The following is a 72,089-nucleotide window of genomic DNA, read 5'->3' on the forward strand; positions in this document are numbered from 1 at the left end:
TCATTCTCTATACAACAGTTACAGTACTCACTAAAAGTCTGAAGTAAATTGCATTACATGTATGAGTGAGTGCTAAGTGGCATGAGTCATGTCTGACGCTTTGCGACGCTACGGACTGTAGTCTGCCAGGCTCCTTTGTCCACAGGATTCTCCAGGCAAGAATACTGTAGGGGGTGGCCATGCCCTCCTCCCAGAGATCTTCCCAATGCAGAGATTGAACCTGCATTTCTCCTGAATTGGCAGGCAGGTTCTAGCGCCACCTGGGAAGCCCCAAATTACATTACACCCCTGGTTAAAACTGTAGTGGCTTCTGGTTATATTTTAGATAACATGTAAATGCCTTCCACGGCCCCTACCCTGGATAATTTGTCTCCTGTTACATCTTACATGCCTCTCGTCTTCTCCTCTGCCTTGCTTACTCATCATGCTACAGCTCACCAATGAGCCCTAATTTCCTTCAATCACCAAGCTCTTCTCCAAATGTAACAATGCGCTTACTCCTGGATTATCTTGGCTCTCTCTATTTCACCTTTTAGTTCTCAACTAAAATGTCACCCCTCCCACAGTTACCTCCAAGGAAAGGTCATTTCCATAATCCTATCTAAATGAGGTTTTCTTCATTATTGTGCTCTGTTCTTTTCCTTTACAGTAATTTCCACAATTTTAAGTTATATATACTTTTTTTGTTTCCACATTCATTATTTGCTGTCCCACTTAACTCTTACTTCCATGAAGATAGGAACCAGATTATTTTGTTCAACTGACAATTATCATGGTGATGTACACTTGTTGTTTGTTGTTATTGTTAGTTGTGTCCAACTCTTTGTGACCCCATGAACTGCAGCAGTCCGGGCTCCCCTGTCCTTCACCATCTCCCAAAGCTTGTTCAAATTCATGTCCATTAAGTCAGTGATGCCCTGCAACCATCTCATGCTCTGTCGGCTCCTTCTTCTCCTGCCCTCAATCTTTCCCAGCATCAGGGTCTTTTCCCATGAGTCAGCTTCACATCAGGTGGCCAAAGTATAGAGCTTCAGCTTCAGTATCAGTCCTTCTAATGAATATTCTGGGTTGATTTCCTTTAGGATTGACTGGTTTGGTCTCCTTGCAGTCCAAGGGACTCTCAAGAGTCTTCTACAAAACCACAGTTCAAAAGCATCAATTCTTCGGCGCTCAGTCTTCTTTATGGTCCAACTCTCACATCCATACATGACTCCTGGAAAAACCACAGCTCTGATTAGACAGACCTTTGTCAGCAAAGTGATGTCTCTGCTCTTTAATATGCTGTCTAGGTTTGTCATAGCTTCTCTTCAAAGGAGCAAGTGTCTTTTAATCTCATGGCTGCAGTCACGCTCTGCAGTGATTTTGGAGCCCAAGAAAATAAAGTCTGTCACTGTTTCCATTTTGTCACCATCTATTTGACATAAAGTGATAGGACCGGATGCTGTGATCTTAGTTTTCTGAATGTTGAGTTTCAAGCCAGCTTTTTCCACTCTCCTCATTCACCTTTATCAAGATTTACCCCCCTATATTGCTATTATCATGTGGACACTTACAAACTTTGCAGGTAAATGGGAAAAAAAACTACCAGCTTTACTTATACATCTAAGGATGGGAGAGGGGGCCTGAATACACAGAAAAGTTCATACTTATTTGCCTGCATTATAAGCTTTTCTGAGCAATAAGACTGAAAATTGAACTTAGCCATCCTACCTAGTCAACACAGCCATGGTAGAGAAATGTAATTAAGAAGAAACTCCAGGAGACAACCAGTTCAATCCCCTCTTCATACAGATGAGGAAACCAGAGCCCAGAGGCTCAGAACCACACTCCTAGTTGGCCCCAATGCAGAGCAAAGACCCAGGTCTCCCAGCTCCACAATCATGTCTACACCAGTTGGCTGGGAAGAGGATTGGTTCTTCTGCGCAATGAACGGAGCAGATGACCTGAGAAACAGGGGGAGGGAAATCTGGGTGGAGAGCCAGGACCACCTGAGTCTAGGGTCTGACTTTCCTGACTTGGGGCAATCAGACAACTTCCAATCTTCTGTTTAAAATCAACAATTAGTCCTGACTACACAAGACCCTGTAGAATTTCCCAGGTGGTGCTAGTGGTAAAGAATTGGCCTGCCAATGCAGGAGACCTGGGTTTCATTTCTGGGTAGGGAATATTCCCTAGAAGAGGAAATGGCAACCCACTCCAGTATTCTTGCCTGGAGAATCCCATGGATAGAGGAGCTTGCTGGGCTATAGTCCATGTGGTCACACAGAGCCAGACACAACTGAGCATACCACACACACATAAACCCCTACACTAGTACTGTGTACCTGAACTTTGCTCTTTCCCAGCATTAGAGTTTAGTTCTCTCAAGAGTGAGAGCTCCCTGTTTTGAATGAATTTAGATGCCTGACCCTGAATTCTGCCTGCCACCCTGTTTCAATCCTATGATTCTGGCATTCTTAGGTGGCCTGGTCTTAATGACTCAAACCCCTTCCTCCAATAGTATCACTCACCCCATCACCATCAAGTACTTATCACATCTAAATAGTAACTTCTTGATTATAGAGTATTCCATAGTTTTTTTTTTAACTTCTGAAGCATAATTATTTGATAGCTGAATTTCCCAATGCCTTTCGGTCAGGATGTTTGAGGATACAAATCCCAGGGAGGAGAACAGTGGTGTATTCCTGAAGATTAAAGAGAGCAGGCTCCCCATAGCATTCTCTGTGATGGGTGGGTCGGTCAGGAAGTCTTAGAAGGCAAGCTTCTAGAGGACAAGAGCCTGAACAATGAGCACAGACTACACGCAGCTCAATCCTAGCGTGTGTGTGTGTGTGTGTGTGTGTGTGTGTGACTCAGTCACATCTGACTCTTTGTGACCCCATGGACTGTAGCCCGCCAGGCTTCTCTGTCTGTGGGGATACTCCAGGCAAGAACAGTGGAGTGGGTTGCCATGCCCTCCTCCAGAGGATCTTGCCGACCTAGGAATCAAACCTGCGTCACCTGCATCTCCTGCACTGCAGGCGGATTCTTTACCACTGAGCCACCTGGGAAGTCCCTCACCTAGTGTGGGGGCTTTTACAAAAGATCAGCTTACACAGTGACTTCAGCGCTGAAACAATGTCTGCACGATGCCAAAGGCATCCAGATGGAAGTGGGGGACTCAGCCACCAGCACAGGCTTCCTCTGCGAAGCTGTCTTGTAGAAACAGCCAGCACAGATCTCTGGGGCCTGGAACAGTGGCCGGGCAAGACGCCAGAGGGGAGAAATACTGCCAATGTATGTTTAAATTAAATTAATTAACATTTCTATAACTCTCTACGTGGTATGAGGAACTTCTCACAAATATAGCTTCTCATTTAATCAGAACAACCTCCCTATAAATTAGTTATGGTTATCATTTGCTTTATTTTACAGATAAAAAATTTGTCTCAAGAAAAAATTTACACCTCACTACTAGTGAAGAGTGGAGCCAGGAGTTGAACTCTGGTTTTCTCATGGAGTCTAATATAATGATATTAGGGCTTACTATGTGCCAAGAACTTCCTCTGCCAATGAAACTATATCCTTGTATAGTAATTAATGTCTGTCCTCTATATAGACAATCAGAGAGAGGACAGGCAAACATAAATAGCTTATATTGCATTACACACCTGGATTTCATATATCTAAATATCCAGAAATAGTATAGATACATCATTGTTGTTCAGTCACTAAGTTGTGTCCAACTCTTTGCACCGAGGAGTGTGCAAAGGACTACAGCACACCAGGCTCCTCTGTCCTCCACTATCTTCTGGAGTTTGCTCAAATACATGTCCATTGAGTTGGTGATGCTATCTAACCGTCTCATCCTCTGCTGCCCGCTTCTCCTTTTGCCTTCAATCTTTCCCAGTATCAGGTCTTTTCCAATAAGTCAGCTCTTCACATCAGTGGTGACCAAAGAATTGGAACTTCAGCATCAGTCCTTGCAATGAATAGACAGGGCTGATTTCCTTTAGGATTAACTGGTTTGATCTCCTTGCAGTCCCAGGGACTCTCAAGAGTCTTCTCCAACACCATAATTTGAAATAATCAATTCTGCCACTCCTGCTGCTGCTGCTAAGTCTCTTCAGTCATGTCCGACTCTGTGCGACCCCATAGACGGAAGCCCACCAGGCTCCCCTATCCCTGGGATTCTCCAGGCAAGAACACTGGAGTGGGTTGCCATTTCCCTCTCCAATGCATGAAAGTGAAAAGTGAAAGGGAAGTCGCTCAGTCGCGTCCGACTCTGAGCGACCCCATGGACTACAGCCTACCAGGCTCCTCTCTCCATGGGATTTTCCAGGCAAGAGTACTGGAGTGGGGTGCCACTACCTTATCCAATCATCAATTCTAGACATAGATAAATATCTGTAGATAAAGACAGAAAGACATCTATGGATAGATATTTGTAGATAGGTATCTATATCCATATAAATCTTTCCACTTTTGTATATTCTCACAGAGTAGTAGGAAACCAAAAAGAAAAGCAATACATGTGAGGGATATATTGGATCTATAAAAAGCTCAGTGCATTTTGTTCCACGAGGCCGTAATACCACATACATGAGCCCAGACAGGTTTCACACACCTTCTTGGACTATCCACACCTAACAAGGCATATGCTTCAGTGAAGACTGACAATAATAATCCAATATGTTTGTAAGATTCACAAGTTGACAACGTGGGGCAAGTTGCCAATTTTGTGTTCCTGAAAGTTATTCTGAGTAACAGCCCTAGTTTAATGGTGTTATGCTCTACAAAGAGAGTTGTGCATTTATTCTTGTTTCTAGAGCCATTCAGATCAGTGCAACTGTGTGTGCACTCTTTTTCACCAATATGTTTTTATTCATCTCTCACCTTCACATTGGCTGCAGGTTATCTACAAGAGTGACCTGAGGGGAAAAAAAGCACACATGCATGGAAACACAGCACTGAGTTTGGAAATCACTGGGTTCTACAGATTAAAAAGCAAAGAGCCAAAGTTCCCTTCAGAAAACAAAGGAAAGTGATATCAGATGAGAGACAGACACACTGTCATGTACAGTGACTTTCTCAAGTTTCATGGCAACCAGGAGATAAAAGAGTAGCTGTGTGAAGGGAACACTGAGGACACTATTCCTGAATCAAATGCAAATTTCTGAAGCCTCTCAGCTCAAAGTCAGATCTCCTATTCAGGGCAGACAGATTTTTCCAGAACATCAGTCACTTCACAACAACTTCAACTTGTGCCCACTATAAGATGATTTCTGATGTAACAAATATTCATGGATGTGTACACCTAAGCCTGGACTTCCAAATTCCCTCTACTCAACAGGTTCAGACAAAACGACATTGAAAAGTTACATCCAAGCAGTCAGATCTAGGGATAATTATGCACTTCCTCAACTGCAAACTTGAAAAACTCAGTAAGAACATATGATTCATGCCCTGTTTACACAAGCATCAGATTGTTAGTATTTCAGTAACATGAATTTCACATGATAGAATTTCATAATTTTATATAAGCCTGCACATGAAACAGGTACCCCGGGCCTCCTTAGAATTATATATACCAATAACTAATGAGAACTCACTGTATAACTCATGGAACTCTGATCAACACTCTGTGGCGACCTAAATGAGAAGGAAACCCAAAAAAGAGGGGATATATGTATACACATGGCTGATTCAGTTTGCTGTACAGCAGAAACTAACACAACATTGTAAAGCAATTCTACTACAATAAAAATTAATTTAAAAACATTAATTTTTTAAAAAAGAATTATATCTACCAAAGGTTTCAATGGTAAATGCTACAATCATCCTTACACACCTTAAAAATACAATGTTTTATATCAGTGGTCAGCCAACAATGAAGAGTGGGCCCAATATAGCCCTGAGTCCATTTCTATATGGCTCAGGAGCTCAGACTGGTTTTTATAGTTTAAATACAAGAGTCGACTCATTGAAAAAGACCCTGATACTGGGAAAGATTGAAGGCAAAAGGAGAAGGGGGCAGCAGAGGATGAGATGGTTAGATAGTATCATCGACTCAATGGACATGAATTTGAGCAAACTCCAGGAGATAGTAGAGGACAGGGGAGCCTGGTGTGCTGCAGCCCATGAGGCTGAGAAGAGTCAGATGTGACTTAGCGACTGAACAACAACAGCAAACAACAAGAAAATACAGTTGACCCTTGAACAACACAAGGGTTAGGCGCACTGAACCCCCATACAGTTGAAAAGTCCCTTTTAACTTAATAGTTGGCCCTCCCGATCCCTGGTCTCACATCTAAGGATTCAACTGACTATGGATTCAACCAACCACAGATTGTGCAGGATTATAGTATTTGCTACTGAAAAAAAATCTGTGTTATGAGTGGACTCACACATTCAAACCCACATTGTTCAAGAGTTAATTGTAGTTGTTTTCAAAAATTCAAAAAACAAAAGAAAAAAGTAAATAGAAACAAATAAGACTCTGCAAGAGAGACTATACCTGGCCTCTAAAGCCTAAAATACTGCAAACTGGTCTTCTAGGGAAAATTTAGTGACCTAATTTTTTTTAAATATGGACCAATTTTAAAGTCTTTATTGAATTTGTTGCAATATTGTTCCTGTTTTATGTTTTGGTTTTTTGGCCTCAAGGCATGTGGGGTCTCAGCTCCCCAGCCAGGAATCAAACCTGCACCCCCTGCATTAGAAGGCAAAGTCTTAACCACTGGACCACAAGGGAAATCCCATAGTAACCTATTTTAAATGTTGAGTTGCAAACACAACTATTTTCCTTAACTTCATTTATTTTACTTATTGAGGTTGAACAAATACCTGAGCTCAGGGCTGGAAGCTTTGATCTCTGACAAAGGACAGTGACTGCTGAAAGTTCTATGTAGGAAACTCTGAGATGGCACTTAAGACATGGCACAAAGGATGCTCTTATCAATCAGTGAAGCCTCCACACATGGAGAAGGGTGACATGGGGTACAAGCTTCACACACTGTCCTCACTGCCTTATCTCCTAGGGAGAGATTTTTTTAAAGTATATTTATAAATGCAATTAAATATGCAAGAGTAAAAAACACACATTAACAATGCAAGACTACAGAGCAAAAAGCCAGCCTGGCCTGGAATATATCACATCACATGTTCACTGGGTGATTGAAGTTAGCTTTGAGGAGCTGCATACATTAATACTCACACCCAGAGAATTCAGGTCATTGTTTTCAGCTGGGCCTCTTCACAAGTACAGTTGGAGCTTAGTGCTCCAGAACCTGGAAGACTCTACAGTCAACTTCACAATCAAGCATGCAGATCATTTTAGGAAGTATTCATAAATACTGGAGGAATATTGCAATAGCCAGGCTTCCCAGGTGGTGCTAGTGGTAAAGAATCTTCCTGCCAATGCAGGAGACACAGCAATGTAGGTTTGATCCCTGGGTCAGGAAGGTCCCCTGGAGGAGGGCATGGCAACCCACTCCAGTGTTCTTGCCTGGAGAATCCCATGGACAGAGGTGCCTGGCAGGCTACAGTCCACAGGATTGCAAAAAGTCAGACACGACTGAGCAACTGAGCACACATACACACACACATTGGTATAGCCCGGGATAGCCTGGCTGACTGCTGCCTTTTAGCAGGTTACATATTTTAATGTACCAACTTTATTTTCCTGTGCCACCTATGAGGGAAGAAACATCAGTCTCCCAAGAGGAAGGCCAGTTCTGGGTGTGCAGTTATAGGCTGAGAGGAGTAAATAAAATTCCTTTTAACTCTGACAAGGACATAAGCCAGAAACACCACCTCGCTGCTGTGCTTCACTTTCAAAAGCACAGCATGGTATATTTCTGTGGCATGGCTTCAAAATGTATTACCTCATCAATTCATTTCCAAAAAAGTCAAAATAGTGGAGGCAGTCTATTTTGCCAACATTTTGAATCAAAGCTGTTTTGAGTTCTTCAGGCACCAGAAAGCAGCGTTACTTGATGAGCTACCTCCTCTCCCGGCAGTGGTGCAGCTTTCGGGCCCAGGGCCGAACGTTAATTTAGTCATTCATGGGTTCCTTCATGCCACAAATACTCACCGCGGGTGGACGCTCTGTTGGCTATTCTACTCAGCTCTGGAGACACAAAAGGGATCAAGACACGGTTTCCGGACTCAGAACCTAGAGGGAGAGGTAGATGAGGATGCCGGCAACTAAGGGGTAGAGTGGTAAGCGCTGTGAGAGGACTAGCTGAGGTTCTGGGAGAGCCCAGATCAATGGGGACAGGGAGTCAGAGAAGGCTTTCGAGAGAAGTTGAAGCCCCTGATAAACTCTCAAAGATGAGAAATTGAACAATAAGATGTAACTTGCAACAGCATCTGCGTGCTCAGGATATGCATGTGAGTAGGACACCCTGCACTTCCAGAGGGTGGTGGGGACTTGGAGGAGAGCTGGAAACACACAGACGACTCAGGGTGGGACTGGAGACTGCTGTGGAGCAGCTGGGACTGGGTCGCAGCCAGTCACTTTCAGCCAACAAGCCTTCAGTACTTGTGCATAGAGACCATAACATAGAAGTATATAATCAAAGTGTCATGAGTCCTGAGAAGAACGCCTGTCCCAAGCATTCCCTCTGTATTCATTTGCTGGGACTGCCATAACAAGCACCACATGCTTAGAGGCTGTAACAACAGATGTATTGTCTCTCAGTTCTGGAGGCTGGAATTGTAAAATCAAGACGGTAGCAGGTTTGGTTCCTCCTGAAGGCTGTGAGGTAGACTGTGTTCCATGCCTCTCCCCCAGACTGGTGGTTTGCTAGCCATCTTTTATTTATTTATTTATTTATTTATTTATTTTCTTGGCTGTGCCAGGTCTTAGTTGCAGCATGTGGGATCTAGTGCCCCAACCTCAGGGATCAAACCTGGGGCATTGAGAAAGCAGAGTTTTAGCCACTGGACCACCAGGTAAGTCCCTAGCCATCCCTGACATTCCTTGTAGATGGCTTTCATGTTTCTCCCCATCATTTTCTTTCCATATTTGTCTTTTTCTCTTCATAGTTATACTTTTTATAAGGACATTAGTCATATTAGATTACGGGCCCATCTTACTCCAGTATGGCCTCTTCTTAACTAATCATACCTGCAATGACCTATTTTCAGATAAGGTCATAATCTGAGATCCTGAAGGGTGAAAACTTCAACAGGTGAATGGGATGGGGTCACAGTTCAACCCCTGACATTCTCAAATAAGGTAGAGTAAGGGAACATTCTTCCTGCTTCTCCCCACAAAGCAGCAGTGGCAGCAATGACCATCTAGGGACCCCCATCAGTGGAAGGGACGAGGGTCCAGGCACTGGAGCCAGGACCTCAGGGCACCAGGGTGGCAGGGACAAGCAACAATAGGAAAAGCCCAGCATGAGAATAAAACTCTCTTTGATTGGGGGTTTGGAGTTGACATGTACATTCTAAATACAAAACAGATAACCATGGTCAGAATGGCCATCAACAACAAAAAAATCAACAGACAATAAATGCTAGAGAGGATTTGGAGAGCAAAGGGAACCTCTTGCACTGTAGGTGAGAATTTAAATTGATATAGTATTATGGAGAACAGTATGGAGGTTCCTTAAAAAACTAAAAATAAAACTACCATATGACCCAACAATCCCACTACTGGGCATAAGTGAAGTAAAGTCACTCGGACTCTTAGCGACCCCATGGACTGCAGCCTACCAGGCTCCTCCATCCATGGGATTTTCCAGGCAAGAGTACTGGAGTGGGGTGCCATTACCTTCTCCAACAATCCCACTACTGGGCATATACCCTGATAAAACCATAATTCAAAAAACCACATGTACAGCAATGTTCATTGCAGCATTATTTACAATAGCCAAGACATGGAAGCAACCTACATGTTCATCAACAGGGGAATGGATAAACAAGACCTGGTACATATATACAACAGAATATCATTCAGTCATAAAAAGAAACAAAACTGAGTTATTTGTAGAGAGGTGGAAGAACCTAAAGTCTACCATACACAGTGAACAAAGAGAAGAGCAAATATCATACATTAATGCACAGATATGGAATCTAGAAAATGGTACTGATGAACTTATTTGCAGGGCAGGAATAAAAATGCAGACATAGAGAATGGACACAGTGAAGGGAAGGGGAGGGTGGGATGAATTGGGAGATTAGATTTAACATAAATACACTATCGTGTGTAAAGTAGGTAGTTGGTGGAAGCTGCACACAGCACAGGGAACTCAGCTTAGTGCTCTGTGATGACCTACCTGGGTGAGATTTGGTTGAGCAGAGGAGGCTCAAGAGGGAGGGGATATATGTATACATGTGGCTGCTTTACTTCATTGTATAGCAGAAACTAACACCAGATTACAAAGTAACTATACCCCAGTAAATATAAACTAAAATAAACAACAAGGACCTATGGTTAAAAAAATTAATTTTTAAAACAAGAATAAAACTCTCCCTTTCAGACCCAAATCCCTACGCAGTGCTTTCCTCCACACTGATATCTTACCATCCTAGTTAGTCACTGGCTCACAAAAGATGGAGTGAGGCACCCCCTCCCCCGCAGAGGTGAGCAGTTTCTCAGGGTGCCCCTGTATTCAGCAATGAGGTCAGGTGGGCCTCCTGAACCAAGTAAAGCTGGCCTTTTCCTATCATCAGGTCAGAAGGCACAAGGCCAGATACTGGAAGCAGAGCCTCTGGGCTTCATGAGGACAGAGAAGGAGGACAGAGAAGGAGGAAGAAGAGCAGGAGGCACCTGGTCCTGTCCTGTTTGAGAGGCTGGAACTCACGGCCGAATGTCATTTTCAAATTCGGTCAGTCACACCTGCACAGCATCACCCGCCTGCAGTCACCCTCCTGCCAGTGGGGGAATTAGGCTAATTATGTCTCCAGGCAGGTATTCCCCTAGTTTCAGGGGAATGTAGGCACAAACAGGAAAGTAGCTGTGAAAAGGAAACTGTACACTGTGACAGGATGATGAGTGAGCAGTGAATGAAGTTCCCTGGGGCCTGTCCTCCCCAGACCCCTTGCCTTCACAGCTCAGGATGAAATCCGAGAAGCAGGACAGAGGAGACCTCCAATGGGGTCATTTAGGAGGCTTGCAAGTCACAGGCTCAACTCATCTAATTATTTTATGGTTGAGGAAACTGAGGCTTCAAGACATGAGGAGACTTGCCTAAGGTCCTGCCTAGTGGAAGAATCACTATAAACACTTCATTCCCAAGCTTTCCGTGCAAAGCTCTTTTCACAGCATCATTCTGCCCCAAATTGCTTGCCACCCTGTATTAGCTCACTGTTGTTGCCTAGTCGCTCAGTCGAGTCTGACTCCTTTGGGGCCCCACAAACTGTAACCTACCAGGCTCTTCTGTCCATGGGATTCTCCAGGCAAGAATACTGGAGTAAGTTGCCATTTCCTTTTCCAGGGGATCTTCCCAACCCAGAGATTGAATCCAAGTCTCCTGCACGTAGGCAGATTCTTTACCACTGAGCCACCTTGGAAGCCCCACATTAGCTTACTAAGGCTGCCTTAACAAGTGCCACTTAAAAATTTATTTTCTCAAAATTCTGGAGGCAGGAAGCCTGAGATTAAGGTGTCAGCAGGGTGGACGTTTTCTGAGGCCTCTCTCCTTGGTATGTCAACAGCTACCTTCTCCCTGTGTCTCTATGTGAAGAGGTCTTTCTTCTGGGGGCACGTTTGTGTCCACATTCCCTCTTCTTATAAGGACACCCATCATACTGAGTTAGGACCCACCCTAATCACCTCATTTTAACTCTATCTTTTTTAAGGCCCTGTCTCCAAAGAGAGTCCCATTCTGAGGTGTCGGGAGTTAGGGTTTTGACATATGAATTTGAGGACATAGGATTCTGCCCATAATGCCCCCTCCCAAGAGATTTTTCTCAGAAGTTTCTGCTCCATGACCTGCTTTGCTGGAGCCACATGACCCTGCCCTCTGATGAAAGCTGATGGGAAGAAGCCAGTGAGCTCCTGGTTTTGTCACCCTGCAGTTCAGCAGCTAGAAAGTGTCTGTTGTGATAGTTCTGCTCTGGAGGGACAATGGGTGGACCAACTTAGGTTCTTCAGGGGTAGTCTGAACTCAAGATCTGGAGGAAATACTGAGCAGGACTTTAGTTGAGCAGCAACAAAGAATCAGGCTAGGAAAGCAGGGTCTGCTCCAGACAGGACCACAGCCATGCTGAGGAGGAAGAGAAGGAAACACCCAGACTCCAGGGCCAGGTTGGACTCTAGATTAACGTTCAACCACCATACTACTCAGGCTTGGAAGGCCCCCACACAGTGCCTGGGCTTTGAATCTGGCAGTGCATGGTTTTCCTTATTTCCAAGAGTAGCTTGATATTAAAACCCAATCAACAGGGCTTTCCTGGTGGCTCAGTTAGTAGAGGATCTGCCTGCCAATGCCAGAGATACGGGTTTGATCCCAGATCTGCAGAGTTCCCACATGCATCATAGCAACTAAGCTAGAGTGCCACAACTATTTAGCCTATGCTCTAGAGCCTGGGAGCTGCAACTACTGAAGTGCACGTGCCTACAGCCAGTGCTCCATAACAAGAGAAGCCACCACAATGAGAAGCCCTAGAACCACAGCTAGAGAGTAGCCCCTGCTTGCCACAACTAGGGAAAAGCCCAAGCAGCAATGAAGACCCAGCACAGACAAAATAAATTAATAAGATATTTTTTAATAAATCCAATCGGGGGGGGGGGAGCAGTCCCAAGATGGTAGAGGAATAGGACGGGGAGACCACTTTCTCCCTTACAAATTCATCAAAAGATCATTTGAATGTGAGCAACTTCCACAAAACAACTTCTGAACACTGGTGGAGGACACCAGGCACACAGAAAGGCAGCCCATTCTCTTCAAAAGGAGAGAGAAGAGATCCAGCTCCATCCACCAGAACAGAAACAAGCTCCTCTAACCAGGAAACCTTGACAAGCCACTAGTCCAATCCCACTCACAGGGAGCAGGCTCCACAGTAAAGAGGAACCACGAACTTCCAACCTACAGAAAGAGCACCCCAAACACAGCAATCTAAACAAAATGAAAAGGCAGAGAAATATTCAGCAGGTAAAGGAACATGATAAATGCCCACCAAACCAAACAAAAGAGGAGACAGGGAGTCTACCTGAAAAAGAATTTAGAACAATGATAGTACAGATGATCCAAAATCTTGAAAACAAAATGGAGTTACAGATAAATAGACTAGAGACAAGGATTGAGAAGATGCAAGCCCGCCCGGTGCACTAAACGTGGCCGAGAGCTACCCCACGTCCAAGGCCAGGGCAGCGGCCTAGAGTGCCAGGCTGCGACGTCGCAGGAACGGCAAAGAGGAGCTATCCCACGTCCAAGGTCAGGAGTGGTGGCCGGGAGGAGCTACCCCACGTCCGAGGTCAGGGGCGACAGCAGAGAGGAACCACCCTGCATCCAAGGCCAGGGCAGCAACCAGGAGGAACAACCCTATGCCCAAGGCCAGGGGCAGCAGCCGGGAGGAGCAACCCCACGTCCAAGGAGTGGTGGCTGTGTGGGCGCAGGAGGGCCTAGAGGAGCCATCCCATGTTGAAGGTCAGGAAGGGCAGCAGGAGGAGATACCCCTCATCCAAGGTAAGGATCAGTGGCTGTGCTTTGCTGGAGCAGCCGTGAAGAGATACCCCATGCCCAAGGTAAGAGAAACCCAAGTAAGATGGTAGGTGTTGTAAGAGGGCATCAGAGGGCAGACACGCTGAAACCATACTCACAGAAAACTAGTCAATCTGATCACACTAGGACCACAGCCTTGTCTAACTCAGTGAAACTAAGCCATGCCCGTGGGGCAACCCAAGACGGGTGGGTCATGGTGGAGAGGTCTGACAGAATGTGGTCCACTGGAGAAGGAATGGCAAACCACTTCAGTATTCTTGCCTTGAGAACCCCATGAACAGTATGAAAATGCAAAATGATAGGATACTGAAAGAGGTACTTCCCAGGTCAGTAGGTGCCCAATATGCTACTGGAGGTCAGTGGAGAAATAACTCCAGAAAGAATGAAGGGATGGAGCCAAAGCAAAAACAATACCCAGCTGTGGATGTGACTGGTGATAGAAGCAAGGTCCGATGCTGTAAAGAGCAATATTGCATAAGAACCTGGAATGTCAGGTCCATGAATCAAGGCAAATTGGAAGTGGTCAAACAGGAGATGGCAAGAGTGAACGTCGACATTCTAGGAATCAGTGAACTAAAATGGACTGGAATGGGTGAATTTAACTCAGATGACCATTATATCAGACTTCCCTGGTGGCTCAGATGGTAAAGCGTCTGCCTACAATGTGGAAGACCTGGGTTCAGTCCCTGGGTTAGGAGGATCTCCTGGAGAAGGAAATGGCAACCCACTCCAGTATTCTTGCCTGGAAAATCCCATGGGTGGAGGAACCTGGTAGGCTATAGTTCATGGGGTTGCAGAGAGTCAGACATGACTAAGCGACTTCACTGACCATTATATCTACTAATGCGGGCAGGAATCCCTCAGAAGAAATGGAGTAGCCATCATGGTCAACAAAAGAATCTGAAATGCAGTACTTGGATGCTATTTCAAAAACAACAGAATGATCTCTGTTCGTTTCCAAGGCAAACCATTCAATATCACAGTAATCCAAGTCTATGCCCCAACCACTAACACTGAAGAAGCTGAAGTTGAACGGTTGTATGAAGACCTACAATACCTTTTGGAACTAACACCCAAAAAAGATGTCCTTTTCATTATAGGGGACTGGAATGCAAAAGTAGGAAGTCAAGAAACACCTGCGGTAACAGGCAAATTTGCCTTGGAATGCGAAATGAAGCAGGGCAAAGACTAATAGAGTTTTGTCAAGAAAATGCACTGGTCATAGCAAACACCCTCTTCCAACAACACAAGAGAAGACTCTACACATGGACATCACCAGATGGTCAACACCGAAATCAGATTGATTATATTCTCTGCAGCAAAAATGGAGAAGCTCTATACAGTCAACAAAAACAAGACCAGGAGCTGACTGTGGCTCAGATCATGAACTCCTTATTGCCAAATTCAGACTGAAATTCAAGAAAGCAGGGAAAACTGCTAGACCATTCAGGTATGACCTAAATCAAATCCCTTATGATTATACAGTGGAAGTGAGAAATAGATTTAAGGGCCTAGATCTGGTAGATAGAGTGCCTGATGAACTATGGAATGAGGTTCATGACATTGTACAAGAGACAGGAATCAAGACCATCCCCATGGAAAAGAAATGCAAAAAAGCAAAATGGCTGTCTGGGGGAGGCCTTACAAATAGCTGTGAAAAGAAGAGAAGTGAAAAGCCAAGGAGAAAAGGAAAGATATAAGCATATGAACGCAGAGTTCCAAAGAATAGCAAGAAGAGACAAGAAAGCCTTCTTCAGCAATCAATGCAAAGAAATAGAGGAAAAGAACAGAATGGGAAATACTAGAGATCTCTTCAAGAAAATTAGAGATATCAAGGGAACATTTCATGCAAAGATGGGCTCGATAAAGGACAGAAATGGTCTGGACCTAACAGAAGCAGAAGATATTAAGAAGAGATGGCAAGAATATACAGAAGAACTGTAAAAAAAAGATCTCCACAACTCCGGATAATCACGATGGTGTGATCACTCATCTAGAGCCAGACATCCTGGAATGTGAAGTCAAGTGGGCCTTAGAAAGTACCACTATGAACAAAGCTAGAGGAGGTGCTGGAATTCCAGTTCAGCTATTTCAAATCCTGGAAGATGATGCTGTGAAAGTGCTGCACTCTACATGCCAGCAAATTTGGAAAACTCAGCAGTGGCCACAGGACTGGAAAAGGTCCGTTTTCATTCCAATCCCAGAGAAAGGCAATGCCAAAGAATGCTCAAACTACCACACAATTGCACTCATCTCACATGCTAGTAAAGTAAGGCTCAAAATTCTCCAAGCCAGGCTTCAGCAATACGTGAGCCGTGAACTTCCTGATGTTCAAGCTAGTTTTAGAAAAGGCAGAGGAACCAGAGATTAAATTGCCAACATCTGCTGGATCATGTAAAAAGCAAGAGAGTTCCAGAAAAACATCTATTTCTGCTTTATTGACTATGCCAAAGCCTTTGATTGTGTGGATCACAATAAACTGTGGAAAATTCTGAAAGAAATGGGAATACCAGACCACCTGACCTACCTCTTGAGAAATCTGTATGCAGGTCAGGAAGCAACAGTTAGAACTGGACATGGAACAACAGACTGGTTCCAAATAGGAAAAGAAGTACGTCAAGGCTGTATATTGTCACCCTGCTTATTTAACTTCTATGCAGAGTACATCATGAGAAACGCTGGACTGGAAGAAACACAAGCTGGAATTGAGATTGCCAGGAGAAATATCAATAACCTCAGATATGCAGATGACACCACCCTTATGGCAGAAAGTGAAGAGGAACTAAAAAGCCTCTTGATGAAAGTGAAAGAGGAGAGTGAAAAAGTTGGCTTAAAGCTCAACATTCAGAAAATGAAGATCATGGCATCTGGTCCCATCACTTCATGGGAAATAGATGGGGAAACAGTGGAAACAGTGTCAGACTTTATTTTGGGGGGCTCCAAAATCACTGCAGATGGTGATTGCAGCCATGAAATTAAAAGACACTTACTCCTTGGAAGAAAAGTTATGAGCAACCTAGATAGCATATTTAAAAGCAGAGACATTCCTTTGCCAACAAAGGTCCGTCTAGTCAAGGCTATGGTTTTACCAGTGGTCATGTATGGATGTGAGAGCTGGACGGTGAAGAAAACTGAGAGCCGAAGAATTGATGCTTTTGAACTGTGGTGTTGGAGAAGACCCTTGAGAGTCCCTTGGACTGCAAGGAGATCCAACCAGTCCATTCTGAAGGAGATCAACCCTGGGATTTCTTTGGAAGGACTGACGCTGAAGCTGAAACTCCAGTACTTTGGCCACTTCATGTGAAGAGTTGACTCACTGGAAAAGACTTTGATGCTGGGAGGGATTGTGGGCAGGAGGAGAAGGGGACAACAGAGGATGAGATGGCTGGATGGCATCACTGACTCAATGGACGTGAGTCAGTGAACTCTGAGAGTTGGTGATGGACAGGGAGGCCTGGCGTGCTGCAATTCATGGGGTCACAAAGAGTCAGACACGACTGAACAACTGAATTGAACTGAACTAGAAGAAATAAAAAAGAATCAATCAATAATGAATAATACAATAAATGAGATAAACAGCACTCTGCAAAGAACCAACAGTACAATAACTGAGGCAGAAGATAGGATAAGTGAGGTGAAAGATAGAATGGTGGAAAGAAATGAAACAGAGAGGAAAAAAGAAAAAAGAAGTAAGGAAAATGAGGACAACCTCAGAGACCTCTGGGACAATGTTAAATGCCCCAACATTCGAATCATAATACCAGAAGAAGAAGACAAAAAGAAAGGGCATGAGAAAATACTTGAGGAGATAATAGTTGAAAACTTCCCTAAAATGGGTAAGGAAATAGCCACCCAAGTCCAAGAAACCCAGAGAGTCCCAAACAAGATAAACCCAAGGTGAAACATCCCAAGACACATATTCATCAAACTAATGAAGATTAAACACAAAGAGCAAATATTTAAAGCAGCAAGGGAAAAGCAGCAAATAACACACAAGGGGATCCCCATAAAGATAACATAAGGATAATGATCTTTCAATAGAAACTCTTCAGGCCAGAAGGGAATGACAGGACATACTTAAAGTGATGAAAGTGAAAAACCTATAACTCAGACTATTATACCCAGCAAGGATCTCATTCAGATATGAAGGAGAAATCAAAAGCCTTACAGACAAGCAAAAGTTGAAAGAATTAGGCACCACCAAACCAGCTCTTCAACAAATGCTAAAGGATCTTCTCTAGACAAGAAACACAGAAAAGGTTTATAAACTCAAACCCAAAACAACAAAGTAAATGGCAACAGGATCATACTTATCAGCAATTACCTTAAATGTAAATGGGTTGAATGCCCCAACCAAAAGACAAAGACTGGCTGAATGGATGCAAAAACAAGACCCCTATATATGCTGTCTATGAGACACCCACCTCAAACCAAGGGACACATACAGACTGAAAGTGAAGGACTGGAAAAAGATATGCAAGTAGAGACCAAAAGAAAGCAGGAGTAGCAATACTCATATCAGATAAAATAGACTTTGAAATAAAGACCATGAAAAGAGACAAAGACACTACATAATGATCAAAGGATCAATCCAAGAAGATATAACAATTATAAATACATATGCACCCAACATAAGAGCACCTCAATACATAAGGCAAATGCTAACAAGTATGAAAGGGGTAATTAACAGTAACAATAATAGTGAGAGACTGTAATACCCCACTCACACCTATGGATAGATCAACCAAACAGAAAATTAGCGAGGAAACACAAACTTTAAATGATACAATGGGCCAGTTAGACCTAATTGATATCTATAGGACATTTCACCCCAGAACAATGAATTTTACCTTTTTCTCAAGTGCACATAGAACATTCTCCAGGACAGATCACATCCTGAGTCATAAATCTAGGCTTGGTAAATTCAAAAAAACTTAAATCATTTCAAGCATCTTTTCTGATCACAAGCAGTAAGATTAGATGTCAACTACAGGGGAAAAAAACTATTAAAAATACAAACATGTGGAGGCTAACAACATGCTTCTGAATAATCAACAAATCATGGAAGAAATAAAAAAGGAAATCAAAATATGCATAGAAACAAATGAAAATGAAAACATGACAATCCAAAACCTATGGGATTTAGCAAAAGCAGTGCTTAGGGGAAGGTTCATAGCAGTACAAGCTTACCTCAAGAAATAAGGGAAAAATCAAATAAATAACCTAACTTTACACCTAAAGCAACTAGAAAAAGAAGAAATGAAGAACCCCCAGGTTAGTAGAAGGAAAGAAATCATAAATATTAAAGCAGAAATAAATGAAAAAGAAACAAAGGAGACTATAGCAAAAATCAACAAAAGTAAAAGCTGGTTCTTTGAGAAGATAAATAAAATAGACAAACCAGTAGCCAGACTCATCAAGGAAAAGAACGGGAGAAAAATCAAATCAACAAAATTAGAAATGAGAATGGAGAAATCAAAACAGACAACACAGAAATACAAAGGATCATAAGAGACTACTATCAGCAACTATATGCCCAAAAAATGGACAACTTGGAAGAAATGCACAAATTCTTAGAAAACTATAACCTTCCAAAACTGAACCAGGAAGAAATAGAAAACCCTAACAGACCCATCAAAAGCATGGAAATTAAAACTGGCAAAAATCTTCTAACAAACAAAAGCCCAGGACCAGATGGCTTCACAGATGAATTCTACCAAAAATTTAGAGAAGATTGAACACCTATCCTATTCAAACTCTTTGAGAAAATTGCAGAGGAAGGTAAACTCCCAAACTCATTCTGTGAGGCTACCATCACCCTAATACCAAAACCAGACAGATGCCACAAAATAAAAACAAGGAACTATAGCCAATATTGTTAATGAAACTTGATGCAAAAATCCTCAACAAAATTCTAGCAAAGAGACTCCAACAACATATTAAAAAGATCATACATCATGACCAAGCAGGCTTTATCACAGGGATGCAAGGATTCTTCAATATTTGCAAATCAATCAGGGTGATACACCACATTAACCAATTGAAAGACAAAAATCATATGATTATCTCGATATATGCAGAGAAAGCCTTTGACAAAATTCAACACCCATTTATGACAAAAACACTCCAGAAAGCAGGCATAGAAGGAACATACCTCAACATAATAAAAGCCATATATGATAAACACCAAACATTATGCTCAATAGTGAAAACTGAAAGCATTTCCCCTAAAGTCAGGAACAAGACAAGGGTGTCCACTCTCACCACTACTATTCAACATAGCTTTGGAAGTTTTAGCCACAGAAGTCAGAGAAGAAAAAGAAATAAAAGGAATCCAGATTGGAAAAGAAGTAAAACTCTCCTGTTTGCAGATGACATGATCCTCTACATAGAAAACCATAAAGACACCACCAGAAAATTACTAGAGCTAATCAATGAATATAGTGAAGTTTCAGGATATAAAATTAATACACAAAAATCCCTTGCATTCCTGCTGCTGCTGCTAAGTCGCATCAGTCGTGTATGACTCTGAGCAACCCCATAGATGGCAGCCCACCGGGCTTTGCCGTCCCTGGGATTCTCCAGGCAAGAACACTGGAGTGGGTCTTGCATTCCTATACACTAACAATGAGAAAACAGAAAAATTAAGGAAACAATCCCATTCACCATTGTGATGTAAAGAATAAAATACTTAGGAACAAATCTACCTAAAGAAACAAAAGACCTATATATAGAAAACTATAAAACACTGATGAAAGAAATCAAAGATGACACAAATAGATAGAGAAATATACCATGTTCATAGATCAGAAGAATCAATATAGTGAAAATGAGTATACTACCCAAAGCAATCTACAGACTCAATGCAATCCCTATCAAGCTACCACTGGTATTTCTCACAGAACTAGATCAAATAATTTCACAATTTGTATGGAAATACAAAAACCCCTGAATAGCCAAAACAATCTTGAGAAAGAAGAATGTAACTGGAGGAATCAACTTGCCTGACTTCAGACTATACTACAAAGCTACAGCCATCAAGAGAGTATGGTACTGGCAAAAAGACAGAAATATAGATCAATGGAACAAAAATAGAAAGCCCAGAGATAAATCCATGCACCTATGGACACCTTATCTTTGACAAAGGAGGCAAATATATACAATAGAGAAAAGATAATCTCTTTAATAAGTGGTGCTGGAAAAACTGGTCAACCACCTATAAAAGAATGAAACTAGAACATTTTCTAACACCATACACAAAAATAAACTCAAAATGTATTAAAGATCTAAATATAAGACCAGAAACTATAAAATTCCTAGAGGAAAACATAGGCAAAACACTCTCTGACATAAATCACAGCAATATCCTCTATGACCCACCTCCCAGAGTAATGGAAATAAAAGCAAAAGTAAGCAAATGGGACTTAATTAAACTTAAAAGCTTTTTAACAATGAAGGAAACTATAAGCAAGGTGAAAAGACAGCCTTCAGAATGGGAGAAAATAATAGCAAACGAAGCAATGACAAAGAGTTAATCTCAAAAATATACAAGCAGCTCATGCAGCTCAATACCAGAAAAATAAACCCAATCAAAAACTGGGCCAAAGAACTAAACAGACATTTCTCCAAAGAAGGCATACAGATGGCTAACAGACACAGGAAAAGATGCTCAACATCACTCATCAGAGAAATGCAAATCAAAACCACAATAAGGTACCATCTCACGCTGGTCAGAATGGCTCCCATTAAAAAGTCTACAAACAATAAGTCTACAAAACATAAAAGTCTACACCCACTGGAGAGGGTGTGGAGAAAAGGGAACCTTCTTACACTGTTGGTTGGAATGCAAACTAGTACAGCCACTATAGAGAACAGTGAGGAGATTCCTTAAAAAACTGGAAATAGAACTTCCATATGACCCAGCAATCCTACTGCTGACATACACATCAAGGAAACCAGAACTGAAAGTGACACGTGTACCCCAATGTTCATCGCTGCACTGTTTACAATATCTAGGACATGGAAGCAACTTAGACATCCATAGGCAGACAAATGGATAAGAAAGTTGTGGTACATATACACAATGGAATATTCAGTTCAGTTGAGTCGCTCAGTCATGTCCAACTCTTTGCAACCCCATGGACTGCAGCATGCCAGGCCTCCCTGTCCATCACCAACCCCTGGAGTTTACCCAAACTTATCTCCATTGAGTCGGTGATGCCATCCAACCATCTCATCCTTTGTTGTCCCCTTCTCCTCCCGCCTTCAATCTTTCCCAGCATCAGGTTCTTTTCCAATGAGGCAGCTTTTCACATCAGGTGGCCAAAGTATTGGAGTTTCAGCTTCAACATCAGTTCTTCCAATGAACACTCAGGACTGGTCTCCTTTAGGATGGACTAGCTGAATCTCCTTGCAGTATAAGGGACTCTCAAGAGTCTTCTCCTAATTACTCAGCTATTAAAAGATGCATCTGAATCAGTTCTAATGAGGTGGATGAAACTGGAGCCTATTATACAGAGTGAAGTAAGTCAGAAAGAGAAACACCAATACATTAACACATATATATGGAATTTAAAAAGATTGTAATGATGACCATATGTGTGAGACAGTAAAAGAGACACAGATATAAAGAACAGACTTTTGGACTCTGTGGGAGAAGGCAAGGGTGGGATGATCTGAGAGAATAGCATTGAAACGTGTGTGTTACCATATGTGACATAGATGATCAGTCCAAGTTTGATGCATGAAACAGGGCACTCAAAGCCAGTGCACTGGGACAACCCAGAGGGATGGGATGGGGAGGGAGGTGGGAGGGGGGTTCAGGATGGGGGACACATGTATACCCATGGCTGATTCATGTCAATGTATGGCAAAAACCACCACAATATTGTAAAGTAATTAGCCTCCAATTAAAATAAATTAATTAATTTTAAAAATCCAATCAACAAATCAGTGTACCCAACACCTGAAATACCCATAACATCCAAAAGAACCCTGCTCTAGATCACTCTCTTTTCTCATATACAAAATGCACATGACCTGTGACCAAGAGAAAACACAAGCATATGCATTCTACTTTCTCTGAGACCAGGAAAGTCATGAGAAGTTGAAAGAGTTGAAACCACTCTGCTCCCTGAAAAAACAGGGGAATAAGTTTTGGAAACAAGAGCCTGGAGAAGCAGTCTACCATCATCACATAGCACTGGACTGCACTCTTTCTACATGCAACCTGAGTTACATCTAACACAAAACTAATTTCAAATATACACAAGGAAGAAAGAACAGTGATTTATTCATGAATGTCCATGAATGTCCTCCCCTCTCAATGGTACTCCTCACTGTCCCTTTGAGAACATTTCAAAATGGAGAAATTTCAAAAGCACCACATCATTCTTCTCCTTGCTTGTAGTTTACCCCATTATATGACAATTAGTTACCAATATCCCTTTCTCAGGGTAGTACCTCTAGGAGTATAAGCAGTTAGATTCCATCCTTTGCCATTACATGTGAAGGAATAACATTTTTATACTTCTTTAACTTTTCCTTTTTCGATTAAGCCCTCTGTTCCTTGCCCACATCTGTTATTCTCTAGATTCACTTCAGTTTTTAAAATATTTATTTGGTTGCACACCTGCTCAGTAGTTGTGGTGTACAGGCTTAGTGGCCCCTTGGTATGTGGGATCTTATTCCCTGACCAGGGATTAAACCTGCATCCCCTGCATTAGGAGGCTGATTCTTAATCACTGGACCATCAGGGAAGTCCCGAGACTCACTTCAATTTTGCCTTCGTCTTTTGATAGCCACGATCCTCAGGTACACTATAAGACTTCACAGTCACTAAGTGAAAGCCCCTCTGGGGTAGAAAACAGATCCCCGGTTTTTGTTCCACTTCCCCACTATCTCTGTGCAGTGCCCCTCACACAGAAGGGAAAAATCAAATAACCATTATTCAGATTATTTGTGGCTAGAAGTCCTCTGCTCCCCCAGGGCAATGAGATTCTTCACATGCCTCACCAAGATGCTGGGCCTCTCTGACCTTCTAACTCAGTTACATCACTGTCTGTACTATCAATCCTTGTTCATCTGAAGCCACACGGAGGCTACTGGTTTACTTCACCCCTGAGCCTTTCTATCAGCTCTGGAAAAACTTCAGATATATAACATAAGCTTTTCTCTGACCCTAAACTCTCTCAGCTGCCAATGGAGGGATGGGAAGTGGGTCAGAAAAACATCTTAACCTTGGTACAACTTCCTGCAGTAACTTTAGAGATCTCTGGACCAAACCTTCCCTTTTAGAATGAACAATTCCTTGCCGAGAGATACCCCAAAAGGCTTCAGAGGTAAAACCACACTGACAATAGCTGATGAGGAGGTTGCTGGATTAGCTGAGTAAATACACACCGTGTCTCCTATGGGAAATGGCTGGGGGAAGGGAAAAAGCCTGTGTGGACAGGGTGAAAAAAGGTGACTTTTTTCTGATCATGCCTAAGTATCCCTTTTTTGTAAAACAGTTGAGCTGTTAACTTCTGTGCTAAGGCACGTATGCACTTTGGAAAGGTAATTTGAAAGCGAGTTGAGCCATGACAAATAGGGACAGCTGGCCTAATTGAATCATTTGATCTAAGACAGCTCAACTTGGTTATCCTCGCTGCAACCCACACCGATATTAGCGAGTGAATCATTAGCCATGAAATCATGTCGACTTTCCCGACTGCAGCGCTCTTGACATGACAGCGATCGCAGCCTGCCTTTCATTACAGCCCCGATAAGTTCTTTAGTCTGTCAGGAAGACAACAAAGCAGCTTGGAAAACTTTTAGACTGGGCCTCAGAAAGCCATTTGCTCCAACGTGCCACATAGAGAATTTCAGAGAAAGACAGGGCTTGACTTAGCTACATGAGCAAGCCAGGCATCTAAGCAAGTTCTCTCAGGCTGGATGCTGTGAAGCCTCCCAGGCATCCACACCATGAAGGTAAAATGGCTTTACTTTGTGAACACCAATCTCTGGTCACCTGGGAGAGTGGGCTGTAAGTGGAATCATGATAAACTCTTTCACACTTGACCTACAGACATCCCTAATGGGAGTCTTCATGTATGGAGGACAGTCTTGTCATCTTTCATTTAGTTTTTGTAAGGAATACAAGGGGCGAGTTCCTCTTTTCACCGGGTTTGTCAAAGGTGGGGAGGCATCTAAGGGAGCTCCAATGGAGGGGCTGGTCCACTGGAGTGTGGATCAAGCCCTGGGGTCCAGACAGCACAAAAGCTTTAGGGAGACATACTACATCCATCAGAGAAGGCAGTGGCACCCCACTCCAGTACTCTTCCCTGGCAAATCCCATGGACAGAGGAGCCTGGTGGGCTGCAGTCCATGGGGTCGCTAAGAGTCAGACACAACTGAGTGACTTCCCTTTCACTTTTCACTTTTATGCACTGGAGAAGGAAATGGCAACCCACTCCAGTGTTCTTGCCTGGAGAATCCCAGGGACAGGGGAGCCTGGTGGGTTGCTGTCTATGGGGTCGCACAGAGTCGGACACAACTCTAGCGACTTAGCAGCAGCAACTACATCCATCCCAGGGGGTGCTAGTGGTAAAGAATCCACCTGCCAGTGCAGGAGATCCAGGAGATGAGGGCTTGATCCCTGGGTGGGGAAGATTCCCTGGAGGAGGACATGGCAACCCACTCAGTATTCTTGCCTGGAGTCCATGTGGCGGCAAAGAGTCATATATGATTGAGCACAAATACATTACATCCTTAACTTGCTCCCTTCTTTAGGTCCTTCTCTCAAAACTGCCCCTGAAGGAACACTGGCCTTGATTCCCATCGCAAGCAGAGATGGGGACAAGGGCTTCTGTGTGGATCAGGAAGAGGGAGGCAGGGAAGGAGAGAAAGCAATACCAGATGCCTCTGTCTCCAGCAATGCTGCTGGAGATGCACAGACACTTTGGAGTCTCTGAAAGGTGGCTCAGAACTGTCTGCAGGGGGCAGGAAGAAGAAGGTTCTTATCCACCTGCTGCTGCTCCCAGCTGGTCAGAGATGGCCCCACAGGAATTAACTCCTTACACCTCCCACATGTGAGTGCCTAGTGCTCTCCTTGGCTGCCCCACACAGAGCACCAGTACTGTTCAGAAAAGCACAACCAAGGCAAGAAAAGAACCAGCTGCTGCTCCCCCGGCCTCGCAAAGCCTTCCTAGAGCTGGTCTCCTGGCCTACAAGATGGGCCGGTAAGATTTGGAAGCAATTATATTGATAAGAGTTAACAGAAATGGAAGTGTAGCTTGGATACTCTTCGTGGCAGGCAGGATGGAGAATAATTGATACATGTAAAGACTCCCCCAAAAGCCTGAGTAAACAATGACATTTGCAGATAACTTTTATGCAAAAAATGACATCAAATTTAGAATGGAATGGAGCTGAGACCAAGAAACAAGAATGGATATGGCTCACGTTCACAGCCATCTAAACAGTAGGTGGGTCTGAAAAGCAATGGCAGAAATCTCTTAAAATGAATGCTGAGTTGGAAAGCCCCCCAGTGCTGTAGGTACCTGTGTGCATTATAGGCGCAACAACCAATCTGAATCACAAACTTTCTGAGATAGATAGCAGCTTGGAATTCTTCCCTTCTATACCTTTGATGATTACAAATGAGATAATCAAGGGATTTCCATGGTTGTCAGTGGTTAAGAGTCTACCTTGCAATGCAGAGGACAGGGGTTCAATCCCTGGTCCCACATGCCACAGAGAAACCAACCCCATCCACCGCAACTGAAATACACAAAGCTACTCAAGAGACATGACAGGGTAGGGTCAAGAGCTACGATAAGATCCCTGGAAATTTAGGGAGGTGAAAAGTGACTGGAGATGTGAAGAAAGGGCTTGAGGATGGCCTTTGAGGCACTTGAGGATGAAAGAAAATGGAGGAGGAGTGATCCTCCTGTGGTCAAAGAGAGAGAGGACAGAGAAGCCCCGGTGCGTGAGGGAACTGTAGCAGACAGCTCAACTCACCTCTCTGAGCTTATTTTATTTTCTCCTAAATGAAGGGGTGCAGTTGTAGTAACAAAAAAAGTTTATTCACTGGAATCCTTCATGAAATGAACTGGTATTTTTCTGAAAGACCCTGATAAACCAAAGCAGACTTGAGTACTAAAGGTACTCCAGTAATGATGTAAAATATGAAGGATGAAGAGTTGTTTGTTTTGGGTTGTTTTTTTTTGATGTGGAGTAGGATAGTGGGCTTCCCTGGTGGCTCAGGTGGTAAAGAATCTGCCTACAATGCAGAAGAGCTGGGTTTTATCCCTTGTTTGAGGAGATCCCCTGGAGAAGGGCATGGCTACCCACTCCAGAATTCTTGCCTGAAGAATTCCATGACTAAGTGGATCCTGGTGGGCTACAGTCCATGGGGTCGCAAAGAGTTGCACACGACTGAGCGACTAACCCTAACTAAGAGAATGAGAAGAGGGGAAAAAAGAGGGAGAGAAGGGCAAAATAAATGATAAAATATGGTACCAAATATAATGTGACATGCTTCTAATGACCTCTCAGATACTCACGAAAGCACAGAGATCACACATGCTTAGCATGATGAGATTTCTTATGGAAACAGGTGGAGTTCTGCATCCCAGGTGGTCATGGGCAAAAATGGGTGTAGCATCAAGGATGCGGGAGTCAACTGGCGTCTGTGCTACACCATACAGGGTGAGGGCTCTATATTCATGACCTGGGGCTGCCATAACGAGCAACCACAAAATGCGGGGCCAAAGACAACAGAAATGAGTTCTCTCACAGTTCTGGGGGCCAGGAATCCAAAATCAAAGTGTCAGCAGAAACTGGTTCCTCTGGAGGCTCTAGGGAAGAACCCTTCCTGCCTCTTCCAGCTTCTGGAGGATTCCAGCAATCTTTAGCATCCCTTGGCTTATACCTGCATCCTTCTGAACACTGCCTCTGTCATCACATGGCCTTTCTCCCTGTGAGTCTCTGGGTCTCTCCACATTTCTTTATCTTTATAGGGATACCAGTCTTTGGATGTAGGGTCCATTCTACTCTAGTATGACTGCATCTTAACTTGAGTACATCTGAAAAGATCCTATTTGCAAACAAGGTCACAGTCTCAGGGTTAGGACTTCAGGGTGTCTTTTTGAAGGACATGATTCAACTCACAATAGGCCCTGAAATATCCCTGAAATTCTTTGTATGTGTTTTACTCTGAGGAGCTGAAACTAGTTATGTAATAATTGAGTTATTAACTGACAGGCTCACAGAAGCAAGGACAATCCATTTTCTTGTGATGTTTTCATACAAAGCCTTTGACTCCTCTTGGCTGGCCCAGAGTGTGGGGTCAAGAAGAGTGGAAGGACAGAGCTGATGGATCCTTACAGCTTCCCCAGTTCAACAGTAGTTCAGAGAAGCATGACGTCCAGGTGATAGTGTTCAGGGTAGCAGGCACTCAAAGAACACAGTGCCCGGCCAAGCCTCAGAACTCCTCAGGTAACTCTCTGGGAACCCAGCATACAGGAAGGCTCTCCGGCTCTATTTCACCCCTCACTCTTTTTCTTTCCTACCCTCATGTGGTTTAGGTGTGTTGATCCCAAGTCAGTACTTTCATGTTATGCAACAAAATCATCCACCTCGTTATTACACGATTCTGAATGCACGCCAAGGTTCAGCACACTTCTTACCTCTCGGTTCTAATTATTACAAATCCTAATCAAGGCATTTGATAGGACTCCAGATTTATTATACTGTCTGGTGGCTTTAGGTCACATGCTTTTCTCCTTGACCTAAAAAACCCTTCTGATTTGCCTCTTCTGGCCTAGAGAGAGTCTGATGAGTTTTAAGGGCTCAGACAGCTTGTCTGTTTTTTGACATCTCCTTTCCTTTCTGTTACTAATATTCTTTGCCAATCTACCACTCTTGCACCCACCTATTGAAACCAGACTGGAAGGTTCTCAATACCCCCTCACTGAGCATCTCCATAGAACTCTCATAACTTGCCTGTGCTGTTACCCTTCTCTCTCTCTCACACACACACACCACACGCACACATACACACACGCACACACACACATTCATATTATTTCAACTGTGCTGTCAACCCCTTTAGGGCAGGATCCATGCCTCATTCTTCTCTGCATGTTTTATAACACTGAGCAGAGTCTCTAACATATGGTAAGTTGGTTTTAAAATTATGAATATCATGAAATTAAACTTGGGAAGCTTATTTCCATCTTTTTAGGGCCCAGACTCCCCTGAATCGCAACATTTTCAAGGCAGTGAAGCTCACAAAGAGACAGGCAATTCATGTCTGGCTTATTCACACACACAAGGATAACATCCTACTCATTCTAACGAAGAGATTATGTTTATGGAGAGAGTGTAATTCTTCCAGGAATGGGCCCAGATTGTGCTAAAGATCTGGTGGAAGAGAGAAACAACACAGCTTTGTCTCTGCCATGAGGATATCAGGCTCAAGGGAGGAAACACACCTCAATGCCCATCTTCAAATGCCACAGCAGAGATCTGGCCCCTCGCAAAGTGAGATGCAAAGCTGTTGCTACTGCAAAGAAATCGGGAAATTCCTACCAGGCTGAACTTCCTTGTCATACTGGAAATAGGACTACTATGCTTACCCCACCCTTTCAAGGCTCTCTGGCTGGCTTCCACATGCATTGTAATAGGCCTGTCTGAACTAGCAAACTTTTGTTTTGGGGGTTTTGGGTTTCTTTTTTAACTTTTTATTTTATATTGGAGTGTGGCTGATTAACAATGTTGTGACAGTTTCAGGTGGACAAGGAAGGGATCCAGCCATATATATACATGTATCCATTCTCCCCCAGACTCCCCTCCCATCCAGCCTGCCACAAACATTGAGCAGAGTTCCCCATGCTCTACAGCAGGACCTTGTTGGTTATCCATTTTAAATACAAAAGTGTGTACATGTCCATCCCAAACTTCCTAACTAACCCTTCCCCCACTTCCCCTCCTGACAACCACAAGTTCATGAACAAGCAAACTTTAAATCCAGGTGCCACAGACTGAATATTTGTGTCTCCAAGATTCATATGTTGAATCCTAATGCCTGATGTAATGGTACTAGGAGGTAGGGCCTTTGAGACATGCTCAGTCTGTGAGGGTAGAGCCCTCATGAACAGAATTAGTGCTTATGAAACAGGCTCCAAGACAGTATGGTACTGGCACAAAGACAGAAATATAGATCAATGGAACAAAACAGAAAGCCCAGAGATAAATCCATGCACCTATGCACCTTATCTTTGACAAAGGAGGCAAAAGAGTTGACTCATTGGGAAAGACTCTGATGCTGGGAGGGACTGGGGGCAGGAGGAGAAGGAAACAATAGAGGATGAGATGGCTGGATGGCATCACCTACTCAATGGACATGTGTTTGGGTGAACACCGGGAGTTGGTGATGGACAGGGAGGCCTGTCCATCTCTATATCCATCTCTATATACAATAGAGAAAATACAATCTCTTTAACAAGTGGTGCTGGGAAAACTGGTCAACCACCTGTAAAAGAATGAAACTAGAACACTTTCTAACACCATACACAAAAATAAACTCAAAATGGATTAAAGATCTAAACGTAAGACCAAAAACTCTTAGAGGTAAACACAGGCAGAACACTCTCTGACATAAATCACAGCAAGATCCCCTATGACCCCCCTCCCAGAGTAATGGAAATAAAAATAAACAAATGGGACCTAGTTAAACTTAAAAGCTTTTGCACAATGAAAGGAACTATAAGCAAGGTGAAAAGGCAGCCTTCAGAATGGGAGAAAATAACAACAAACGAAGCAACTGACAAAGAGTTAATCTCAAAAATATACAAGCAGCTCATGCAGCTCAATACCAGAAAAACAAATGACCCAATCAAAAAGTGGGCCAAAGAACAAAACAGACATTTCTCCAAAGACATACAGATAGCTAACAAACACATGAAAAGATGCTCAACATCACTCATCAGAGAAATGCAAATCAAAACCACAATGAGGTACCATCTCACGCTGTTCAGAACAGCTGCCATCAAAAAGTCTACAAACAGTAAATGCTGGAGAGAATAAAGGGAAGCCTCTTACACTGTTGGCTGGAATGCAAACTAGTACAACCACTATGGAGAACAGTGTGGAGATTCGTTAAAGAACTGGAAATAGAACCGCCATATGACCTAGCAATCCTACTGCTGGGCATACATACCAAGGAAACCAGAACTGAAAGAGACATATGTACTCCAAAGAGACACATGTACCCCAGTGTTCATTGCAGCACTGTTTACAAAATCTAAGGACATGGAAGCAACTTAGACGTTCATCAACAGATGAATGGATAAAGAAGTTGTGGTACATATACACAGTGGAATATTCAGTTCAGTTCAGTCGCTCAGTCATGTCTGACTCTTTGCCATCCCATGAATTGCAGCATGCCAGGCCTCCCTGAAGGTGAAAGTGAAAGTGAAATCCTTCAGTCGTGTCTCACTCTTTGTGACCCCATGGACTGTAGCCCACCAGGCTCCTCCATCCATGGGATTTTCCAGGCAAGAATACTAGAGTGCGTTGCCATTTCCTTCTCCAGGGAATCTTCCTGACCCAGGGATCGAACCCAGGTCTCCCACATTGCAGGCAGACACTTTAACCTCTGAGCCACCAGGGAAGCCTTCAGTTCAGTTCAGTCACTCAGTCATATCCAACTCTTTGCGACCCCATGAATTGCAGCACGCCAGGCCTCCCTGTCCATCACCAACTCCTGGAGTTCACCCAAACTCATGTCCATTGAGTAGGTGATGCCATCCAGCCATCTCATCCTCTATCGTCTCCTTCTCCTCCTGCCCCTAGTCCCTCCCAGCATCAGAGTCTTTTCCAATGAGTCAGCTCTTTGCATGAGGTGGCCAAAGTATTGGAGTTTAAGCTTTAGCATCAGTCCTTCCAAAGAACACCCAGGACTAATGTCCTTTTTTGGACTGGTTGGATCTCCTTGCAGTCCAAGGGACTCTCAAGAGTCTTCTCCAACACCACAGTTCAAAAGCATCAATTCTTCAGTGCTCAGCTTTCTTCACAGCCCAACTTTCACATCCATACATGACTGATGGAATATTACTCAGCTATAAAAAAGAATGCATTTGAGCCAGTTTTAATGAGGTGAATGAAACTGGAGCCTATTATACAGAGTAAAGTAAGTCAGAAAGAGAAACACCAATACAGTATATTAACGCATATATATGGAATTTAGGAAGACAGTAACGACAATCCTACATGCAAGACAGCAAGAGACAAAGATGTAAAGAACAAACTTTTGGACTCTGTGGGAGAAGGCAAGGTTGAGATGATTTGAGAGAATAGCATAGAAACGTGTATATTGCCATATGTGAACTAGATGATCAGTCCAAGTTTGATGCAGGAAACAGGGCACTCAACGCCAGTGCACTGGGACAACCCAGAGCAATGGGATGGGGAGGGAGGCGGGAGGGGGGTTCAGGATGGGGGACACATGTACACCTGTGGCTGATTCATGTTGGTCCAGTTTAGGTGCTCAGTTGTGTCCGACTCTTTGTGACCCCATGAACTGCAGCACGCCAGGCCTCCCTGTCCATCACCAACCCCCGGAGTTTACCCAAACCCATGTCCATTGAGTCCGTGATGCCATCCAACCATCTCATCCTCTGCCATCCCCTTCTCCTCCTGCCCCTAAACTTTCCCAGCATCACGGTCTTTTCCAGTGAGTCAGCTCTTCACATCAGGTGGCCAAAGTATTGGAGTTTCAGCCTCAACATCAGTCCTTCCAATGAACACCCAGGACTGACCACCTTTAGGATGGACTGGTTGGATCTCCTTGCAGTCCAAGGGACTCTCAAGAGTCTTCTCCAACACCACAGTTCAAAAGCATCAACTCTTTGGCCCTCAGCTTTCTTTATAGTCTAACTCTCACATCCATACATGACCACTGGAAACACCATAGCCTTGATTAGACGGACCTTTGTTGGCAAAGGAATGTCTCTGCTTTTTAAGATGCTGTCTAGTTTGGTCATAACTTTCCTTCCAAGGAGTAAGCGTTTTTTTTTTTTTATTTCATTGCTGCAATCGCCATCTGCAGTGATTTTGGAGCCCAGAAAAATAAAGTCAGCCACTGTTTCCACTGTTTCCCCATATATTTACCATGAAGTGATGGGACCAGATGCCATGATCTTCGTTTTCTGAATGTTGAGCTTTAAGCCAACTTTTTCACCCTCCTCTTTCACTTTCATCAAGAGGCTCTTTAGTTCCTCGCTTTCTGTCATCTGCTTATCTGAGGTTATTGATATTTCTCCCGGCAATCTTGATTCCAGCTTGTGCTTCTTCCAGCCCAGCGTTTCTCATGATGTACTCTGCATATAAGTTAAATAAGCAGGGTGACAATATAAAGCCTTGACATACAGCTTTTCCTATTTGGAACCAGTCTGTTCTTCCATGTCCAGTGATTCATGTCAATGTATGGCAAAAACCACACAATATTGTAAAGTAATTAGCCTCCAATTAAAATTTAAAAAAAAAAAAAAAACAGGCTCCAGAGACATCCCTTGTCCCTTTCAATCTGTAGAAACACAGCCAGAAGGTACTGTCTATGAGCCAGAATATAGTCCATCTGGCCTTGATCTTGGACTCCTCAGCCCCAGGACTGTGAGCAACACAGTTATACTGTTTGTAAGTCACCCAGCCTGTGGCAATTTGTTAGGGCACCCTTAGGGGACTAAGGCCTAAGGAGAGCAATGAGGCCTCCACACAGGCCCCTCTAAATGCCATCACTAAGCAAAGGTGAGCAATAATGGAATCTTTGGCAATAGGATCCACCACTTTCAAGTTTGTGATTTTTGTTTCCATTTTTCACAATACAAATACCCGCCTGATTTTTCAGGGTTCACTAGGCAGTTTGGAAGAGAATGTTGTCTACCTTTTCAAAGATGTCCAGTGTTTTCCCCAAATATTTCCTTTCTTTATTCTTCCCTGATCTGCACATCATTTTCTCCTGAGCAGACAACATGCTGTGTGCCAGCTGGGCCCAGACTGCAGAAGGCTTGTCTCCAACGTAGGTACATGTCCAGAGCATTGACAAAAGACAAGAGAAAACTGCCCAGAGGAAGGTTTTCTAGGAATAGATGAAGTAAAATGATCTAAATCTAGGTTGTTATAATTATACATCAGGTGGCAGAAGTTTCTTTAAAGCATAATGTCAAATGCAGATACTACTCTATGTGTACAAATTTATTTTTCAATGTATATTCCCATGCCTTCACCTCTTTGCCCATTACGACTTACAGGAAGGAAAGAAAAAAGGGAGGAAGAGACGGAGGAAGGAAGGAAGCAAGGGAAATTTGCAATAATTTGTTTTATTTTTTTTTTTTTTCAGGTTCTTTTTGTTTTTGTTTATTTTATTTTATTTTATTTTATTTTTTTTTCCTTTTTTTTTTTCCTTTTTTTTTTTTTATTAAATTTTAAAATCTTTAATTCTTACATGTGTTCCCAAACATGAAACCCCCTCCCACCTCCCTCCCCATAACATCTCTGTGGGTGATCCCCATGCACCAACCCCAAGCATGTTGTATCCTGCGTCAGACATAGACTGGCGATTCAATTCTTACATGATAGTATACATGATAGAATGCCATTCTCCCAAATCATCCCGCCCTCTCCCTCTCTCTCTGAGTCCAAAAGTCCGTTATACACAGCTGTGTCTTTTTTCCTGTCTTGCATACAGGGTCGTCATTGCCATCTTTCTAAATTCCATATATATGTGTTAGTATACTGTATTGGTGTTTTTCTTTCTGGCTTACTTCACTCTGTATAATCGGCTCCAGTTTCATCCATCTCATCAGAACTGATTCAAATGAATTCTTTTTAACGGCTGAGTAATACTCCATCGTGTATATGTACCAAAGCTTCCTTATCCATTCATCTGCTGATGGACATCTAGGTTGTTTCCATGTCCTGGCTATTATAAACAGTGCTGCGATGAACATTGGGGTACATGTGTCTCTTTCAATTCTGGTTTCCTCGGTGTGTATACCCAGCAGTGGGATTGCTGGGTCATAAGGTAGTTCTATTTGCAATTTTTTAAGGAATCTCCACACTGTTCTCCATAGTGGCTGTACTAGTTTGCATTCCCACCAACAGTGTAGGAGGGTTCCCTTTTCTCCACACCCTCTCCAGCATTTGTTGCTTGCAGATTTTTGGATCGCAGCCATTCTGACTGGTGTGAAGTGGTACCTCATTGTGGTTTTGATTTGCATTTCTCTGATAATGAGTGATGTTGAGCATCTTTTCATGTGTTTGTTAGCCATCCGTATGTCTTCTTTGGAGAAATGTCTATTTAGTTCTTTGGCCCATTTTTTGATTGGGTCGTTTATTTTTCTGGAATTGAGCTGCATAAGTTGCTTGTATATTTTTGAGATTAGTTGTTTGTCAGTTGCTTCATTTGCTATTATTTTCTCCCATTCAGAAGGCTGTCTTTTCACCTTGCTTATAGTTTCCTTTGTTGTGCAGAAGCTTTTAATTTTTATTAGATCCCATTTGTTTATTTTTGTTTTTATTTCCAGAATTCTGGGAGGTGGATCATAGAGGATCCTGCTGTGATTTATGTCTGAGAGTGTTTTGCCTATGTTCTCCTCTAGGAGTTTTATAGTTTCTGGTCTTACATTTAGATCTTTAATCCATTTTGAGTTTATTTTTGTGTGCGGTGTTAGAAAGTGATCTAGTTTCATTCTTTTACAAGTGGTTGACCAGTTTTCCCAGCACCACTTGTTAAAGAGATTGTCTTTACTCCATTGTATATTCTTGCCTCCTTTGTCAAAGATAAGGTGTCCATATGTGTGTGGATTTATCTCTGGGCTTTCTATTTTGTTCCATTGATCTATATGTCTGTCTTTGTGCCAGTACCATACTGTTTTGATGACTGTGGCTTTGTAGTAGAGCCTGAAGTCAGGCAAGTTGATTCCTCCAGTTCCATTCTTCTTTCTCAAGATTGCTTTGGCTATTCGAGGTTTTTTGTATTTCCATACAAATCTTGAAATTATTTGTTCTAGTTCTGTGAAAAATATGGCTGGTAGCTTGATAGGGATTGCGTTGAATTTGTAAATTGCTTTGGGTAGTATACTCATTTTCACTATATTGATTCTTCCAATCCATGAACATGGTATATTTCTCCATCTATTAGTGTCCTCTTTGATTGCTTTCATCAGTGTTTTATAGTTTTCTATATATAGGTCTTTAGTTTCTTTGGGTAGATATATTCCTAAGTATTTTATTCTTTTTGTTGCAATGGTGAATGGAATTGTTTCCTTAATTTCTTTTTCTACTTTCTCATTATTAGTGTATAGGAATGCAAGGGATTTCTGTGTGTTGATTTTATATCCTGCAACTTTACTATATTCATTGATGAGCTCTAGTAATTTTCTGGTGGAGTCTTTAGGGTTTTCCATGTAGAGGATCATGTCATCTGCAAACAGTGAGAGTTTTACTTCTTCTTTTCCAATTTGGATTCCTTTTATTTCTTTTTCTGCTCTGATTGCTGTGGCCAAAACTTCCAGAACTATGTTGAATAGTAGCGGTGAAAGTGGACACCCTTGTCTTGTTCCTGACTTTAGGGGAAATGCTTTCAATTTTTCACCATTAAGGATAATGTTTGCTGTGGGTTTGTCATATATAGCTTTTATTATGTTGAGGTATGTTCCTTCTATTCCTGCTTTCTGGAGAGTTTTTATCATAAATGGATGTTGAATTTTGTCAAAGGCCTTCTCTGCATCTATTGAGATAATCATATGGTTTTTATTTTTCAATTTGTTAATGTGGTGAATTACATTGATTGATTTGCGGATATTGAAGAATCCTTGCATCCCTGGGATAAAGCCCACTTGGTCATGGTGTATGATCTTTTTAATATGTTGTTGGATTCTGATTGCTAGAATTTTGTTGAGGATTTTTGCATCTATGTTCATCAGTGATATTGGCCTGTAGTTTTCTTTTTTTGTGACATCTTTGTCAGGTTTTGGTATTAGGGTGATGGTGGCCTCATAGAATGAGTTTGGAAGTTTACCTTCCTCTGCAATTTTCTGGAAGAGTTTGAGTAGGATAGGTGTTAGCTCTTCTCGAAATTTTTGGTAGAATTCAGCTGTGAAGCCGTCTGGACCTGGGCTTTTGTTTGCTGGAAGATTTCTGATTACAGTTTCAATTTCCGTGCTGGTGATGGGTCTGTTAAGATTTTCTATTTCTTCCTGGTTCAGTTTTGGAAAATTGTACTTTTCTAAGAATTTGTCCATTTCTTCCACATTGTCCATTTTATTGGCATACAACTGCTGATAGTAGTCTCTTATGATCTTTTGTATTTCTGTGTCGTCTGTTGTGATCTCTCCATTTTCATTTCTAATTTTATTGATTTGATTTTTCTCTCTTTGCTTCTTGATGAGTCTGGCTAGTGGTTTGTCAATTTTATTTATCCTTTCAAAGAACCAGCTTTTGGCCTTGTTGATTTTTGCTATGGTCTCTTTTGTTTCTTTAGCATTTATTTCTGCCCTAATTTTTAAGATTTCTTTCCTTCTACTAACTCTGGGGTTCTCCAATTCTTCCTTTTCTAGTTGCTTTAGTTGTAGAGTTAGGTTATTTATTTGACTTTTTTCTTGTTTCTTGAGGTATGCCTGTATTGCTATGAACTTTCCTCTTAGCACTGCTTTTATAGTGTCCCACAGGTTTTGGGTTGTTGTGTTTTCATTTTCATTAGTTTCTATGCATATTTTGATTTCTTTTTTGATTTCTTCTGTGATTTGTTGGTTATTCAGAAGTGTGTTGTTCAACCTCCATATGTTGGAATTTTTAGTAGTTTTTCTCCTGTAATTGAGATCTAATCTTAATGCATTATGGTCAGAAAAGATGCTTGGAATGATTTCGATTTTTTTGAATTTATCAAGTTTAGATTTATGGCCCAGGATGTGATCTATCCTGGAGAAGGTTCCATGAGCACTTGAAAAAAAGGTGAAATTCATTGTTTTGGGGTGAAATGTCCTATAGATATCAATTAGGTCTAATTGATCTAATGTATCATTTAAAGTTTGCGTTTCTTTGTTAATTTTCTGTTTAGTTGATCTGTCCATAGGTGTGAGTGGGGTATTAAAGTCTCCCACTATTATTGTGTTATTGTTGATTTCCCCTTTCATACTTGTTAGCATTTGTCTTACATATTGCGGTGCTCCTATATTGGGTGCATATATATTTATAATTGTTATATCTTCTTCTTGGATTGATCCTTTGATCATTATGTAGTGGCCTTCTTTGTCTCTTTTCACAGCCTTTGTTTTAAAGTCTATTTTATCAGATATGAGTATTGCCACTCCTGCTTTCTTTTGGTCTCTATTTGCGTGGTATATCTTATTCCAGCCCTTCACTTTCAGTCTATATGTGTCCCTTGTTTTGAGGTGGGTCTCTTGTAAGCAACATATAGAGGGGTCTTGTTTTTGTATCCATTCGGCCAGTCTTTGCCTTTTGGTTGGGGCGTTCAACCCATTTACGTTTAAGGTAATTATTGATAAGTATGATCCCGTTACCATTTACTTTATTGTTTTGGGTTCGGGTTTATACACCCTTTTCGGTTTCCTGTCTAGAGAATATCCTTTAGAATTTGTTGGAGAGCTGGTTTGGTGGTGCTGAATTCTCTCAGCTTTTGCTTGTCTGTAAAGCTTTTGATTTCTCCTTCGTATTTGAATGAGATCCTTGCTGGGTACAGTAATCTGGGCTGTAGGTTATTGTCTTTCATCATTTTAAGTATGTCTTGCCATTCCCTCCTGGCCTGAAGAGTTTCTATTGAAAGATCAGCTGTTATCCTTATGGGAATCCCCTTGTGTGTTATTTGTTGTTTTTCCCTTGCTGCTTTTAATATTTGTTCTTTGTGTTTGACCTTTGTTAATTTAATTAATATGTGTCTTGGGGTGTTTCGCCTTGGGTTTATCCTATTTGGAACTCTCTGTGTTTCTTGGACTTGGGTGATTATTTCCTTCCCCATTTTAGGGAAGTTTTCAACTATTATCTCCTCAAGGATTTTCTCATGATCTTTCTTTCTGTCTTCTTCTTCTGGGACTCCTATAATTCGAATGTTGGAGCGTTTCATATTGTCCTGGAGGTCTCTGAGATTGTCCTCGTTTCTTTTAATTCGTATTTCTTGTTTCCTCTCTGATTCATTTATTTCTACCATTCTATCTTCTATTTCACTAATCCTATCTTCTGCCTCCGTTATTCTACTATTTGTTGCCTCCAGAGTGTTTCTGATCTCATTTATTGCATTATTCATTATATTTTGACTCTTTTTTATTTCTTCTAGGTCCTTGTTAAACCTTTCTTGCATCTTCTCAATCCTTGTCTCTAGGCTATTTATCTGTGATTCCATTTTGATTTCAAGATTTTGGATCATTTTCACTATCAATATTCGGAATTCCTTCTCAGGTAGATTCCCTACTTCTTCCTCTTTTGTTTGGTTTGGTGGGCAACACTCCTGTTCCTTTACCTGCTGAGTATTCCTCTGTCTCTTCATCTTGGTTATATTGCTGCGTTTGGGGTGGTCTTTTTATATTCTGGTGATTTGTGGAGTTCTCTTTATTATGGAGCTTCCTCACTGTGGGTGGGGTTCTATCAGTGGCTTGTCAAGGTTTCCTGGTTAGGGAGGCTTATCTTGGAGTTCCGGTGGGTGGAGCTGGGTTTCTTCTCTCTGGAGTGCAGTGGAGTGACCAGTGATGGGTTATGGGACATCAAAGGTTTTGGAATAATTTTGAGCTGCCTGTATATTCAAGCTCAGGGGAGTGTTCCTGTGTTGCTGGAGAATTTGAGTGATATGTCTTGTTTTGGAACTTGTTGGCCCTTGGGTGGAGCTTGGTTTCAGTGTAAGTATGAAGGCATTTGATGAGCTCCTATTGCTTAATGTTCCCTGAATTCAAGAGTTCTCTAATGTTTTCAGGTTTTGTATTTAAGCCTCCTGCTTCTGGTCTTCAGTTTTTACAGTAGCCTCTAGACTTCTCCATCTATACAGCACCGATGATAAAACATCTAGGTTAAAGATGAAAAGTTTCTCCACATTGAGGGACACTCAGAGAGGTTCACTGAGTTACAAGGAGAAGAGAAGATGGAGGGGGTAGTTAGAGGTAACTGGAATGAGATGTGGTGAGATCAAAAGAGGAGAGAGCAAGCTAGGCAGTAGTCACTTCCTTATGTGCGCTCTATAGTCTGGCCCGCTCAGGTATTTACGGAGTTATACAGGGAAGAGGAGAGGGAGGAAGTAGACAGAGGTGACCAGGAGGATAAGAGAGAGGAATGAGAAGGAGAGAGACAAATCCTGCCAATAACCAGTTCCTTAGGTGTTCTCCACTGTCTGGAACACACAGAGATTCACAGAGTTGGATAGAGAAGAGATGGGGGAGAAAAGAGACAGAGGCCACCTGGTGGAGAAAAAGGAGAGTCTATAGGAGAAGAGAGTGGTCAAGCCAGTAATCTCGCTCTCAGGTAAACTTGGGTCGTGAAGTTTGGGTTTTTAAATGAACATAATTAACAACAAAAACCTAAGAGCAAAGGTTAAAAATCTAGAGTAGAGGTTGGATTTTCAAAAATACAATATTAAAGAAAAGAAGCAGAAGGAAAAAGCAGGAAAGAAAGAAAGAAAAAAAACCAAGAATTATTAAAAAAAAAACAAGCAAACAAAAAAAAACAAAACAAACAAACAAACAAAAACCCCACCAACAACCATCCAAAGGCTATATATGGTGTTTGCCTTAAAAAAAAAAAAAGTCTTTTTTTTTTTTTAAAATAGTAATAATAGGTTATAGTAATAAAAATTAGAGGAGAAATAGAAGATTTAACAATTAAAAAAAAAAGGTTAGGAAAAAAAAAAGAGAAAAAAAAAAAGAAAGAAAAAAAAAAAAAAAAAAAAGGAATGATTTTTAAAATAGTAAAAATATATCTGGCTCTTCTCTGATGTTTTGGGCCGTGTGGGATCACTTCCAAGGTGGTTCCCTCTGTTTAACTTCTTCCGTTTGCTGGTTTTTCAGGCTCACTAGTTCAGTCGCGCTGTGGGGAGGGGGAATGCCGCAAACTAATAGCGCTGTCGTGTGCTCTCAGTGTCACAGCCCCGCTTGACCTGTCCCTTCTCGCGGCGCACAAACCGCTCCGGCTCTACGATGCACAGCCGGGAACCGTCTGGGGCTGGCCCTAGGCTGCGTGCACTTCCCGGTCCAAGCCGCTCATGTTTGGCGCTCAGGCAGCCCTCAGAGGCACAGATTCGGCTGGGACTGCGCTTTGTGCCCTTCCCAGGTCCGAGTAGCTCAGGAGTTTGGCGAGCGTGATCGCCGCGGCTTGTCACCTTTTCTGTCGCTGCTGCTCAACTTTCTGGGTGGACCGCTGGCGTCCCCCGTGAGGCAGATTGTGACTGTCCAGCACCCCCAGAAGTCTTAGCAAAGAAGCCCTCTTGCAGTTAGGTAAGTAAAGTCTCTCCGGGTCTGCAATTGCCCCTTTCCAGTCCTTACGGCTCTGGCTGCCTGTCCCCGGCGGGGGATGGTCTGCAGCCGGCTGTTTCCGTCCGTCCTTTGTTCTGTGCTCGGTCCTGGCGGTGTCTTATGTTCGAGCTTTTCGTGCGGTAGCTATCCCACAGTCTGGTTTGCTAGCGCAAGTTAGATCGTTCTGGTTGCGCGTGGGGCGTTCCTGCCCGATTCTTACAAAGCACTGCAGCCCGCGCCTCCCGCGCGTCCCTGCCCTGCCCCCACTTCCCAATGGCGGATGCAGGCGTCTGTGCTGCTTTTCCGCTGGGGGAGTTACTGTTGGGCTTGTAATCTCTTGGTTTTAATTATTTCTTTATTTTTCCTTCCTGTTATGTTGCCCTCTGGGTTTCCAAGACTCGCCACAGACTCGGCAGGGAGAGTGTTTCCTGGTGTTTGGAAACCTCTCTTCTTAAAATTCCCTTCCCGGGACGGGCTTCCCTTCCCGGGACGGGCTTCCCTTCCCGGGACGGAGTTCCCTCCCCACCTCCTTTGTCTCCTTTTTCGTCGTTTATATTTTTCCCTACCTGTTTTTGATGACAATGGTCTGCTTTTCTGGTTGCCTGCTGTCCTCTGCCAGCCTACAGAGGTTGTTTTGTGGAGTTTGCTCAGCGTTGAAATGTTCTTTTGAGGAATTAGTGAGGGAGAGAGTGGTCTTCCCGTCCTATTCCTCCGCCATCTTTATGCTCCTCCAATAATTTGTTTTAAATAAGACCAATGGCAACCCACTCCAGTACTCTTGCCTGGAAAATCCCGTGGACAGAGGAGTCTGGTAGGCTGCAGTCTACGGGGTCGCGAGGAGTCAGACAGAACTGAGCCACTTCACTTTCACTTTTCACTTTTCACTTTCATGCATTGGAGAAGGAAATGGCAACCCACTCCAGTGTTCTTGCCTGGAGAATCTCAGAGATGGTGGAGCCTGATAGGCTGCCGTCTATGGGGTCGCACAGAGTCGGACACAACTGAAACGACTTAGCAGCAGCAGCAGCTCTATTTGAGTCCCCCAATCTTGACAGCATGTTATAAACATCACTAACTGTTTTGTAATTAATAATGGAAGAACTTATTTTCAATCAACAACAAAAAATACTCCAAGCATTATCAGTGAGTCACTTTCAAGTTATCTGCTCCCCAGCTCCTACCAAAACTCCTGCTGTTAAAAAGCTATAGAAACAAGCAAAGAAACCAATTCTCAGAATGGTACACAGCAGATCTCCTTCAGTTCTATGCTCTGACCTCATGGAACCACATAACTTAAGTCCCTCACAAACGTGTTCTCCCTGCACTGCAGTTCCACCATAAGGGAAATTCACCCTCAAATGTTACTAAAATCGGATCGAGATGAAGGACATGATTCACTGTCATATGTGGGCCCTCTGTAAGTGACTTGCTTTGGGATTCAACGGACAGAAGAATTCTGTTTCATTTGGGGAGGTGGACTGGTGACTGGAGGAGAAATTTGACTCCACGTTTGACCTCTGAATACTGAAAGTGTTTACACCCCTCCCGTCCCCTTGTGGGGGGCTTCCCTGGTGGCTCAGTGGTAAAGAATCCGCCTGCCAAAGCAGGAGAAATGGGTTCGATTCCTGGGTTGGGAAGATCCCCTGGAGGAGGAAATGGCAACCCACCCCAGTATTCTTGCCTGAGAAATCCCATGGACAGAGGAGGCTGGCAGGCTGCAGTCCACGAGGTCACAGAGTCAGACACGACTGAAGTTCCTCAGCACACCACAAACACCCAGTAACTATGGCAACAAGTGTGGGCTGTTTATGTGGGGACCCCTCCAAGTCAGGCAAATGGGCACCTTGTGGTTATAAACATGAACTCCCAGACCTAACTGGAGGCCCTTTCTTTATGCACACCTAACACACCCAGGAATCCCTTGTCTCAGGAGGTTTACCAGTCCGATAGACTGTAAACTCAGAAAGCCTGGCATTCCCAGAACATAATGCAGGCTGGGCACTGAGCAAAAGTTTGATGAATGAATAACTGAAATTCAGGTAGAGAAGCAATTTGCATAAAAGCAGGGCAGAGATTAATGTATGGCAGGAAAAAGAAAAAAGGAGGTTTCTTCTGTAGCTTAGAAAACAAGAAATACTCAGTAGAAACTCCAACCTCTGGGATTTCCCTGGTGATCCAGTGATTTGGACTTTCACCTTCCAATGCAGGGGGTGTGGGTTTGAGTCCTGGTTGGGAAACTAACCAAAAAACCAGGAGACATGGGTTCAATTCCTGGGTCGGGAAGATCCCCTGGAGGAGGAAATGGCAACCCACCCCAGTATTCTTGCCTGAGAAATCCCATGGACAGCCTGGCAGGCTGCAGTCCACAGGGTCACAGAGTCAGACACGACTGAAGTTCCTCAGCACACCACAAACACCCAGTAACTACGGCAGCCAGTATGGGCTGTCTGTGGCCAAAAAACCAAAACATAAACAACAGAAGCAATATTGTAACAAACTTTAAAATTGGTCCACATCAAAAAAAAAAAAAAAAAGAAAGAAAGCAAAGAAACCCCAACCTCTGACATTCGAGCCCAGTTAAGCCGCAGTGTAACATCTAATTGCCCAGGCCCTACACCACCACAGCCCTCTCATTGAAATCACAATTTACTTCCTCAAAGTTAAACTTCATTAAATATTAGTTTAATTTAATGTTTTCCAGATTAATTTATATCCAAGCATTTGCACAGCCCAAGCAGTATCTCTCCTTTCTGTCACTTCTATCATCCCACAGACAGCGAAAAAAAGGAAACTGTATGGTGACGGAGTGCCAGGATAGAGTAAATAGAGGGAGATGTAATTAAACTATTACATATCTTTACCTCAAGTGTGGGGAAAAAACACCATAAATTTGCCAGTGAGTAGAGTAGTATGCATATCAGGAAGCCTGATAAACAAAAACTTTGCAGACAGGAAAAGTGGGGTTACAAGAGGACCTGGGCTGAAAATCAGATCCTGTACTTAACCCTACATATTCTTCCTAAAGGGCTTCCCAGGAGGGGTGAGTGGTAAAGAATCTAACCGACAATATAGGAGATGCAATCTAGGACACATGAGTTCAATCCCTGGGTGGGGAAGGTCCCCTGGAGGAGGAAGTGGCAACCCACTCCAGTATTCTTGCCTGGAGAATTCCATAGACAGAGGAGCCTGGGGGGCTACAGTCCATGGGGTCGCAAAGAGCTGGAGATGACTGAGGAACTGAGCGCACACGTGTGTGTGCACACACACACACATTGTTCTCAAGTCTCATAATGTGTATTTCTGCTGAAAGAATCTTTTATCTTTTGTCTAGTCTATTCTAATCCAGTCTACCCTGAGCAGCTAGAGAAGCCAGTGATAGAAACAAAGAAGGAGCAGTGAGAGAAATTAGAAGACGGCAAAGAAAAGGGGGTCACCTGATCACAGAAGTTAAAGAAGTATGGAGGGATCTGTCACGACTTTAAATAGAAAACGTCATGAGGATTTTGATCTTCATATGATGATCATCCCATCAACCCTTTATTCTTAAATACAGCTTAACTGTGCTTCAACAATTTCCTTGGATAAATAAGCACATTGAAACATACCTCATTGCAAAAGTATAAACCTGAAATGTGAAAAACAAATGCCTGTTACAATCAGACCAAGATACTTACATGATGTAAAACATTAAATAAATAAACCATTTAGACTAGTCCTCTTAAATTGAGCAAATGGAATCCAACAGGACAGCTGTTAATATTATCTTCCTCCATAAAGAGAAACCTTGATGACTCATTTAGAGCTTCATAAATTGTAGCTTTTTCCCTGCTTGGTATAAAGAGGGTTTTTTCATCCAGTCTGTGATTTAGTATGTATGGCTAGCCTTCATATGCAATGTAAGATCATATCAGCCCATTCTTCCAGATCTGAAAACTCGCTCACTCAAGCACCATGTGCCTCATTCAAGCAAATTCACTGACATTAAGCTGAAAACACACACACATTTAGTAGCAATCTAATTCCTCCAATTTATTTCTGCATAAACCCACTTCCAAGATAGCATGCTTTTTTAATATATATATATCATACATATATATGTGTGTATTATGCATTATAGAAGAATCACAAGAAAGTTATTAAGAAATAAATCATCTCAAAACAATCTGAAGTCTTTGTGTATTTCTCTGAAATTGCATCTTTCTCCTTTTCTTCACTTAAGATCATTGCTTCTTTACATTGACTTTATGTGCATGCAAGATGGACCACCCTATGAGAAATACTGGACTATTCTTTCTGAGTTATCAAGGTTTATACCAAAGGTTTGGGGCTTCCTTCGTGGCTCAGTGGTAGAGAACCCTCCAGTCAATGCAGGAGACCCGGGTTAGATCCCTGGGTCTGGAAGATCCCTGGGTGGGGAAGATCTCCTGCAAAAGGAAATGGCAACCCACTCCAGTATTCTTGCCTGGAGAATTCCATGGACACAGGAGCCTGGAGGACTACAGTCCATGGGGTCACAAAGAGTCAGGCACGACTTAGTGACTAAACAACAACAAATATCAAAGGTTAATGAACTTTCTCAAATGAAAATTATAAAAAATAAACAGTTTGTAAAAAGGATCAAAACAAGGGAGTTTTGGTTAGGACTGGGGACGGGGCTCCAAGATTTGTGTTTCTGGTTCTTCCTCTCTCTCTCTCCTATGACTGCAGCTCTGGAAGCAGCTCGAGAAGTCCCTAGCTCTATGACCAATGACAAAGAAACACCCAGTGCCAACCCCATTGAATATTGTTGTTGTTTAGTCGCTAAGTCGTGTTTGACTCTTTGTGACCCCATGGACTGCAGCACGCCATGCCAGGCTTCCCTGTCCTATCTCCCAGAATTTGTTGAAACTCATGTGCATTGAGTCAGTGAAGCCATCCAATCATCTCATCCTCTGTCACCCACTTCCCCTCCTGCCTTCAATTTTTCCCAGCATCAAAATCTTTTCCAATGAGTCAGCTCTTCACATCAGGTGGTCAAAGTACTGGACCTTCAGCTTCAGCATCAGTCAGTCCTTCCAATGAATATTCAGGGTCGATTTCCTTTAGGATTGACTGGTTTGATCTCTTTGCTGTCCAAGGGACTCTCAAGAGTCTTCTTTAGTACCACACTTAAAAAGCATCAATTCTTCAGCGTTCAGCCTTCTTTATGGTCCAACTCTCACATCCGTACATGAATGGAAAAACCATAGCTTTGACCACATTGAATATAATTGAATAGAATTCAAAATAAAAAGAACTCATTGTGTAGGCTTAACTATAAGACAAAGGAAGCTGGGAAACAAACCTTGGATATATTTTGAACATAATTTGTAAAATGTATTTACTAGTACGATTTGATTATACACACAATTTGTATGTGTGAAAGTCCCATACCTGGCACATAGTAGGTATGCAAATACACCTTAAGTGAATTGGTGCCTAATTCATTTTGAATCTTCGATAAAATAGAGTTTAAGCAAGAGACATTGTTCTGTGATTCTAAGTTTTAGGTGCAATCTACAACATAGTAATAGCCACAATTTCTTCCACTGGAATGTTTCCAGGCAACAAAAGTAATGGATTTGTTAAGTTACCCATGGCAAACCACAGCACCCTGAACACCTGCTGAAAGAAAGAATATTCTAGTTACAAATGTAGTTTAAACATGTTGTCTAGAGCAGATCTACTCTGCATGAAACATGTAGCCAAAGTGAGAAAGGAATGGAATGGAATATTCAAATAGGGAAAAATAGGTGGGTGGCTACATATTGATATAAATGGAACATCATGTAGAGAAATGTGTTCTTTCTCTCTGAATTTACATTTTATAAACAAAACACATAATTAATACTAGGCCATAAGGAAAACTTCCTGAAATTATTTTAGGGACAGTTTGCTAAATTGTTGCCACATACAGAAGTCCCTCCTCACCAAATACTGGTCAAAATGTATGATCTGTAACGGCAAAACGAACACAGAAGTTGGAATTTGGTGTGAAAACTCTTCTCCTCATAAGCCCATTGGTTTCTGTTGATTGTCTTGGCCTTCACTCAAGAGAAGCTGGCATGGGCTGTTGCCTAGCAACAGTACGTAGTACACTTTTCTACCAGTCCATGGAAATGCTGTCTCTGGACCTCATGCCACTCAGCACCATGGTTTTGTAGATAATGATGACTTCTTAGGAACTTTCCTCCCTCCTCCAAATGAGTGCCTGAAGAAGATTATTTTAATACTTACCCCTTCATCACAAACATTGCACTTGGCTTACAAAAGACCAGGAAATAAGAAGGGACATCCATTGGCAACCCTTAACTTCTCTGACCAATAACAGAGGGACCAACAGAATAATACATCTTATTAAGGATGCAATATATTTTCTTGGAATGAACTGTGACTATTTCACACTACCCATATTAATGTTTGGGCTTCCAAAGTGGCATTAGCAGTAAAGAGCCTGCCTCCCAGTGCAAGAGATGCAAGAGACGTGGGTTCAGTCCCTGAGTCAGGAAGATCCCCTGGAGCAGGAAATGGCAATCTGCTCCAGTATTCTTGCCTGGAGAACCCCATGGAAAGAGGAGCCTGGCAGGCTACTGTCCACGGGGTTGCAAAAAGTCAGACATGACTGAAATGATGCATGCATACTAATGTTTAACTAATACTGCCTCCATGACAGACACAGCACTGTTTAGGATATTGTATCTCAACAACACAGACAGTTGTTTCTCTCCTCATGCACCTTATTTGCTTATTCTTGAATCTTTCTGGAGGCTATATGTTCACTCATAAAAATACATTCCAAATCCTGGTATATTCCAGCTAAAAGGGAGGTCTTCTTTTTTAAAACCAACAAATATTTTCAAGCCTAATTCAGGTGACTACAACCCTAGTTGGTCAGGGCTGGGCGAACCAAATTAGGAACTCTAGAAAACCAAGTCAGGTGACCAGGAATCCTACCTGTGTGGGGTACCATGCCCCACAGACATGGTAACAAGAATTTGGGGGGACTCATGTCACACAATTGAGACTTTCAAATCCAAAACAAAGAATAAAGGTTTCTTTCTTTTTTCTTTTAATAGAAGGTATCTCTGAAATGCCAGAAAATAATTTACCAGGAGGTAGGAAAGAAATACGGAGAAGGCAATGGCAGCCCACTCCAGTACTCTTGCCTGGAGAATCGCAGGGACGGCGGAGCCTGGTAGGCTGTCGTCTATGGGGTCGCACAGAGTCGGACACGACTAACGCGACTTAGCAGCAGCAGGAAAGAAATAAGGGCTTCTCTGATGGCTCAATGGTAAAGAATCTGCCTGCCAACGCAGGAGACACGGGTTTGACCCCTGATCAGGGAAGATCCCCTGGAGAAGGAAATGGCAACCCACTCCAGTATTCTTGCCTGGGAAATTCCACGAACAGAGGAGCCTGGCGGGCTGTAGTCCATGGAGTTGCAAAGATTTGGACACGACTGAGCGACTAACACTCTCACATGATTATAATTTAATAGCATCAACTCATATTAGTCACTAAACTTTCTGTCCTAGTAGGCAGCCGACAGGGTGAGGTGGAGACTGGAAAGCCTGGTGTCAATACCCCCAACCTTCACAGGCAGTCAGTACCTTACATTGGTGACTGGGTCTTCATGTGACTATGATTAAAAGCAGAATAAATGTTGTTGGAGTCAACTGTGAGGCAGCAGCTGAATGAAATCAGGACTGGAGGGTGACTCTAGCAAAACTCAGCAAAGGATTTTAATGATAGACACATTTTTCAATGAGATGAGCTTTGCCCAGGCCCTACTGGGTGTTTCTTCGAGCTATCATGGTGAGTCACAGGTTTGACAAAAGCCTTCCCTCACAACTCTGAGGCATTAGGAGGTTGTCAGAAAATTCACTCTTGTAGTGGAGATCTGCTTTTGAAGTTGTACAGAATTACCGATTAATGAGTTCTCGTAGTTGTCTTTTATAGCTGGGTGCGTCTGGACAAGACTCAACTACAAAGGGCCCGGGTGTGTACATCATTAATCCTAACATCCCAAGACATTTCTGGTCTAACTGTCACCTACTCTGCTTGCCTTTGTTTTTGGAGACCTGAGAACTCCAACAGGCTGATTAGCAGAATATTTCATTCTTCTCAGGTAGCTTTTTAAAATCATTATTATGATGGTGCATCAAATTCTCTAGGCAAGGCGATAGAGCATGTGGGCCGTCTGTCTGTAATAAGCTCCTCTAGTCAAATGCCCACGTGCTTTGGGCAGACAGGGAACAGACCACAACTTCTGAAAACCACTGTATTGGTAGTAAACACTCTCAGAAAAGAAAGACAGGGACTTCCCTGGTGGTCCAGTGTCTAAGAATCCACCTGCCATCAGTCCCCAAGGCAGGGGACATGGGTTCAGCGCTGTTTGGGGCAGAGTCCACGTGCCACAAGGCAAGTAAGCCTGGGCACCACATCTACTGAGCCCCAACTCTAAAGCCCTTGAGCCCTGACAAAAGAAGACACCACAACAAGAGCAGCCCCTGCTTGTGCAACAGAGACTCAGTGCAGCCAAAAATAAAGAAAAAAAGAAAAGAAAGACAATTGGCTAAGACACAATACTCAAAGGGTCAGCTTGGCACTAAAAATATTTCCCAAATAAGTAAATTATCTGTTAATAAACCCTCTACCAAGACATTAGTTGCAATATTCTTCAATCTATCAAGTTCCTACATAATGCTGATAACAGAAAATATTGTTGTTTAGTCACTAAAGTCGTGTCTCTTTATTGACCCCATGGACTATAGCCCACCAGGCTCCTCTGTCCATGGGATTCCCCAGGCAAGAATACTGGAGTGGGTTGCCATTCCCTTCTCCAGGGGATCTTCCTGACCCAGGGGTTGAACCCAAGTCTCCTGCATTGGCAGGGATGTCTTTATACTGAGCCACAAGGGAAGCCAGATAATAGAAAACAGATTTACCTTTTTAGTCAGAATAATTTCTAAATTTTCCTAAAAATACAGAATACAACAAATATCCATTTCCCCGTCATTCCAAATGAATCAATGTTAATAGCCTGTCACATTTAAAATTTTTAATAAAATAATAGCTAACATTTATTGAGGGTTAACCATATATATATACATATATATGTAGTATTCCAAGTACTTTACATGCATTAATTTGATTAAATCTTACAAAAATCCTATGAGATAGGGTTGTTGTTTTCTTAGTTTTACAGAGAAGAAACTGAGGTACAGAATTTTAAGCCATGCCGAGTCAAGATTCTTAAAAGGCTGAGTTTCTTTGCTAGGCAGGGCAACCATGACACAGTTCCAAACACCAGGTGGCTTAAACCACAGAACTTTATTATCTCATAATTCTGGAGGCTAGAAATCTGAAACCAAAGTATCTACAGAGGGACTTCCCTGGTGGCCCAGTGGTTACGAGTTCGCCTTGCAATGCTGCGGACACGAGTTCAATCACTGGTCAGAGAACTGAGACAGGACCCCGTGTGTTCCAGGAAGCAACTGAGGCTGTGCCACAACTAGAGAGTCTGTGCACCGCAACGAAAAATCCCACGTGACTCGACTTAGACGCAATGCAGCCAAATATATACATAAAGTGTCTAAACAATTGGTTTCCACTGAGGCCTCTCTCCTTGGCTTATGGACAGCTGTCTTCTCTCTGCGTGTGTCTGTGCCCTAATTTCCTTTTCTTATAAAAGGACACCAGCATATACTGGATGAGGGCCCACACTAACGACCTCATTTTTAATTTAATTACCAGTTTAAAGGTCTTATCTCCAAATACGGTCAGATGAAGTATGGGTGAATCTTCAGGGGACCCAGTCCAGCAAAGAACAGAAGCAGAGCCGGTATTCATTCCCAGAAAGCCATGACCTTGTTGTCCACAATGCAGTTGCCTCTGATAACAATGAAATCCCACCGCACACTTTCTCAAACCCAGACTCCACACCCCAGCCCCAGAGGCACACTGTCATGAAAAGTATGTTTCTTTCAGAAGTTATCCTTTTGATTAATAACATGCATCCATAACCTTATGTTTTTCTAACAAGCATTAATAATATCTTCATCCTTCTCCCAAACAAGGCAAGAATCTTAAAATGTGTTAACTTCTCTCCAAGTAGCATCCCATGCTCACATTTCATGTAAGCAATGTCTAATATCTTAACCATCATTTTAACCACTTTTCTCCCCAAATTAGTGAACAGTACCACTGACTAGCCACAAGGTATTTGGGCAGACCAACATATTTGGCCGATTTCTTTCGTCGCAATTTCTTCTTGCATTTGAGCTCATTTTGCTCATTGCTGAAGTGTCTGTATGAGCCTTTCTTTCAATGAGAGTCTGAAAATAGGCATGTGCTTCATCTATGTATAGCCAGAAATGTTCATCACTCTTAGGATACTTTTAGGTTCAAGTTCTTTCCCCTCAGTGCTTAGGTAACAGGATTCCAGTGTTTTCTAGCATCTACTGTTCCTGGCATTTAATTCCTATGCTTCTGTCATTTGTTTCTAAGTTTGTCTTTTCTAACATTTGTCTTTAACTGTTTTCCCTCTTCTTTCTTAAACTTCTGCAGCTTAACTCTTAATGTGTCTAGATATGGATTTGTTTCTATTTACCCTGCTTAGGGGCTTCCCAAGTGGCTCAGTGATATAGAATCCACCTGCCGATGCAGGAAACGTGCATACGATCCCTGGGTGGGAAGATCCCCCGGAGGAGGAAATGGCAACCCACTCCAGTATTCTTGCCTGGAGAATCCCATGAACAGAAGAGTCTCGTGGGCTACAGTTCATGAAGTCGCAAAGAGAGTGACTGAGCATGTAAGCACACACACCGTGCTTAGGGCACATACGTTTTTCCCATTCTAGAAAACTCTTTACCATCACCTCTTCAAAGACTTCTCCCTTCTATTCTTTTTATTTTATCACTCTCGATTTCTAATAGAAAAAACTGTCACTTCTCTTTGTATCTTATCTTCCATGCCTCTTATCTTCTTTTTCTCCAAATCCTATGTCTCAGGTCATGTTCTCAACACTGTTATCTACTTTACTTCACTGGTTCTCTCTCGTTTTGTATATCTAGTCTATTGTTTGACCTATAAAACAAACATTTCCTTCCAAAGCACAAGTTCTTTCCAAAATGCTCATTTCCTATCATCCTGTGAAAAGCTAATGCTCATTTCAAAGAGCTTTATTCATAAAGCTCATGATACTATAGAAAAATGTTTTATCCAAATGCAACCACAACAACAGAAGTCCAAAACCTTATTGTTGTTGTCACTTTTAAAGCAGTTCATAGATGATCTATTATATGCTTTGCTTTCACCAAGAATGTGTACTAAGAATGGCAGTAAAAACACATTTCCCAGAAATGGTAATGAAGTGCAGCCAAAATAGAGATAATTATTTTAATTAATGGTAATGATTTTAACGGTTGAACATTTTAACTAATTAATTATGATTGATTGCTTGTTACTAATCAAGGAATATGAGTCAAAGTTGTAATTGAAAAACCGGGAGCAATGGGCTTTGCAGAGAGCATATCACAACCCTACTGGGATCAGAAGCACGACTTTTGCCTTGAACATTGCATTCGAGAGCATTCCAGTCCTTTCTCTTTCATGTATTCCTAAGACAGACTGCTATGGTGTTGATTTTTCAGTGCTGTGTTTAGGATCCTTCATCAGAAATGGGGAAACAAAATGTGAAAAGTGAATACATTTCAAGAAATACATATATTATTTTTATCTATCATATTATTCATCTAAATTTTATTCTTGGTAAGCTCTCAAGACTGAGCATTCTTTTTTCAGATACAGATTCTAAATACAAGACGCTACCCAATTGGTCTATTCAGGCAATCTGAATTTTTAAGAATTAATTTTTAATAAAGTATAATTGCTTTACAATATTATGGTAGTTTCTACTGGATAGCAAAGTGAATCAACTATATGTATACAAATATCCCTTCTTTTCTGGATTTTCCTCTCATTTAGGTCACCCTAGAGCACTGAGTAGGGTTCCCTAGCTATACATTAGCATGTATAGTTCTCATTAGTTATCTGTTTTATATGTAGTATCAATAGCATCTACTATGTCAATCCCAATCTCTCAAACTCATAAATATATGGAACACTTCATGAATTTGCATGTCATCTTTGCACAGGGGCCATGCTAATCTTCTCTGAATTGTTCCAATTTTAGTATATGTGCTGCCAAAGTAAGCACCAGACAATGTGAATTTTTAATAGCATATTGCCTAAGAATCAGTTTCCCAGTAGTTTTATATTTAGTACGTGGACACTGGATTGTCAAACCTTTAAAAACCTAACAAACTAAAGATAGAGAGAACTCCTAAGACCAGTGAATTAAACTTCTTTTCACTCTTTAGTCTAATGATTCTATCTAATTGAGGCAAATCAATATCTCAACTCAACCTGGGATTTATCTTCAGATTTACCAGTAATTCATTCTGCAGTAGTAAATACAGTAATGTGGTCATTTTCATCCTAAATAATCCTTTTACTATAAATAAAAGTCATGTTGCACCACTTTAATTGGTAGATACGGAGAGCTGGGGTAGGGACCATAGGAATAGTAGAGAACTGGCCATGGCCAGTTTGGAAAAGGGAAGATCAATGCAGCCATGGTACAGAGCATGAAGGTAGGAGTGTGGCAAGCAACGAGGCTGGAGGGGTAGACAGGAGCTAAATTGTAAAGCCTCTTGTTTGTCACCTATTTAAAGGGTCCTCGGGACAAAGAGGAAATGCTGGAGATCGCTCAGGAGGGGATGACATAATCAAATGTATCTTAAGCAAGTTCATTCTAGTGCACCTGCTAGAAGATTGCTGGGGGTAAGGAGAAAAGTCAGGAAGGATGCCATCCCTGCAGTCCAGATGACAAATAGTGAGAACTGATACCAAGGCAACGACAGGGGCATCTCTGGAATAAGAATACCTGGATTTGGTCAGAAATTTACTGCATGTATGTATGTAAGTGGGCTTCCCCTGTAGCTCATTCAGTAAAGAATCCGCCTGCAATGCACGAGACCCAGGTTAGATTCCTGGGTCGGGAAGATCTCCTGGAGAAGGAAATGGCAACCCACCCTAGTATTCTTGCCTGGGAAACCCCATGGACAGAGAGCATTCTGGCAAACTACAGTCAGTGGGGTCACAAGAGTCAAACAAGACTTAAAGACTAAACCACGAACACCACCACGTATGTATGTAATTAACAATTAAAAGCATGATGACTACAAAGGAAGTTCAAGCTTGAGCGAAAGGACTGAGCTGCTTGGAACCTGTTGAAATCAAGGTACGGAAGACACTCTGGTTATCTCATGTTGTATCCACTCCTTTCTGCCTATCCCATCCAACAGTCACACCTCAGCCACCTGTTGTCCACAGCCATGGTCTCCAGATCACCTGCCTGTCTTTCAGACTAGATTTCATCTGAAGACATAGGAGGTTCTACCAGGGGAAGCAAGTCTGGGAGTCAAGCCTGTGCCTTTGGTTGGCATGGGAGCAACATCACACTATTTTTTCTACATCTCATGATCTAATCACTGATTTTCAATCACTTAATTCATATTGCCTCTGCCGACATTTTAATCATAATCTTTATTTTTTTTTAGATTTTTTTTCATGTGGACCATTTTTAAAGTCTTTATTGAATCTGTTACACTATCACTTCTGTTTCTCATGCTCTGGGGGTTTTGGCCTCGAGACATGTAAGATTTTAGCTCCCTGAACAGAGATCGAACATGCACCCCTGCATGAGCCTGAAGTCTTAACCACTGTACCACCAGGAAAGTCCCCCCCACCTTTTTTTTTTAAGATAATCATAGTCTTTAAAAGCATTTTGCAAAGCGTATTCAGAAAGAGTGGCTGGTATACCTTCCTTTCTTGTAGTAAACTTCAGTGCCGAATTACCTACAGCTGAATCTGTCTCACTGCCTGGCTCATACTCATCCAATGTTAGACAATAGATAAGGGTGTAGTTTCAAATTATCAGACTCCTCCCCATTTTCTCCTCCCTGGTGTGGCCCAGGTATGATACATACCAGCACACTGAGGCCCAAGAGACCAGACTTTACATCCCTGTAATACTTTCTGTCACCCTGGGCCTGGGCTTCGGAGATCATGGAGAGTGCATTTAGGGGTCACGCGACTTAGATGTGAAGAGATGAAAGCTATAGAACGTGAGAATCAAGGCAACTCCCCAACAGGTTTTGACATCAGTAGCATTTGCAAACATTTCTCCTTTTCAAAATCTCGTGCGAAAGCTCTGGAGACAGCAGAAATATCTTTATTCCTCTCAGATATCACCAAGGTTAAAGTGCACTGTCTGTATCTCAGCCAATAAATTTGTTTCAAGATCAAGAGGGAAGTGGACACAGAGTTGAAAGAATAATGATATTCAGATCACCAGCTCTTTTTTTTTTTGGTCTCGCTGCAGACTGTCCACTTGGTAATTTACCCTTGGACATTTTTAGTCTCAGGTCAGACTTCCTTCTGCCATTTGGCATTCTCCCAGGCACCATCCTTTTCCATCAGTCAGTGTAAACATTAGCCAAGCATAATTAGGAAGGTAAATCTGCTGTAGAAATGATCATGATTTCATTTAGAGTTAGCCAATGTTAGACAATGGATAGTCAGTTAATTTTCTTTTGCTGGAAATTTGAAAACAAATAACAGACTAATCATCTAGACACATCAAAATGGCATCTAAGTTAACCACTGCAGCTTGTTTTTCTGATAAGAATACATTCAGCTATGTTCTCATTTCAGTGTAAAGAAATGAGTGGTTGGCAGAAGAGAAATATCATATGACATCCCTTATATGTGGAATCTAAAAAGAAATGATACAAGTGAAGTTACTTACAAAACAGAAACAGATTCACAGACAGAGAAAGAACTTATGGTTGCCGTGGGGAAGAAGGATGGGGCAAACAGATAGTCAGGGAGTTTGGGCTGGACATGTACACACTGCTGATTTAAAATGGATAACCAACAAGGACCTACTGTATAGCACATGGAACTCTGCTCAATGTTATGTGGCAGCCTGGATGGGAGGGGAGTTTGGGGGAGAATGGATACATATGTATGTATGGCTGAGTCCCTGAGTTGCTCACCTGAAACTATCACAACATTGTCAATCGGCTATACTCCAATACAAAATAAAAAGTTTGTTTCCTCTGGCAAATTATATATTTATTTACTTACTTATTTATTTGATCTGTTTTGATTTATTATTATCACAACTTATTATAGGCTACCTGATTTACAGATCAGTTAATTTCTTCCTTCAAAATAAATTTATTTTCTGGATAGTGTATTTTTTAAATTGAAGTACAGTTGATTTACAACGCTGTGTTCATTTCTGGTGTACAGCAAACTGAATCTCTCTCACTCTCTGTCTCTCTGTGTGCATGCATGCTTTGTGTGTGCTAATTGCTTCAGTCGTGCCCAACTCTTTGCGACCCTATGGACTGTAGCCCCCCAGGCTCCTTTGTCCATGGGATTATTATTATATAAAGCAAGTCCCCTACATACGATCAAGTTCCATTCCTAGAGTCCATTCAAAAAAAAAAGCAAAATTAAAAGTTTAAAAGAGAAAACAAGAAATGAATCTTTGGGTTAGAAAACAGAAGCAGCAAAAAAACCAAAGGGAAAAGTAGGAAAGGACAGCAGTAGAAACCACTGTGTACCATGAAACTATCGGTTTAATTTAGGTATTTCCACAGCAAGAAAAGCTAACTCCTTATATTAACTTGCAGAAATGACAATCTGTTTTGCCAGAATGATCAACACTAGCAAGCAGCATCATACTGTTCAGCTGTGGATTTAGTCTGGAGTCATAGATGAGGATAATAAGTGGACTAGTAGCACCTTTCAGAGTGTGAAGTGGGCCTCCTGGACTGGCAGTCTAACCCTGGTCCTGGCAGGGCCCCAAGAAAGCTTAAGGAAAGGGAGGGAGAGATGAGTGAATAATCTTTCCTCTTTCCCCTAGGATTTGCCAAAACAAGAACCTGGCATTGAATATTCAGAAACACTCCACAGAGAGTTGCTTTCATGGGCTGGATAGAACTGATCCAGCTTAGAAAATAGAAAGTGAACACTGGGTGCTCTGTCCCAGTGTGAAGTGTAAGAGTCTGACATCTCCTTTTCTGCCCCATCACCAGGGTTTGCGTATTTCTCATGTTTTGCCACTCCAACACTTCGGTCACCTGAGGTGAAGAGCCATGTACTGCAGCACACCAGGCCTCCCGGTCCATCACCAAACCCCAAAGTTCACCCAAACCCATGTCCATTGAGTCGGTGATGGCATCCAGCCAACTCATCCTCTGTCGTCCCCTTCTCATCCTGACCTCAATCTTTCCCAGCATCAGGGTCTTTTCCAATGAGTCAGCTTTTTGCATCAGGTGGCCAATGTATTGGAGTTTCAGCTTCAACATCAGTTCTTCCAATGAACACTAGGACTGATCTCCTTTAGGATGGACTGGTTGGATCTCCTTGCAGTCCAAGGGACTCTCAACAGTCTTCTGCAACACCACAGTTCAAAAGCATCAATTCTTCAGTTCAGTTCAATTCAGTCACTCAGTCATGTCCAACTCTTTGCGACCCCATGAATCGCAGCATGCCAGGCCTCCCTGTCCATCAACTCCAGGAGTTCACTCAGACTCACGTCCATCGAGTCAGTGATGCCATCCAGCCATCTCATCCTCTGTCGTCCCGTTCTCCTCCTGCCCCCAGTCCCTCCCAGCATCAGAGTCTTTTCCAATGAGTCAACTCTTCCCATGAGGTGGCCAAAGTATTGGAGTTTCAGCTTTAGCATCATTCCTTCCAAGGAAATCCCAGGGCTGATATCCTTTAGAATGGACTGGTTGGATCTCCTTGCAGTCCAAGGGACTCTCAAGAGTCTTCTCCAACACCACAGTTCAAAAGCATCAATACTTCAGCACTCAACCTTCTTCACAGTTCAACTCTCACATCCATACATGACCACAGGAAAAACCATAGCCTTGACTAGACGGACCTTAGTCGGCAAAGTAATGTCTCTGCTTTTGAATATACCATCTAGGTTGGTCATAACTTTTCTCCCAAGGAGGAAGCATATTTTAATTTCATGGCTGCAATGATTTTGGAGCCCCCCAAAATAAAGTCTGACACTGTTTCTACTGTTTCCCCATCTATTTCCCATGAAGTGATGGGACTGGATGCCATGATCTTCGTTTTCTGAATGTTGAGCTTTAAGTCAACTTTTTCACTCTCCACTTTCACTTTCATCAAGAGGCTCTTTAGTTCCTCTTCACTTTCTGCCATAAGGGTGGTGTCATCTGCATATCTGAGGTTATTGATATTTCTCCCGCAATCTTGATTCCAGCTTGTGTTTCTTCCAGTCCAGCGTTTCTTATGATGTACTCTGCATAGAAGTTAAATAAGCAGGGTGACAATATACAGCCTTGACGTACTTCTTTTCCTATTTGGAACCAGTCTGTTGTTCCATGTCCAGTTCTAACTGTTGCTTCCTGACCTGCATACAGATTTCTCAAGAGGCAGGCCAGGTGGTCTGGTATTCCCATCTCTCTCAGAATTTTCCACAGTTTATTGTGATCCACACAGTCAAAGGCTTTGGCATAGTCAATAAAGCAGAAATAGAAGTTTTTCTGGAACTCTCTTGCTTTTTCCATGATCCAGCGGATGTTGGCAATTTGATCTCTGCTTCCTCTGCCTTTTCTAAAACCAGCTTGAACATCAGGAAGTTCATGGTTCACGTATTGCTGAAGCCTGGCTTGGAGAATTTTGAGCCTTACTTTACTAGCATATGAGATGAGTGCAATTGTGCAGTAGTTTGAGCATTCTTTGGCATTGCCTTTCTCTGGGATTGGAATGAAAACGGACCTTTTCCAGTCCTGTGGCCACTGCTGAGTTTTCCAAATTTGCTGGCATATGGAGTGCAGCACTTCCACAGCATCATCTTTTAGGATTTGAAATAACTCAACTGGAATTCCATCACCCCACTAGCTTTGTTCGTAGTGATGCTTTCTTTTTTTTTTTTTTTTTAAATATACATGTATGCTTTCTAAGGTCCACTTAACTTCACATTCCAGGATGTCTGGCTCTAGGTGAGTGATCACACCATCATGATTATCTGGATCGTGAAGATCTTTTTTGTACAGTTCTTCTGTGTATACTTGCCACCTCTTCTTAATATCTTCTGCTTCTCTTAGGTCCATACCATTTCTGTTCTTTATTGAGCCCATCTTTGTATGAAATGTTCCCTTGATATCTCTTAATTTTCTTGAAGAGATCTCTAATCTTTTTTCCTTTATTTCTTTGCATTGATCACTGAAGAAGGCTTTCTTATCTCTCCTTGCTATTCTTTGGAACTCTGCATTCAAATGGGTATATATTTCCTTTTCTCCTTTGCTTTTTGCTTCTCTTCTTTTCACAGCTATTTGTAATCTTTTTTTCACAGCTATCACCCACTCAGTGAACACGAATTTGAGCACACTTCAGGAAACAGTGGAGGACAGAGGAGCCTGGCATGCTGCAGTCCATCAGGTTGCAAAGAGTCAGAATTAGCAACTGAACAACAACAAATATTTTGCTTTCAGAATAGATCTAGATATGGGGTTCAAATCACTGGGTTTTTTAAAGTTCTTACAGGGATATCTATAAGATCACAAAATAGACAGAATGTTCTCAGACCAAGTAAACAGTGGTATTCTCTCCTGTACACATGTAGTTAGCCACAGCCACATGCCACAATGAGTTAAGCAGCTCACAGTAAATAATCCTGCTGAAATAACATCCTTAATTTTCTGAGCCTCAAATGAATTATAAAGATAATCCATTCACCAATTACATATATGCCCAGTGGAAGTTATTATGGTGCAGCAAATGTGTATCTTATGTCCACAGATGATGCTGTTGTTACATCCAGTGAAGAGTTTTCTCCTCGGATGATCTCTCCAGCCGCGGTAATGAGGTCACACATGGCCACTGAAATGCTCTCATTTCTTGTTGCTGGGGACCAAAATCCCCATTTGTCAGATAGTTATCCAGGATCAAGGCCATTATAGCAAAATAGGTTAAAGTTTGTGGCTCATTATTACTATCAAGGTTAATTTTTTACTACCAACAAAATCCACACAGCCTGTAAAATGAAGGTTTGTTATTTTTTTTAACTATTGTGTGCTACACTATAAAGCAAGAAAGTACATTATGTACCTAACGGCTCAGATGGTAAAGAATCTGCCTGAAAAAATCAGGGTTCAATCCTTGGGTTGGAAATATCCCTTGCAGAAAGGAATGGCTACCACTCTAGTATTCTTACCTGGAGAATTCCATAGACAGAGGAGCCTGGCAAGCTATGGTCCATGGGAGTCACAAAGAGTCAGACACAACTGAACAACTAGCACTTTCACTTTCACATTATGTACATTATCTCCTATATACACCTTAAATTGATTAAGGTAAAATATTATTTTTAGTAAATTATTATCAAAATAAGAATGATTGTAAAGAGGAATTCACTTACATGGAGATAATTAAATAGAATTATAAAGAGAACTAATGAACTGTTCCCTGAGAAGTAGCTAAGTCCTAATTTTGTTGCTTTAGACCAAAAACTAGGATAGAAGTTAGAAAACAAAGCATAGGTACAAAGTTTTGTTTATTCAAGTTATAAAAACTTAATGAAAATTAAAGGTAAAATGAACTGCTCAGCATTCATTTTGAAAAACAATTAACTACACAACTGGAAGGACTCATGCTGAAGCTGAAACTCCAGTACTTTGGCCACCTCATGCGAAGAGTTGACTCATTGGAAAAGACCCTGATGCTGGGAGGGATTGGGGGCAGGAGGAGAAGGGGACGACAGAGGATGAGATGGCTGGATGGCATCACCAACTCGATGGACATGAGTTTGAGTGAACTCCGGGAGTTGGTGATGGACAGGGAGGCCTGGCATGCTGTGATTCATGGGTTGTAAAGGGTCGGACATGACTGAGCGACTGAACTAACTGACTGACTGACACAGCTATATCACTACCTCTTTGGAATTCTAAGTTTCAAATAACTTTAGCTTAGTTTTCTTAAGAACTCAGGACAAATTGTGTCTCTAAATTTTAAATATTGTGTCACTATCAAATAGTAACTGGCCATTTCTAATATTAATCAACAGTAAAAACTAACTAAAATCCATTTAGTAACCTACCCCGTGGTTTTAGATAAACAGATAAATGAAGATGATGAAGCCTTTTCCCCTATCTTGTAAAGTCCAGATACAGGGTCACTAATTAAGGAGGGAATATTTGAGATTTTTCTTCCAGCTCTGTGACTATATATTTGGATAATTATCACTGAAAGAAAATGTACTATCCTTTCAATTTGATTATTATTCCATTCTTTCCTCATTCACAGGATATGTGCTTCAAAGCAGCATGATGTGAAAGATGAAAGCAAGAAGTTTGCAGTAAAAAAAATACAGGGCCTTTGCTCCACAAATTAGAGAATCAGTTTCTTTACAATGGAACTAAAAGCAATACTTTTCCTCACATTCCTCACATGATGACTTTCAAACGGCACCTTAAACATGTAATGTTTTTGTGTCTTACTTTCTGTATATCTCATATTGTTGTTGTTGTTTAGTTGCTCATTCATGTCCAACTCTTTGCAACCCTATGGACTGTAGCCCTCCAGGCTCCTCTGTCCATTGGATTTTCTGGGCAACATTACTGAAGTGGATTGCCATTTCCTCCTCCAGGGAAATTTCCAGACCCAGGGATCAAATTGCCATCACATCTCTGCGTCTTCTGCATTGCAGGTGAATTCTTTGTGGCTGAGCCACAGAGGAAGCCTACAGATCTCAGTTCCACTGCAACTTATGGAACCTATGTCACAAGATTATCCATGACAATTTTTTCAGCATCATGCAATTATAAAATATAATTCACAATAGAAAATACTGTCACCTGTAGAAAGACCCATGCAAATAACACTTCATAACTAAAGAAAAGCCAGTCCTTTAAAAGTCATTTTCCCTGGTTTCATCCTTCTGGATATTTTTCCAGTCTCAAGCTCTCTGTTTCTTCAAATGTCTGTCTAGCACATATAACAACATACAGGCCATATACAGAGAAAATATAGACCATCACCTTGCTTTTCCCAGGTGGTTAGTAATTGGCTATGCAGGGCTATGGGTCTGTGACACGGTGTGTGTGTGACTTCAACTCATCTTCCATCCCAGCCCTGAGCAAAGTAAAACAATCACCACCTCCTCTAAAGCCCCACACAGTGTTGTAAATGTTTCTTTACTTTTTCCTCCCCCTCGCTAAACTATGAGCACCTTGAAGAAAGGGAAACTACATCTAATTTGTCTTTGTAACCCCCATGCCCAGTATAGTATTGGTGAATAGCTGGAGTTCAGTGAATATACAATGAAATAAAATGAATGGATGTCTTTCTGGAGTCCAGTGGCTTTGTCAGAGCTGAAATTGATTTTTCGACTCCCATCCAGGTCAACGCTCTTTCTTCTACATCCTGAAGCAGGCTTCAGCAGAGAGCAATCTTGGGACATTTGGAGCAACAGCCATGAGAGAAAGAATACCACCTTCTAAAGCAACACAGATTGCAAGAGAAACAGAATACTGCCACTTAAAAATTCATGCGGTTTATCAGACGCTCCTTTAGAGATTGTGTATCATTTGTACACCTGGTGAAATCAAGCGATGTAAATCCAAAAATGTGATCAGGAAAAGAACAAAAGCAAAAATTTCATATTTAGAAATACCAACATATGCCTGTTAGGCTTTGTGAAAAGATGGCAGGCAGTTCTAGGTAGTCACCATCATGAGGAAAGTACGAATTTCATCTGCTCTTCAGAATTCTTAACGTGGCTTACACCGATTGTACTTCTTAAGGGTTTTCTGGGTAAATGGCCCACCTGTAGTTGAGAACGAGCATGAGAGTGACTGGGATAATGGAGAGAGAAAAACACACAGAGATAGAGGGAATGTGTAGATGGTGGGGAGAAGATGGAAGGACAGAGGTAAGGAGGTTAGATGTACAGCCAAATGAAGCTTTTAATATGAAATTAATAGCAGAACTTATTCAACATATGCTTATTCACAAAGGGCACCTAATTCTCCCATTTTTTAGATCAACTATGAATGGTCCTCTATTCTTGTTGGTGTTGACAGTCTATCCTTGTTTCTTTTTACTTGGGTTGCTCTGCCAAGAACAACTGAAGCCAGTGGAAAGCCAAGGAGTAAGAGGATCACAGACTATATATAGTTCTAAGTTCTGTATTTGTTTTCTATTACTTCTGTAACAAATTACCACAAACGTACTTGCTTAGGACAGCATATTATCTTGCAGTTCTCTACGTCAAAAATCCAACAGGGGTCTCCATGGGCTAAAATCAAGGTGTCAGGCAATGTGTCCCTTTCTGGAAGCTCCAGGGAGAAGCTATGTTCTGCTAACTCATGTTGTTGGAAGAATTCAGTTCCTTGAAGGTGGAGTACTGAGGTCACTATTTTCCTGCTGGATATCAAGGGAGGTCTGCTGTCAGGTTCTAGAAGCTGCTTACATTCCTTGATTCATGGTCCCCTTTCCCATTTTCACAGCCTGCAGTGGTGAGTCAAACCCCTCTCACACTTCAACTCTCTCCCCCTGTTCTTCCCATCGCATCTGTCAACCTCTGCCTTCCATATCCACAATTAAGGACCCCTATAGTTATACTGGGTCCACCTAGCTATACCAGAATAATCTTTTTATTTTAAGGTCTGTAAACTTGATTCCATCTCAAAGTTCCTTTGGCACATATGATAACATATACACAGGCATTAGGGGAAGCACACCTTTGGGGACCATTATTCTGCAAACCACACCTACCTTCACTAGACACAGGCCACAGCGTACATCCAAAAGGACCCTGTTCTTTGCCTACTGGAAAGATACTAGCCAGGAAACAAAGCTTCAGACAAGGCTGGGAGTGAACGTAAACAGGGCCTGTGTGTATGCACCATCAAAACGTCTCAGGCATTCACTCACACAACTGCACAAAGGTTTACTGAAAACCTATTGTGGACCAAAGGTCTTATGGTAAACACCAAAATAGAAGATGGGTAAGTGCTGATATCTGAACTGCAGAAGATGACAGTAAGGTGATGGAAAGAAAGTTAGCCAACCACAATGCCATGTGCTAAGTGTATAGTGAAGGTGAGTATGAAGGCAGGGAAGAAGAAGTCAAGTGGAGAAGGGCATTCTAAAGAGGCTTCTAGAAGGAAGTGAAGTGTGAATAACAGGGATGATACACTCAGAGGCTGTGAGTCGTCAGATGTGATAAAGTCTAGGACACATTTGGGAAAATAATGGGAGATGAGCAGAAGAGGGAAGCAGGAGACAGTTCACCCATGTTACGTGTGTGCATCATAATAAAGAGTCTGAATGAGACCTCAGAAGCCATGAGAACATCCATTAAAGGATTTTAAGCAGAGATGTAATCAGATTTTGTTTTTTAAAAGGTCACTCAAGAAGCAGATAGGGAAGAACTAAAATAGCAAACTTGAAAATAATTTCCAAGCTATTCACTCCGGGGTGAAAGAAAGCTCTGTGTATAAAATTAAGCCGTAGACACTGATAACTATTAAACGTTACTTCCTCCTTCAGTCTCAATTTGTGAATTCTTCCTGGAAATTGTATAGGGACAGTATGAAGGCACTTCTTTTTCTTCATAATGTGCTGTGGCAATGGTCCAGGAAGATCTGGAAACTGGAGAAGCAGGTCTCAAACTAGTCCATACCCCAGAGCACAAGATCTCCCACACAAGCATCTTTGCTTTGTTCGAACCACAGCCTTCCCTCCCATAAGCCCACTCAACCTCCTCCATTGCTAGACTCCTGGGAAATCATGTCACACTTCAAATCCAGCAAAAGACATTTTTATTTAAAGAAATCCTATACTTCCTTAACATGTTTTCTGAATCTAAAAGTAATACATTTCATACTCAAAAACTTTGCAAAAGTATAAAGAAGTTTTAATGTATTACAAATCTTTAATTTTTTTCTATTCTTTAATTGTCTTCTTTCTGGTAAGAAGCCTTCTAAGAATGTGATTATACTCTAAAGTTTTTTTTGTTACTGTTCTTTTAAACAATATATTAGGAGAATTATTTTGTCCTTAAAGATTATTCTAAAACATTGTTTCAATGACTGCATAGAAGTCCACTGTATGAAAGTACTATGATTTTCTTAATCATAATTTATTAATCTTCTAGTATTGATTTTTTATTTTTTTATACTATAATTAATACTATAATAAAAATATTTTAAGCATTTTTTATTTTCTGAGAATAAATGGACTCCTTTTGAAATAATTTTCTTGTGTATCCAAAAATATTTTTTTTAAGGTAGCCATGATTCTTTTTGGTGAAAGAACAGTCAGGACACAGCCAATGACTCAAATCTGCAGGGAGAGAATATTTTAGTGCCAGGGATTAGCAATCTTTGTGACCCAATGGACTGCAGCCCACCAGGTTTCTTTGTCCATGGAATTCTCCAAGCAAGAATACTGGAGTGGGCTGCCATTTCCTTCTCCAGGGGATCTTCCCAACCCAGGGATTGAATCCCACTGTCCTGCATTGCAGGCAGATTCTTTACTGTCTGAGCCACCAGGGAAGCCCATAAAGATATACAAACGTTTATTAAACACCTACCATGGAACAACCACTATGCTGAATGTTGAGAAGGTAACCGCAGCAAGACAGACACAGCTTACCCTCCCTGAGTTCACAATCTAACCAGGTGGAAACACAGAGAATAACACTGGAGAATGACATTAGAACCAACACAAAAATTGCACCTATAAATAATTTTTTCAGGATTACTGAGTTTGTTTTTTTTTTAGGGCTGCTGATTTTTAAGGCTCATTGTCTATACTAGTTCCTCATCCTTCACAAATATTAATTAAAGTTACTCCCACATCTACCCCCACTGTTTCATTAGATCTTAGACCCTTTGCATCAGAGAACATTTTGCCTTTGTTAGGACTGTAATATCTCATCTTGAATTTTGAAAAATGGCTCCTTTCTCCTATAGAAGGTCACTCAGCCATACTCTATTAGCCCTGATGCTGCTAAGTCACTTCAGTTGTGTCCGACTCTGTGTGACCCCATAGACAACAGCCCACCAGGCTCCCCCGTCCCTGGGATTCTCCAGGCAAGAACAGCGGAGTGGGTTGCCATTTCCTTCTCCAATGCATGAAAGTGAAAAGTGAAAGTGAAGTTGCTCAGTCGTGTCTGACTCTTCGAGACCCCATGGACTGCAGCCTACCAGGCTCCTCCGTCCATGGGATTTGCCAGACAAGTGCACTGGAGTGGGGTGCCATTGCCTTCTCCCTATTAGACCTACCCTAGTGGTATTCTTAGATCCTGATATGTACATCAGTGTTTGAGGAACACAGAATTCTTAGTGTCAGAGCCAGTATCTTCCAGGTAATCATAATCTTATATTTGTCTTTTTAAAGGTTCCCAAAATTATGTTTCTTAATATAAAACAAATAAGGAATGAACTTGATGATCTGTTTAGTTTTTTAAGACTTAAATGCAATCATTTCTTTTCTGCTTGCAGCAAACTAGGCACTTTTTAACTCAAAAGTTTTCAAAAGAAGAGTATTTGCAAAACAAAGAAGGGCAAATGATGGGGGGAGGGGAGAAGTGTAAACTTCTGAAAACTGTGCTAAACTTTCACAATTTAATAGATAAGAATGAATACTGCTGTTTAACTAGATCCAGTCTCTGAAATATCTAATTAAAACTGATGTGCTTATTTAGTTTCCAATTCATCACAGGTGGGCCCACATTAATGTGAAAATGAGAGTAAATTACCAGCATTTGGCAATCTCACTGAATGTCATTCACATTATTAGCTCAAATCTCAAAATGCATTTTAAAACGTGGTTCATAGGTAGGGCACTGTCTCTCCACACAAATAAAAACCTTCACTGGTGGGCTGAGGGAATTTCACTTTTTTCTCCCAGGGGCAGAATCCACTTACTCAAAACACTCCCCACTCTGTGATCCAATGGAAGCTGCCCGCAGAGGGTGGTAGGGTGGGAAAAGATGCTCATTCTCTTCCCAGTTTTAACATCTCCTGGGAATGATTGTTTAGTTTGGCCCAACTCTCTTCTTGGGCTTCCCAGGTGGCACTAGTGGTAAAAAGCCTGCCTGCCAATGCAGAAGACGTAAGACATGCAGGTTTGATGCCTGAGTCAGAAGGATCGCCTGAAGGAGGGCATGGCAACCAACTCCAGTATTCTTGCCTGTAGAAACCCATGGACAGAGGAGCCTGGTGCGCTACAGTCCATAGGGTAGCAAAAAGTCAGACATGACTGAAGCAACTTGACACGCACGCAATTCTCTGCTACCTTGCCAACCAAAACTTTACATAAAATTCAGATCATTTCACTTTCTGGAGGGGTGCTTTCCTAGTAGCCCTTCAAGAAGAACAGCAGCTCCTATGCCATCCGTGTAGAGGGCCACAACCCCACCACAAATGGGCCCTGAGCCCTTCAGCCTTTCTCTTTTCACATCTACAAAGTGCAAAGTCACCTTCCATCTAATTTATTGGCAGAAGGCTATCTACAAACACATGTTGATATGCATTCTGGATCATCTCATAGATTACCATCTTTGGCAACAACAGGAGAGCACTCAACTTTGTTCAGTCCATGCAACTTGGACTGACATTCAAGTTCACAATCAAAGGAGGGGCTGAGAAACAGTAGGCTCAGGGTATCCCAAGGAGAAGCAGGACCCATACCAAAGACAGTGAATCCACTGGGGTCCAGGCCCCCACACCCCGCCTCTTCTGTTTCCTCATCAGTAAATGAAAAGAGAGGCCACATCACCTACAAGGGTCCTTCTCTCCAAACACCAAACTTCTCTATGAGCAAGTCAAATCTGTCTCAGGGTTCTTTTGAGAATAAGTTTTCAAAGGATGAGGCCTGGGGATAATGAAATTCAGAACGAGGTTCAGGGAGGAAGTAGTTAGCATCTGAAAGGATTTGAACCATTCCCACAATGTTGAAGCCATCTTTCTCTAGAGAATTGAACTTGCTTGAGTCAAAAGGGAATGTCTTCCCCTGACATGGGCAAAATAGAGCTCTTTAAACAAGTTAACACTAATGGAATTTGTGACTGTTAGAAAAGAGGACCACTACACTCAAAAAAATTAAAGATTGTTTCACTAATTGGGGAGTTGTTTTTCTTCATGTACCAAGAAGTCAAGAGCAGTTGCAATAGAACCAAGTCCCTCTCAGCCTCTAATCCAGTCACCCTTAGATATTGCTTGTCATCTTATGACCATGAGATAGCTGCTACAACTCCAACCATCACACCTATAATCTGCGGAAAGAAAGGAAGGCAGAGTGATAAATTTATTCAGTTTACCTGGGACTGTTAGGGTTTTAAAACTACAAGTCTCATATCTCTGAAACTTCCACAATTCTAGGCAAACCAGGACAGTTTTTGCCAAAAATAGAAGCCTGTAATTGGCTGGCTCTGTCTCATTGTTTTAAGTGAGGTCCTACTTAAACAACTTCTGCTCAAACCTCATTGGCTAGAACTTAGTCACATGGTACCCACTTGCAAGGAAGGCTGGGAAATGCACATGGCCACCTACCAAAACTTTGTATCTTGGTAAGAAAAGAACAAAAGGCAATCTCTCTCACACTTAGAAAGCCTGGAATGGCACAGTCCATGAAACCCCATAGTGTTCCTTACCCCTAATACTCTCCTCTGAGCCTAAGAGCATCCATAGGGTTGGTTATAAGTACCTGCAACAACATAGATGATAGAGACTCCGGAACTTATCAAATCAGAGAGCCAATTAGTTGAGAAAAGTTGGGGTGTGTTACTAAAACTATAACTGCCTGGAGGCTCCCCGTGGGCTCTGGATCTCAGGGTCCTGTGTCACATGCCCCCAGCAAGGTGATAAGGACCGGGTTCCAATGACACCCTTCCAATGAGTGCGCATCTCCATTTTGTATCTAAGCTCCAACAAGCAGAAGAAAAATGCAGAGTCCTATGAGCACTGACAGGGCCCTGATTAGGGATTAAGTTTTCTCCAATCCCATCTTCACCCAACCACAGAGCATCGTTTTGAAGAATCATTTGTGGTAAATGAAGAGAGAGGAGCTGTAAGGGCAAGAAATTGCTACAGAGTAATAGGAAAGAAGTGCTATCGTTTGATGAGGGTAATAACCTTTCTAAACTAGTGTCCTACTGCATTAGATTTTCCATGAAATTATTTAAAACAGCAGGGAATCCAACATCCCCACATTATTAACCTCTAGCGTGTGCTTACTGAAGAAAATCCAGAGAATATTTATGTGTCTCGTGCAGAGGTTGAACCTTAATGTCACAGACTGAAGCAAGAAAGCCATGGAATCCTCCCTGTGCTGTCTTTTGTCAGTAATGGGGATCACAGCTACATTTCCTGCCTGGTGAACATGCAAAATTGTTCTTCAACCTATCACGATAAGCAGAGCATCAGTCATCACTTCCTAGCTTTTGGCAGTTTGTTCTATAGAAGAATAGGTCTTATTTGCAGTTGGTCCTCACTTTTCAGAAGCACTACAAAGTTGATATACAAAGCAGTGTCTTCTTTTCAGATTCTTTCCTAGGAGGAAACACAATGGTCTGAAAGCCTCACCCCCATAGCCCTGTAATTGTTGTAATAAACCGTGACACCACCTACATGAAGGAGAACATCCAGCCGCAGCTGATCACATTATTTGGGAGTAAATCTGTCACAACCAGAGTCGGTGTAGAAGTGTTATGGTCAAACATGTTGAATTATAGCTAGATTTTAGCATTCATTATAATAATTATATTATAACCACCATTTCATCATAAAAATGAGTTTCATGATGACATTTTGTTCTTTGTTCCAGGACTTGCAAAATTCCCAAATTGCAAGAGGAGCTTAGGAATCATGTTCAATCAAGGTTACAAAATGTAAGTTTTTACAGATTTATGGGTTTTTTAAACAGCATTCAGATAAATGATAATTAATATACAGACAAGCTTGCTAAAACTGATTGGATTCCATACTCCCTATAAGTTAGAAGGATTTAATTTTTACATTTTTTTTTGAGGAACTATGCATGTATAAATTATAGGTAGTTGTGAATTCCAAAGCTATAAATATACTGGAGGACCCTGGTGGTATCATGCTGAACAGCTGTTTGCAGAGAATAAGCCTCTCCAGTACCCTGAGGAAGGCATGGAATGTTGAAATGTTGGCTAAATGTTAAAATTGTTCTAAGAATAATATCCCTGAAAACAAAAGGAAAATAGGAATGATGTCCTTGGGTTTATAGCTTGATCTGAATAAACTCTGTCAAAACCTCTCTTTAGTCTCTCCTCTGCCTCCCCTCCCCTCCCTTCTTTCCTTTCCAGAGCAAATTAGTTCAAAAGCCATTAGCCAGAGCCAAACAGGTAGGTTACTAGGGAGAAGAAGAGGGCAGGTCCAGTGAAACTGATAATCACTCAGTCATGTCTGACTCTGTGACCCCATGGACTGTAGCCCGCCAGACTCCCGTCCGTGGAATTCTCCAGGCAAGAATACTGGAGTGGGTTGGCCATGCCCTTCTCCAGGGGATCTTCCCAATCCAGGGATCAAACACCAGTCTCCTGCATTGCAGGCAGATTCTTTACCGTCTGAGCCATGGTGGTCCAGAGTTGTATATTAGAGCCCAAGATGGATGAGAACAGCACCCAGGAGGAAGAAGAGTAGCCTGGCACAGGGTGCTGGAGCCAGATGTGTCTGTGATGAGGGTGGAGCCTAGGAGGCTTGACAAGGCCTCCATGCATGGAGGGGAGGCAGCAGGGGACTGGCACAGATGCCAGAGTCCAGAGGGAAGGGGCAGGTGTGCTGGGGAGGGCACCTGAGCCCAGGTGTCAGAGCTCAAGCTGGGTGAGGAGGACATTTACATAGAGGTCCCAGAACTGGGTGTCAGAGCCTCAGTGAGAAGTGTGTTCAAATTGGAGGCGTAACCCTATGGTATACATAATCTTTAGTCCTCTGAAGAATTATTTGTATTGAACACCTTTTTTACATAAGTCATATAAAGGCTAGTACAAAATGCTTCTAACTTTTTAAAAATTTCCATTTTGAAATAATTACAGATTCACAGGAAGTTGCAAAAACAATACAGAATCATCACATGCATCCTTTACCCAATTTCCTCCAATGGTTACATCTGATGTAACTGTACCAAATCCTGAAAATTGACATTGGTAAATGTGTGTGTTTAATACTATTCCCGTTTGTCACCTACAAGTTTGTGCAACCACATCAGAACATTCCATAGTTACAAAAGATCTACTTCAGGCTACCCTTTTATAGTCACTCCCACAAAAAAAAAAAAAAAGAAAGAAAGAAAGAACACAAAAAAACTCCCCTAACTCCTGGAAACCACTAATCTATTATCCCTATTTATAATTTTGTCATTTTGAGAATGTTGTGTAAATCAAATTATATACTATTTGAATTTTTTCACTCGGCATAATACACTTGAGAATAAAGTTGTTACACAGATCTATAATTCATTTCTTTTTATTGCTAAGTAGTATTTTACAGTATAAATGTACCAAAGTTTATTAACTATTTGCCTTTTGCAGGACATTTTGTTTGTTTCCAGTTTTGACTATTGCATATTAAGTTCCCATGAACATCTGTGTATAGAAGGGAGAGGGGAAAAGGACTTTCCAATGAAGAAAAAATTACTTATAAAGAAGACTACTGGGGAAATTGAAATTTTTTAATATGGACTACACATCTGAGCGATTTCCTGGTGGCTCAGCTGGTAAAGAATCTGTCTGCAACGTGGGAGACCCGGGTTCAATTTCTGG

General features: G+C 41.9%; 1 non-coding gene across 1 annotated transcript; it reads right to left on the minus strand.

The window, feature by feature from the left end:
* Nucleotides 1-53,286: 53,286 nt before the first annotated feature.
* On the minus strand, nt 53,287-53,393 carry LOC138088833 (U6 spliceosomal RNA). Its single transcript, XR_011145741.1, has one exon. It is a non-coding gene; the product is annotated as a U6 spliceosomal RNA (small nuclear RNA).
* Between the last annotated feature and the right edge of the window lie 18,696 nt (nt 53,394-72,089).

This window comes from Capricornis sumatraensis, chromosome 11, assembly GCF_032405125.1.
Source record: "Capricornis sumatraensis isolate serow.1 chromosome 11, serow.2, whole genome shotgun sequence".
Classification (NCBI taxonomy): Eukaryota; Metazoa; Chordata; class Mammalia; order Artiodactyla; family Bovidae; genus Capricornis; species Capricornis sumatraensis.